The 72,089-nt window shown below is 37.9% G+C and overlaps 1 protein-coding gene and 1 long non-coding RNA gene across 2 annotated transcripts in view; both read left to right on the top strand.

The window, feature by feature from the left end:
* The window catches only part of MANEA (mannosidase endo-alpha), an 18,214-nt gene extending 12,559 nt beyond the window's left edge, over nt 1-5,655 (top strand). Inside the window, exon 5 of the mRNA XM_039568980.1 lies at nt 437-5,655. Coding sequence (XP_039424914.1) covers nt 437-1,073 — 637 coding nt within the window. The 3' untranslated portion in view covers nt 1,074-5,655. The remainder of the gene's footprint in view (nt 1-436) is intronic.
* Nucleotides 5,656-20,435: 14,780 nt separating this feature from the next.
* LOC109144688 lies at nt 20,436-47,893 on the top strand. Its single transcript, XR_002045592.3, has 2 exons — nt 20,436-20,845; nt 47,131-47,893. It is a non-coding gene; the product is annotated as an uncharacterized LOC109144688 (long non-coding RNA).
* Nucleotides 47,894-72,089: the final 24,196 nt, after the last annotated feature.

Genomic DNA, 72,089 nt, shown 5'->3' with positions numbered 1-72,089 from the left:
TATCTCTTTGGCCAGCTCAGGTCAGCTGTCCTGGCCTTGCTCCCTCCCAGCTTTTTGTGCAGCTCCTCACTGGCAGAGCATGAGACGCTGGAAAGCTCTTGACTTAGAGTAAGCACTACTTAGCAGCAGACAAAACATAAGTGTGTTATCAACGTTTTTCTCATGCTAAATAAAAAAGACCACACCACTGTACCTACCGGCTACTAAGAACATTTCCAGGACAGTTAATAATTTGTAGTAATTTAAAGGTTCTTTGAAGAGTTACTGTTTGATACTTCAGCAAACACTGGACTGAAAGTGGATATGGATTGCTGTGTTTCAAAGTCCATGCCCTGCCTTTTTAAATTAGTTTTTAGGACAAGTCTTCATCTCAGATTGTACAACAGTGTTTTCCAAATGGCAAATTTTGTCTTAACGATACTTGTTTGCTTTATAGATACGGAAGCCATCCAGCCTTTTACAGGCATAAGACCAGCACAGGCAGACTTCTTCCTATGTTTTATGTCTATGACTCTTACGTAACAATTCCTGAAATATGGGCAAATCTGTTAACTGTTTCTGGATCCCAGAGTATTCGAAATACTCCATATGATGCATTATTCATTGCACTTCTTGTAGAAGAAAGACATAAGCATGACATTCACAGAAGCGGTTTTGATGGAATGTACACGTACTTTGCCACCAATGGCTTCTCCTACGGCTCATCTCATCATAATTGGGCAGGTTTAAAAGCCTTTTGTGATAGTAACAACTTAATGTTTATTCCAAGTGTGGGGCCAGGTTATATTGATACCAGTATCCGACCATGGAACAACCACAACACCCGGAACCGTGTCAACGGGAAGTATTACGAGACTGCCTTCAGTGCAGCCCTTCTGGTGCGACCAGAAATTATTTCCATTACATCTTTTAATGAATGGCACGAGGGAACGCAGATTGAAAAAGCTGTCCCTAAACGGACTGGACAGGTAGTTTACCTTGATTATAAACCCCATAAACCAAATGTTTACCTAGAGCTTACTCAGAAGTGGTCTGAGAAGTACAGAAAAGAACAAGAACAGTGGCTTATGTGAGCTGGTTTTGTTTCCTAATGCATTGACTGCATTAAGAAAGAAATTGAGAGCTGAGGAATCTGTTACTAGATGTCTTTATTATATCTTTTGAATGTATATGCACTACTACTGAATTTTAATTTTGAAAAGTAAAAAGATTATGAGAATATTAGCAATTATGTCTTACTGGATATTTTAGTTCAAAAATATTCAGGGAAAGCTGTTTGTTGTTTTCAGTTGTTGGTTTTTTTTTTTACTTTGTAACTTGCATGCTGAGTTTTCAGAGCATCTGCATGGGATAACTCTACATGACCAAAGTATAACAAAAAATTGGCACAGTTCCCTACTTCCTTTATTCCTGTGTTTCTAATCAAACTGATGCTGTAATCTAAATCCTCATAGCTTCTTGCAGGATGCATGTCTATAGTGTGTGGAATAATCTACATTTATGCTTTTTAATGCTTTGCACACAGAGTTCTTGACATATGACTAGCTTCTGGTAAAAGCACTGAAGAGTTATGTGTGATGCAACACCACTGGGTTTTGTTTAAAAGGAAAAAAAAGTATTTGAAAGAAAGTTCCAAAGAACTGCTGAAAGATTTCTAGTTTACTTACATTTTTTCTGTTTGGTACATGGTGTAGACTTTTGCAGATTACTGGATACCAACCAGGAACATTTTTTTTCTATTACTTTGAATTAAAAATAAAAGAATTTTGAATTTGAGTGGAAAATATTTTTTGAGGGGAAAAAACCCCTAAAGATGCAAAAAATTTATTAAAACTATTATTATGTGTTTTCTGCTAATTGACTGCAGACACAGATCTAGTGTGGTTTTTTTTAAATGTTTAAAGTTTCTAAACTTAAATAAACCTAATATCTTACTAGTCCTACAATAACAACAATTGTAGGAAATACTTTTTTTGTTTCTGATTTAGGAGCAACCTAGTTTGGTAGCAATGAGAGCTACTACCTATTTGTTTAATTTGAAATCTGAGATTTCTCTTTTTCATCTAGTCCATTTAGTCCAGAATTCAGAATTGTAGATACTAAAATCTTTCTGTTATTCAGATAAGCACTCTGCCAATGCTACCTGTAAGACTCTGGTGTGGCTGGAACTGAGTATTTTCAGTCCTGAGAATCTCACTTGCCAAATGTTGTAATTATTAACTGGCATTTTTTATGAGGTTTGAAAGGTTCAAGTCACACAGACATACCTCCTCAGCAATACATTTTTTTGGATTTTCGTAGAATTGAATAAAAAAGCCCTAAACTTTGGAATAGTGGAAATTGCAGTGTTTTGTTTATTTGCAGTAAGTGTTTAAACTTAGCAAAGTGGATTCTTTCTTAGTTGTTCATTTTATTTTTTTAATCTATGTATAAGGTGCTGATCCTGTGTTTTAGTTCATATGCTGAAACTGTTGTGACCACTAGTAACAATCAGAATTCAATTTATTTCAGCAGAACCCATGAAAATGACACTCTTTACTCAGATCTCACTGTAATCTGTCCGTTAAGTGGTAAGGTGAATGGGAGGACTTCTGTTAAAACAGAAACCAAACTACTATGTTTTTTCTGGAGAACTGTCATTCCAAATAAATACAAGCCCGTTACCTCTATATTTTTCTAGAGTCTTTCTGGTATGAAAAAGGTTTGTTTATATATCTCTTACTTATTTACAGTTTAGTTTTCTTGTCATTTCTCTGCAGTTGCTCAAGCAGTGAGGTGTCATCTAATGCCCTTAGCTGCTTGAAAAAATACAGAAATTGCATGGCAGATATATAGCCTGGCATGTTGAAGTGTGCCTCTAGAGTTACTGGAGTCTTATTAATCTCTCTTCGTATTTTTTTTAATTTTCCTATTGCATTTCTGCAAGGTCTGAAATGCCTCTGAAAGAAGTGTTTACTAACGCTCGTTTTGTTTTGCTTATTCTCAGGTGGATAAATTGACATAGACATAGGTATGACCACAGTCAAAAAATAGTGTCTGAGACATAAGAAGCACTTGTTAGATTTTTACCACTTCCAAGATAACTACTCCCTTTTTTAAGGAATCTGATATTACTTATTTTACTATAAAGCCCTTAAATAGCTATACATAACTCATTTTTATAATTTGTTCTATGTTTATGCTTTTACAGCCCAGAGTCCATATATTTATTTTAAATGTGAGGGAACAATTAAATGTTTTGCATATGTTACTAAAAAGTCTTCTGAAATCAAACCTTTCCAAAGGACAAGTCTCTTTGTTTTCTCTTTGCTTAAACTTTTGTCATCCACTGGTCTTTTCTCACTGTAGTTATCTGAGCACTTTACTGGTCTTGACAACTTTGCACTCACCTTTCAGCCCTTACTTTCTGCTGGTGGCAGTTTATTTTCTTTGTGACTGTGAAAGTCACTCCTTTGTTGCTGTGTATAGAAACATTTGAAATTTGTCGTAGGGTATTGTACAACTGAGGTGATCTGTCTTGTTTAAAATACAGTTTATGGTAACAATGTAATGGATCTTCATTACTCTGAAAGACTTTTGTAATTGCTGTAAAGGTATCATTTAGCTCTTGCCATGAAGTGATTTGGGTCATGGCACGCTGATGTCTAATGGGACCTTTAGAAGAATTTACAGAATTTCTGTAGAAAAGAATGAAAATTAAGTGCCTAGAAATTCATCACCCCTGAACACTTACTGTGCTTTTATGTGCTTGATGTGTTTTAAAACATAAATGTGCAACCTCACATACTATTTCAGAGTTGAGAATTGAATTTGATGATCCTAAGGAAAGCTGATGGAATAGCAGCTACTAGAACTACCCCACTAGCCTGACCCAATACTTTCTCTGTACTTAAAGCAAATCAGTGTGCTGCTTCCTCTTATAGGGAGTGGAGAGTGTTGCTTATGGACTATTGCTGCAGCTGTGATACTTATTTGAAATTTGAGTAAAAATAGGTCTGTGGGAAAGGGTTTGTACAAATGCAAAGGAATAAGATTGTTACAAAGGCACAGTTACTGGGGCAAGGGAGGAGAAAAGTTAATGTATTTAAGAAGGTGGTTGCTTCAAGGTTTAAGATTACAGTAGGGAAAAAAAAAGGGACTCCACTGTGCAACCAGACTTTAGAGGCAGGGAAGCACATTTGTAATGATTTTGAGATTTGAAATAGATTTAAGGAATATCCAGATCTTATTTCACTTTGGTGTCCCATGACTTTTACTTCTTGGCCAACTGAAAAAAATACTGTAATGACTGTTTTTAATATTTTTACACTGATTAAAGGCATTGATTCATCTTGTTATTTCGTAGTACTTAGAGTGATATGGGGAGATTTAAAAGAGATCATGCCATGGTATGCCTCTGCAAATACAGAAATACCTGAAGTAATCAATCACATACTACTGACCGAGTATCCCCAGGGGGTAAATGGTTTCTAGACAAGTAGCAAGTCCTTGTGGTAAAAGAGAACATATTTTTAAAAGAAAATCTATAGGTTCATTTCTGCTTCTGTCAGTTATGATCAAGTAAATTATTTTAGTTCTGTGAGCTGTCTCAGAACTGAAGCTTAGTGCATCAACTCTGAAATAAGAATGTGTATTAAATCTTGTATAGTAGCGCATGTTTCTCAGATCTCTAATCTTGTACTGAATGTTGTGGGAAAACACGTGCTGATGCTGTTACTATTTTAGTGGCAAGCTATAGATCATTGTGAATATAGTTTCTGCAGTGATGTTCATTGTATTTGTCTAGTGCATTTCTTTTGAGGTGCCAGTGATTTGTCTCTTAAGAGGTTGTTGAAGCAGGAGGTTCTTCAGTGAAAACATTTTAATATAAAACTTGGTATGTATTTGCTCTGCATAGTTTGAATTAACACATTAACAGTTCTTGGATTCAATTGAAAACATTTCTCAGGAGTGTCTTCAGCTCTGTTGACAGTAAATGTATCTCCAGGCACATGGATAAGGACTTCCTGTTACTTGGGGCACTTTTTTTTCTGAATCTTGTGAACCTAAAAAAGAGGAAATAAAGCATTTATAAACAAATTATTTGCCGCTTAATGTAAGATGAAAATCTCTCTCCCAGTCCTCCAAGTACTTGTCTTCATCCTTCTACTTGGTTAAAATTGTGTTAGGGTTTCATTTCTTTTCATCTTTTACTTTTGACCAGCATGTTAAATGTTCTATAAATTTCTAAAGTGACTGTATTTCTAAGATTTCATAGTTGGAATATTCAGTAAAGAGAATCTACAAGATTAATGGCACGGCAGAAAAGCCTGATGTGAATTTGATATTGTATAGGTGAATTTGTTGTGAATGGATAGTGTATCTTTGATATGCATTGAACACAAATAAAAACTACATTTCTTTTAATACCCTACATGACTGTGACAGAGATGAATTTGCTTACATAAAAACAGAAAAAATGTGTGTGTGTGTCTATTTAGATATGTGCATATACCTGAAGTCATTATTTTTAAAGTACTATATTGTAATAAAATTACAAACTGGGTTCTGCTACTTTTAAGTAAGCAGTGGTTTCAATTCCCTCTGATATTTACAGAAGACCTTTTTGCTTATGTATGCTTTCAGGAACAATAAATATATGCCCAAAAATTGTGATTTTGAAAGGAGTGTGTGATAGTGGGGTCTTTTAATAATATGGGTTTTGAAAGTTAATTTTTATTTTTCTATTACTATGTGTGTGTAGAACTTAGACTGAAAACAACAGGCTTACCACAATTTTTTAAACAGACAAGACTCCTGAAGTTTTTAGGTCTGATTTTATTGCATCTTATTAGGCTGCTGAGTTCACTACTGCATAGTGTTGCAAGTGTCTTTTGAGTCCTGAGGTACAAGTGTATGTTGACAAAGTAAAGCTGAAGTTTGCAGTTCATACTAAAGTTTAGGAGGGATGGGTGCACAAATAATTAGCCTTGCAGGAGAATGGTTTACAACGGATTATTACAGAAGGGTGAATGAAGTATTTGTTGCATTCTGATAGTATATTGGGCTCTTCAGGTATGAAAAGTCTGGAAGGTAAGTGTTGCCATTTTATTTTCAGTGTGGAATTACCTCTTTGGTGTTTGAAAAATGTGTTTTGTTTTTCCAGCAAACTAACTACACTGGTATGAAAGAAATTAAAGCTAATTCACACACATAGTATTGTGTATTTCTGTAGTCAAGTCAAATATATTTTAAAATGTATAATCACCTCATATTTCTTTTGGCGTATCGCATTGTAAGTGACTCTGCTATAGTTAAGGTGTTTTGCTCCACAGTGCAAAAATTTCCTGAAAATTTTCTGTCTCAGGAGATGCAAAAGGTAATCAACACAAGGTCTATTTGAAATTTGAACTTATGCACATACCTGTTGTCGTGGGTTCGGTTTGTAACCGGGCGGAAACACCAATTTAGTGTAGTGGTTTGGTCCAAAATACTCATTACTGTTTATCTGCTGTGAGATAAGAATTAGGAGAAATGCAAAGCAGGCACCAAACTTGAAAGAATATAAAGAAGTTTATTAACAGACCTAAAAGAAGGAAAAAAAAAAAAAAAATACCACCTTCAGAACTCTCCTCCTCCCCCCCACCTTCCTCCCTTCTCCTACTGACAATGTGAAAAGACAACCCTTAAGATGTTCAGTCTGTTACCACTGCCATAATAACCTTGTTCAGTCCATTTAGAAAGAGAAGTCTCTTCTTGCTCATGCTATGAAAACATCACGAGACAGCCGCCCACTTCCAAATATTGTTCAGTCCATTTAGGAAGAGGAGTCTCTCTGCCTGCATGTGAGTCCCTTCCCCCTACTTGCAGCTTTTCCTGGAACTGCTTTTGAGGGTCCACTCTTGAAGTTTTTTGGGGGTACAATTTTAAGGTTGAGCCGTTCAGAAACAAAACCAGAGGCCCTTCTCCTTCCCTGGGAGCAAAGGGTCTTCATCATCTTCATTGTTAGGACTATCTCTGGGAGCATCTCTACGAACTGAGGTTTTCTCCTTTCCCATTTGGAGCAACAGTCCTCATCAGGTTCATCTCTAGGGACTGAGGTTTTCTCCTTTCCCGTTTGGAGCAAAAGTCCTCATCTGGTCCATCTCTCCCTGTCCAAACTTCTCATGAAATTACAGCTGCGTCAGCATCTGCCTATCTCAGCGCAGGTGCTTTTGCTTACAAGCTGAACACTCCACCCCCCATATCTTCATGGAATTACAACGGGATACTCTGATATATCATAGCTTCACAACAGAATTTCAGCTTTAAGCATCTCCTCTCTCTCTTCCCTCAGGTTTTCAGCTCTTCACAGCAGTAAAAAGGGTTAATCTCACCTCGGCCTTGCAGCTTTGCAGCTGGAATGTTGAATTTTTCTTATCGAAGTGGAGAGGGGGGAGAGCCGAGATGCTCTGGCTGCCCACAGCAGGGCAGTGGGGGGGTTCCACAGCTGGAACAGGTCCATGGCTTCAGGATGGCCGTGGCCCGGCCCGGCCTGGCCCAAGCAGGGCTTGGCTGGGCCCGCGGCCCCCCACACGGGGCCCGCAGCCACCTGTCCCAGCGCCGGAAACGAGAGAGAGCTTGGGGGGGAGTTTGCCTATTCTTAAGTGTGGATCACAGAGGTGATCACAACTTTAAGTGGCTTAAAGAATTGTCCATATTCAAACTGGCCAGCTGCTAGGTTCTATCAGGTCACAGAGGAAACTGTAAGCACCCCTCAGCAAGGCCATCCCTTCTGGGACTATGCTTGCTAACTTATGGCACCTGTAATGGACACTTTACTAGGAGACTTCTGAGAAACTTTGGCATTTTAGTAGATAAAATATCTTCCAAGGTGTTTCATGTCACTTTATGTGAATTTAGGAGAAAGAAGAAGGAGATAACAATGAAAAAGTATTTATTACCTGTTCATCTAATCTGATCATTTTCCGTACAGTAAATGGGATGTATATTCTAAACATTCTTTATGTGAACAATAAATAAGAACGACTAGTACATTTATGTTTGTTTTCTTCAGCTGGGCAGTGTAGATAGAGGAAACAGTGACACAACAAAAAGCACATATATCTTTCATTTTTAAACTTCAGTTTAGTTACATTTTTAAACAACATAAAATGTGTGAGCTGTGAAACTAATGGAATATTCAGAAGATCCCTGCAATAAAAATCTGAAAAATTAATTCACTGACCCAATTTAGTGATAGATTCAGAGTAAAGTTATCTTGTAGCTATCATAATGTTTCAGTATTTTTCAAATAGAAAGCTACAGTCTGTTAAGCTGGAGTCAAAAAAGAAGTAACAGGTGTATACAGTGTGATGATCTTATGGCGAGTGATGAGAATTCTCTTTTGTATATTCCATTATTGGTATTATTCAAAGCTGGCTTAGCACATTCAAAAATGAGCGAGTTTTGTTAAATTAATTTAGATCTTAGAATATGTGTGTGCAAATGAACACACACACAATTTTTTTCTAATTTCTTTGTGAAAAATGCAGCTGCCCTTGTATGGATAGAAAAAAATCTAGAGCAGTTTTAATCAGTTCCCAGATCTGTGCTTGTCAGTGTTCATGGTGTGATCCAGAGTGGCTCACTTCTCTATCCTAGCAGTTGTGTGGATAGTCAGAAGTAATCAGAGTATTCAAGTTCATCTCCTACAGCCTTTTATCTTAAAATATGGGTAAAAATCTTCTGAACTTTTCAAAACTAGAGGGTTGTAGAAATGGTTAAATGAAACTGTTTTCAACATAGATTATAATACAGCAAAAGTATACACTAGCCGACTAAAATCCATATTGGAGAAAAATAAATGTTTTATTAGATAATGTTGATGCCTGCTATTGCATTCAGAGCTGATGTACCACATTTAAGAAACAACCTTTTTTTAAAAATTTGGTATCTACTTAGAGTATTTAAACATTTTTATTTAGTTAGAATAGATGTTTTTTAAAACCTCAGAGGTGTATTCTTCTCTCCATAGAACCAACACAATGACAACCGGTTTGTTGTTTTTTGAGGAGGGGGTGTGTTTTGTTTGTTTTTTAATACATGGAAATGAGCACTATGTATCTGACAGCAGGACCTTGTCTTCAGAGTTGGTTTTATAACTTGATGTCATTGCTATGGAAACACAGCACAATCTCTCAGGACTTAATTTCTCAACTGCAGTGTGATTCAACAAATAAGAAACAGCCATAACTTCAGTTGATTTTTAGAATACTAGTAGAAAAATGGGCTGTTGGTTTGTTGTGATTTTAATGGAAGTTTCTTGAAAAATTCTAATACACTATGGTAGAAAATACTTTTATCATAGTGCTAAGATTGACTGCTCATGAAGATCAGATAGCTAGTTAAAGTTTGATAAGTATGATTTTAAATATGCTATATGTATTTCAATAATACAATATTTCATAATACTATTACTACTAATCAAAGTAATAATGGTGAATACTTATTTTTAAAGGGGAAACTAAAGAAGAACTAAAAAGGGCTTTTAAAGAAGCCATTAACCTCAGAAAGCAATGTTAATCAATGAGAAACAGTAGATTTTTCAGGGGAGAAAGAAGTATCTAGCCATTTACTTTGTGAGAAGCTCTGCTGTCCTTATTTTGTCTCATATATATGATTCTTGGTGAGTACACAAATTTTATTCCAGGTGAGTGAAGAACCTAGTTTCAAAAAATAAAATACATTCTGAAAACACAAATGGTAAATCATATTGGTAGTACTCGTAGCATACCAAAAGTACGTATGCTTTGCTCTTTATGTCCAACCTTTGGCTGACCAACTTCCTGATCTACCACTTCACTTGGAATTTTTTGCACATATTTGTACTTTTTTTTTTTTTATGAAAACATTGGGGAACCAGTACAAAGCAAAATTTTAAAACTCCATTGCAGTAACATGACATTGAAAAAGGTAAGCTGTATAGAACAGAGGAAAGTAGTTAAGAGATGTCAAAATTACAAAATGTCTGGAGGCTTTATGCAGGCAGTATAACCATATTCAGATTATTACATCAATCAAAAGATTTTTAAGATGCCTGGAAGAAGCTCATGTAGTTAAAAAACAGAATAAAGAAAAGTGCTAGAAATAAAAGATATCTTTAAAATGCAGATTCTGTCCAAAGGATCAAACCAGAAAATAGCTTAAGTTCTGGCATTAATTCTAAAGCTAAAAAAAAATCCCCTACCAAACTTGAAGGAACAACTTCCTAGACATAAAATAATAAAACAATAATTCAGCTTCCCCCGTCCATCCCCCAGAAGTAAATAGGAGGCAAGACATAATACAATAGTAAGGAAAAAATACCCAAACAACAATTTCTAAGACCTATATACTAAAGTCTTCATTAATGCATATTTCTAAAACATGTCACAAGCAGACAGAAAGCTGCTAGTGTGCTAGTAGTGCTGGCAGATAGCAGAGCAGCAAAAGATCCCTTGGATGTTCGATAAAGCAGTAGTAGAGAAGTTGAAAGTGTTTTGTATCTATGTTTATTACAGAAGAAGTTAGAATTTTTCATGCTGGATCCAGTATCCATTGCTCAAGAAATATCCTAATCAAGAAATTAATTAATCAAGAAATATCCTATGTTGAAGTGTCATAAAAGTGATCTTTTGACTGGATCAATAAAACAGCAATAAATCACCCACTCTAAATTTTACTCATTCGAGGGTTTTCAAGGAACTCAAGTATGAAATTCTTAACAATGTGAATACTTTGTTGTTTAAGTTAAGGGTAGGCACATAAAGGAAAGGGGACAAATGTGGTATCAATATTAAGAATACTTCTAGGAGAGCTGCTTGGAACTGTAAACAAGTCTGAAATTCGTCCTTGATTTTAAAAAATAGGAAGAATAGACATTTAAGATAGATGTATTGAGCAATATCAGTGTAGCTTTTCCAAAGCAAACTCATGCACCACAAATCCATTACATTTTTGAAAGTATAATTAGAAGTGTGGTCAAGGATAATAAAGCTTCCAGCGAGGTACTTGGCCTTCAAAAGATACTAAATTGGTACATAAGTAGAGGGAAGAACTTTCAATAGATTACTTGCATTAAAAGTTAAGAAACAGATAATAGAAATACTAAACTTTCATAGCAACAGGCAGGTATTTGTTAAGTAACAAAGAAGCCTGTTGTGGTACTTGTGCTGTTCAGAAAGTCATTTAAAAATATATGTGCTAGTGCTAAACAATTTCTGAAGATAATCAAAATTAAAACCCTAATTGTGTAATAGTAATTACAGAGCAGAGTAACAAATTGGGTGATAAAAGAGCTGGAAAACAATGTTGACCTATCTTTATCAGTACATACTGTACATGCACAGAGTGGTACTATGTTATAGTGGTCTCCTACTGCTTCAAATAGATTTGGCTATCCATTTGGTTAGTACTATTAAAAAAAATTAATCTCAAAGATAGTAAAGAACAAATATATTACTAGGAAAGAAAGTTGAAAATATCACTATACCATTGTAGAAATGTGCATCATGCTTGCATCTGGAGTACTGGTTACTTATCCCCTTTTTAAAAAAAGAACTGAAAAGAGACATGGAAAGATTATAGAAATCATAGTGAGAGAGAGTTGAACCAAGGAAAATGTAAATTAAGAATGCTCACCTTCAAGAAAAATTGTTCTTTAGAAGGCGCTGGCAGACTAAAATCATTGAAGGGCATAAGGAAAATTAATAGTGAACAATAACAATTTTCTATTCCTTATGCCAAAGAAAGGTCATCTAATTAAATTTTCAGATAATGTATTTCGACAAAGATTAGGAAATTGGGGTTTTTTCACTCAATATAGTAAAATTAACAAATGTACTGCTACAGGATAGTGTAGAAATTGAGAGTATAATAGGTACAAAGTCACAATAGCATTGATCAGACTTCATAAGCAGGGTAGTCCAGGTGCAACTTTTGCCTCAAAAACTCTCTAAACAACTGTTTGTCAGCAATCAAAAGTATTTTTGAAAATAAATGTGAGTTCTCTTTCATGTAATGCTTTAGGCATTTTGCAAGACATTGTTTTGACTTACGTGTGAAAATCAGAAATGTCTTCATCTGTTTCTGAAATTAAGGATATTCATATTGGAACGCAAGAAACTGATTTAGTGGCAACTAATTAATATTTTCGTTTTCTTCTTTCTATAAGGTTGAAGGTTGCTGGCTTTAAACTCTGGACCATCATAGGCATGAGTTTAGCACTCATGCTGTGCTAAACTAATGCCATTTATTCTTAAAGATTTTAAAGGATTGTGATGTTGCTGCTTATCTGTCATGAAAACTAAACCCCAAAGTCTGGAGATAGACCCCACGTGTTGCAGAAAGGTTCAGGCTACCTCTGTGTAGCTTCTTCAGCCTGGTGCTACAGATGATCAGTTTGATTGCAGCAAGTTGTGGAGCTTAGAAGAGAGACTCTGTGGTGTTAGGGGCCTTTGAATATAGATTATAGATGTAAAGAAGGAGAGAACCAGAGCATTAATCAGAGGGCTTCCAGGGGATCCAGTACAGAAGATTTTAATTAAATAAATATATAATTTGCTTTATAACCCCACAAATTTCAGTTTAGCAGTGGGGAACTTTGCACTAGTTAATGACTCTTTTCCCTTATATACCCATTAATGTTTATATATTGAAATTCACCTGCAACTTTATTTCATGATAAATCTCATAAAGTAGTTTTCCTGAATTCATGCAGTTCTGCAAATTGGCCTGTGACTAATCCTAATTCATGAAAAGAGTAAATAAATTCTTTAATCATTATGTCAGAACTTTCTGGACTGATCACTGCTAGTTACCACTTATGGTAAAGCTAGGTAAGTGACTGTGGAATCACTCCTAGGAGATTTTGGTGTAAAATAAAACATGGCTTAAACTATCTTCAGCTACATCTGAGGTGAGAAACTGGATTGAATTAATTCAGTGGGAGTAGAAATATGTTAGGTCTTCACTGGAACACAGCATTAAACAAGCAATGTGAGACCATTCATGTGTTGCGAAGTAGCAAATTCTTTCTTAAAGTGAAATGTTTTCAACCATATTTCTTATTCATCCAAAGGCTTTTTGACAAATCTACAAAACCTAATGATCAGGCTATCAGTTTTAACAACTTATTATTTACCAAGTGTGTTCTCCTGAGTTTAAATACTTTTTTGTTCATTATAGGGACCTATATTGTTTCTTTTATTTGTATCAGGAAGGAAAGAGGGATTGAACATCCCATAATGCACCTTGAATATGTGTAATACAGAGGAGTATGGGGGGATAAAAAGGGGTTGTTGATAATTATATGCAGATCAATTCATACTTTTATCTGTCTGAAAATGTAATGCTTAAACAAACTTTCTCCATGGTAATATGCTACCAAATGTTGTACAACCAAATCTGTTCAGGAAACATGTAAACACCTCATGATACTGAAAAAAATGTGCTCTTTTCAATTATATTTATATTGTCCTCTACATATTTGCCAAATGATACGACTCTATGTTCACAGGTACTTAGATCTCTTTTTGTAATTTGGAATCTTAAGTACATTCCTGTGCCAAGTCTGTATTGATGAAAAATATAGAAAAATTTAAATATTTAAGATTGATTGAAATACATAGAAAACCCCTTAGGTCTAGCTTGCAAATTTTTTATACTTAGCAGGATTTTAAAAGTTTTTTCCTCAGCCAATATTCATCCTTCAGTTAAGAAACCTATGACAAGAAAGTGAACAAGCAGAGAATGCAAAATATAGGGGATTTTGTTCCTTTTTTTTCTGCCAGTGCTTGAAACCTACAAGATAAGACTATCATATGATACAGAATTTGTGTGCTCAACCCTATGCACTCAATATTTTCTTTAGTTGAGATTTCATAAAATTTTAACCTGTAGCATGTAGAGAACATTAGAATATTAGGGCATATTTGTGATTTTTGAGCTTTGGTTTAGGCCCTAAACAGGTTTTCCAAAATCTATTAAAATACTAGAGAAGCCAGCATATGGGTGATAAGAATACTTCACATGCTGTGTACATAAAAGCATGACAGGAACAGCTGAAAAGCATTTTAAATGAGAAAAGACATGAATTGAACATTTAGTGTCAATAATCTCAGTATGTAATGTGAATCTAAGGCTACCAGACACATATTAGTGTAAGATATGTGGAAAATTTTGAGTCTAGTTCTGAAAAGTTGGGGTTTTTTTTTATTATTAACCCCAAATCATGACATTATAGAGATACTATGCTATTCATAAATGTTTCCCATAAGCCTTTCCCCCCCCCCTCCATCTTTACAGGTGCATATTTTGTTGCACCACAGAGGCAGAAAAATAGCTACGTAATATCTTTTGGTGAGATTCTTAGAGGAACGGTAATATTTTTTTTGCATTTGTATGGGACTCAAGATACAAGATTCAGTTCCCAGCTGCGTTACAGTAACTTGCTGGCCTCAGGCAATTGCCTTAGTCCCCCATGTGTAAAACAGGAGTAATATTCCATATCTATTATGATCTGGCTGTCTGATTTATTCAGTTGTCAAAAGTGTGTTTTTCAGGCAAAGACAGTTGCTTACAACAATTTGTGTGCAGAGCACAGAGGGTACCCTGTCACTCGCACATGCTTATCTAGATGCTGCTAAAACAAGCTGTCTTCATAATCTAAAATCTCAGAGCTTTCTTCTGGAGGTGCCTGATGTTTCTGTTTTCTATGTAGAGCAGTTAAAGCTTAGCTTTAGATGCAACTCCACAAGAATAATGGTAATCTAACCAATACCTTTTTTTCCCTAAAGTGGGACAAAAAAAAGATATTACCAGAAGAATTCTTTTATCGCCAGATACTATAATTATACCATCTGGGCTGTTGAGAGGATGACATGTAAATAGTGCAGTTCCCTTAAATGAGAAAGAAATGAGGGGCCCTGAGGTCCTCAGGGAATGCTGCAAATTGCATGTGCTGATCATGTGAGGAAAGGGTTGTCACAGAATCACTTCCTCTAGAACTGCAGCAACTATTTGAGGTGACTGAAGAACTTGCCTTTTTCTTGCTTTTCTGGTTCATGCCCTTCTCCTATAATTCACAGGCTTTATGACATATATTCTTCCTGCAGTTGGCATTCCTACCTCCCTACCCTGTGCCAACTCCCATGCTTACTGCCTCCTGCTTACTGCACAGTTACTCCTCACTTAAGATTTTCTAAGTTTTCTAATAGCTAAGATTGATTCAGTGAGAAGCAAAAGGGAGAGACTGCTGGAGTTAAAGAGCAGATTTTCAAGAAAAACTCAATAGCTTTCATTTTCTTTGGTGGAAAAGGGGCATTCAGCAATGTAAACTGAGAGTGGTGTACAGGCATGGAGGGTAACCTCAGCACTGGACTACAACATGGCATCCAGGTGTTTAGCCACAAAACTAAATCCTATGAGTCCAATATGTAAAGTAAGAGGTTGTACTCTAACACTTTGCTGACTGACAAATCCAGTTTCAAGTGCAGGATGAAAAATGACACTGAACTCTGAGTATCTTAAAACCAAAGTATTGTTTGATATTTTAAAATTTCTGAATAGGTATTAACCTGCCAGTAAGAGCAAAGTTCTGAGCGTGCCTGAATTCTCAGATGGCATTTAATGTGTGAACAAGACTTACAAGATAGGAAATCAGATAAATACATTACGGACAAGAAATTGCACAATGAAATTCAGAAAGTCTGACAGAGTATGGGGTGGTGAGGATCTAAGGAAGCAGATTAAAGGGAGTAGGATAAGGTTGAGACATGAACTGTCAGAAGAGTGAAAGAACAGCAAAAATAGCAGGAAGTACTGCTACTATCTAGCTGGTGTTCCCTTTGTGAAAATAACAATGGTTGGGCAAGTTATTGAGTGCACACACTAAGGAATCCTGAGTTAGCTGGGTTCAGCCAAGGCTTGTGCCATGGAGAGTGAAGAAAAAGCATGGTTTAAAACTGGGAAAATCACCTTAGAAGTTTGCAGTTGAAAGACTTTGGAAAAAACATGATTTTATGTGACTACTTCCATTTCCTTTTATGTCTTCTTTGCTCAAATTGCTAAATGGATACTGTGGATTGCTTGTTACTGTCAGAACTATTGCTCAAGAACAGGAGTATTGCACAAGAAGCAGTTTGTATGAAATGAGGCTTTACTGCATTTTCCAGTACGTTTCTCTTTCCTAGCATAGCTTATGAATGGCTTGGTTGTTGGGTACTGTGTTTTCAGACATCCTTAGGACGTTGCTCTCTTTTCCATAGCATAAGCAGACATTCATTGGTTGTATGTGGGGTAATCAAAGTTGATTTCCTCATAGAGCTCTTAAATGAATTTGTTTTTAAGATGTAACTATAGAGTAGCTTTATGCACACATGGATACTTATTCCCATAGACTTTTTATATAGATGCAGAGATGCATTTAATTCTTTGCATCCCTTAAAGCCCTTTATTCACCTCTTAATGTTAGCCAAGTGCTTCAGTTTACTTTCTTTTGTTTTAAAACAAAAAAAATAAATAATTTTGATGGGTATACAATCTCTGCAGGTTTTGTTACTGAGTTCAGATGAAGCTCAGTCTGGAGCTGTGGCACATTTTGTAACTTCCCAGTCTGACAGAGGAGAGAACTGCATACTGCAGGTTATCTTGTCCCATATGATAAATCCACTGCACATGTGCAGAGCAGCTGTGGCTTTATAACAATAAATACCAGTGTAAATGGCACGCTCATGTGGCAATGGACTTTTATACAGACAATAACTTGGTTACCTGTTGGAAGCATTGGGCTCACTGCTGTTCAGCAGAGGAGCAAGAAAACAGTTGTGTACACTGGGAGCACCAAATGCAATGCGTGTGTGCAAGGCTGAGCTACTGCATGTGCCCAGGGTGAGTGGTGTGCAGGGCAGCAGCCAGACTTCAGCAGCACCAAGCAACCCACACAAATTCAGCAACTCCAGAGCTCCCAGGACATGCCAGTTCTTTGCTGGTCCAAGGGTGGAAGAGGAGAAAGGCCTGAGACCCTTCCAAAAGGCAGCTAGGAGCTAGGTGCTCTTATATCCACTTCCAGAACAGTTCCTGTGGGTGCCCTCAGGCAAAATGGGGCCAGCACCACCAATGGCTGCATAACTGACTTAGGCCAGGAAGGTACAGAACGGAACTAGAAACCAATGCAAACTGAAAGGCAGCTGTGATCAAGAACAAGTGCTCCAACACCATTCCTAGGGTGACTGCAATAACATTTTTATTCATTAATTCATTTCTTCTGGCAATCAATTAATGTCTCAAACTATAGTCTGTACAAATCTCAGCAATCTATTTAGCACTTAACATAGATATATTGCATTAAATTGCCCTGGTTAAGTGGAATGCCAGCAGTATTAATTACAAAATTATGCCATACCTAGAGCATTTTATGTACTGTTTTGCTAATACTCCATTAATTTATTATATTTTTTGCCTCATAATTTATAACATTATTTATATTACCTTTTTCCTATTAATTTATAATAATTTTAAAAAGCATAACTAGTTTATAACTTTTTATCCAAATAAGCAAAAGTATCCATGATATAAATTACAGGAGCTATTTAGGAGTTCAAACAACATTGGGGCATTAAAAATCTTTGGGCACCTTAGTTAATATAATTTCACAGGCAAAACATACTAATTTTTTCAAAAAAAGTTTCAAGAAATCTCTTAGTATTTTTCATTTAATGGAATGCAGAGAAGGGAATAAATTTAGTTTAGCAGAACCTTTCAAAATAGTGTGTCATTGCACATGATTAAAAATTGAAAATGGGCAAAAAGGCAAATAAACATTCAAAACACAAGTATAACTTATTCCAGAAATAAACTGTATTTATTTCTGTTTAAGTGCATCATCAGTAATATTTAACTGAATTGTCCAGGACAGTCAAAACAAGAAGGTTGTACAGATATTGTTGCACACCAATACCAGCTTTTCCTGAAGCAATATTTGGATTTGGAGGGAGAGCTGAGTGAGAGAGGATTAAAGAAAGGGTGATGTTTCACTGTAATGCCACCTTTGTGTAATGCATGTACTCAGTACATAGTATACCTATGAGACACTGAAATTTCTCATTACTTGGCTGTAACCTGTGCTTCCAGTGTTAAGGTATTTCCTGATCTTTCATCTCCTTTCATCTAGAATACTCAAAATATTTGGGAAAGAGAGAAATATGTAATAATAAGTAACACATGTATGTTTGGTGCCACATTCTTCAATTTTTTTACATTCTTTTGAGAAGATAAAATTAATATTGGCCTTTATTAAGCCTTTCTACCAAGCAAGTAGCACTTTTGCCAGGAGAAGCCATTTGTTATGGGACCTGAAGAATTAGCCTGATGATTTAGTCAAGTACCCTGTTCCTGATGCTGTCACTAGTGTTCAGCATGACTTTTAAAAAGCCACGTTCCCACTTTGTTCTTCCAGCTTTGGCCTGGTGTTTGAGACTAATAATATTCATTTTTCTTTTTACAGCACTGTGAGATCTACAGGTGACCAGTGCTTTGTGGATGTGTTCCTTTGTTGGCAGTATTTTGTCTTATTTGGAAATCATCTAGCCTTTCTGTCCCAGCTCAGCTGATAAATAATGAAGGAATATTCATATAATTTTCATTTTACATATCTAAAAATGGTGTTATGAAGGAACTAGAAAACCTTGTTGCCCTGATTCTTTGCATGAATACTGGTGAAAGCAGACAGCTTTAGGAGAAGGTTTAGAACAAAGTACTTTCTGTGAATAATCCATTCCAAATATATTTCATTTTCCTGAGGCAGCAAGGGCTTGGCTGAAGTTGAGGAGTGGAGAAATGAGAATGGAATAAAGAGAACGAAAGCAAAGGAAAATACACTCAGAAAATACACAACAGAAAATAAGCCAAAAAATAGGCTTAGATTTTTAACTAAGTGTTAAGCTTTTCCTTTCTAATCTGATGACTCATTTTTGCAAGTCTTCTTAATGTCTTTGAGATTGATTATTTAATTAAAATTTCATCCTAGTAATAGCTTGAGGTTGCTTCTTGATAATTTACCAGTACTAATCCTATCCTTCTCTAATAAACTCTGAGGCTTTTTGCCTCAGAAATTAGCCTGAAAATTATTTTTATTCTCTAATAAATCGGGAACTGCCTCAAGCTATTATTATATTATTTATAATTCTTCAGACTACACTAGTAACTGTCCTGTTTTACCTTGTGAAAGGAATAAAAACATAGTTATATGAGATCTTGCTATGTAGATCAGTCTCTGTCAGTCAGAGGCAGAGGGAAATTTCTGGGAGAATCTTACGATGCAGCCTTGTGGTACCTAAAGGGAGCTTGCAAGAAGGCTGGAGAGGGACTTTTTACAAGGGCTTGTAGTGGTAGGACAAGGGGGAATGGCCCTAAGATGAAGGGGGGTAGATTTTGATTAGATATTAGGAATAAAATCTGTAATATAAGGGTAGTGAGGCACTGGAATAATTTGCCCAAAGAGTTTGTGGATTCTCCATCCCTGGAGGTGTTCAAGACCAGACAATGTGGCTCTGAGGAAGGTCATATATGTCTCTTTAATTAACAAAATGCTCATAGCTTAGTTAATATGAGCTACAGATTTATTCTTCCCATGTTTGATCTTTCTGACAGAAGTGAATGTCAAGACAAGGTGTCTAATTTTGTCTCACATTTTGTAATGGATTGAATTTGTTTCTGTCACACCTTTAAAAGACATATCTCTGATAGAATTTTCATAATGTCATGGGTCTTGCTTTGTTTGTATTCAGTTCACACCCATGATAATCCTTTAGGACACAGTGCTGCAAGGTGCTGAGCAAAACTGGGGAGTTTCTGAGCAATGTCAGTTCTCATAGAAACCAGTGAAGCTAAGGGCAATTTGCTACCCAAGGAGACCTTTAGTACTTCAGAGTTAGTTAATCCATTTGTCTAGTAAAATAAATGGATAAGACTGGGGTGGAAAGCATCTTACCTGTGGCTCCCCTGAGGCACATCTCTGCTGCAGTCACAGGACTGCAGGCTGTCTGCTTTGGCACAAAGCTCTGCATAGGCTGCAAAACCTGTCCTGGAGGGAAAACAGCACCTGCCAGCAGGGTTGGCGTGTTCAGCATGTGACAGAGTTTCAGAAAACATCTGCCAAATCCAATCACTGGTAGAAGGTAGTTTCTGAATCTGACAAAGCACAGTCATGAACTGAATCTGAGTGTGTGGTGTGCCTGGGCCTGTTGTGACTTGGGCCACTCTAAGTATAGACAGAAGTAAAAAAATCTTCAGTCTGGACCAGCAAAATGCCTTTGGTGTTTCATCTCAAGAAGCCCCACATGCACTGTAATATCCTGATCTGCTGCCTCCTGTCCCAAAGTAGGCAGCCAAGCCTGGATCCATAATTCTTTACAATAGGCACCTCACTAAGCCTTGTTTTCCTGCACCCTCTCCACAGACAGTGGAGAAATACTGAAATCTCTCATTTCCAAATTACCCTTGAAGGCTTTGCTGTGTAAGTAAAATAAATTATTTTAGGGAATATTTCTAGGTGCTTCTGCTGCTAACCTATGCTGTTGATGTCATAGGACGGACCTGGCACAGTTTTAGCCAATGCTAATGCGCCTTTCATGTTTCAACAGTTTCTGTGTGGGGAGAGGTAGAATGGAATTGAGCTGGGGGCTGTGAGACACACCTGCAGAACACCATGGCAGCACAGAGAAGCTTGTCTCCACCTGACCTTGGAGGGAGGAGATGCCCTACAGCAGAGCCCTGCGGATAGGAGCCTGCCAGAAGCTGCCGGACGGGTGAACAGCGAGTGCTCCCTCCCATACAGGACCACTGAGAGGTGTGTTACTGACATGGCAATGTGAGATAGGCCACTTAGTGAAAAATACCATATAAGGAAATACTGGGTCTTGAAGAGGTGTATAAAACCAGCTCGTTTCTTTGAATAAACGTCTCAGATTCCCTGCCAGTCTGAGTCTGTGCCTTAGCTGTTATGTCACTTCTGGGTATAGTTTGAGCACCAACATCATCAACAGATAACTTCCAAATGGAATTCTGGATGTGTCCCTGTTGTTGATAGTGAGAGTGTTCAGCAGTGTGGCTGCAGGATGTTCTCTGTCAGCCAGCAGCAGCAACAGATGAAGACTGAGAGCGTATTTTATTTGCTGGTGGAGAGAGCTTTCCATTCTAATACAAAGCACAGGTGGAAAAAGTGATACCAGCTGTTACTTAAGTGTGCTGTAATTTCAACAATCATGTATGAAGAAAGATCCCTAGTCTCTAGTGTCTTCTGAGCATTTGGTTTCCAAATACATCCTTGTTTTTCCTTGGAGGCTCTTCTAATTGTTAAGCTATTGACACAGATTGGGTTGAGAGCAAAGCTATTTGTCACTTAACTTAAAACTAAGTTTTGTGAATTCAAGCAGTGAGGATAGTGGCTAGTGGTGCCCTCTGTTCAGATCCTGACTGCAGAGGTTACATTTGGATGGTCTAGAGAACCTTTCTGAGTAAGGAAGTCTTCATTTCTCAAACCGGAGAATCACTTTTCACTGAGATGTAAGAGGTTGAACTCAAACTAAGGAGAGTCACAATCCCTTTGAAAGTGTGTTGACCAGGGAATTTCATGGCCAGGTGTGGCCACAAATACTTTCTGTTTCAGGTGCTGTACAAGGGACCTTGACCTTCTGAAATGTGATTAGATGGAGACAGCAAATGGTATGACCGAGTCAGACACCCCAGGTTCAGCATTTCCCAAGCTCATCCTCAATATTGCAGAATTTTTTCTCAGAACCTTTGTTTCTGAGAGTGACCCTTATCTTTGCAAGAAATCTGAGTTCTCTCCAGAGACTACTAATAAATTTGTTAATATTCAGATAGCATTTTGAATCCTTCTATGCTCTTTTACATCAATGAAGGTTAACTCTTCTATGTATAACCTCATTAGTTTTGTTAGTTTTAAGTATATGCCTAGACTTGTTCTTGGCTTTGGGAAAAGCTGGGCAACATTTGCAGAATCATGTTTAATGAAGCTTTGGCATTTAAGGGTATTGCAAATGCAAATATCATGGTATGAACGTAATATTTGTGTGTTATAGGAGGTGAGTCTTGAAATATATTAAAATATAATAGTATGACACTTGGGCTTTTCCTTGAAGTTTACCAACATCAGCCAAATGTTTGCAAGAGGAGAGGAGAAAGGAAAGAGAAATGGAAAAGAAAAGAAAATTTTAATATGCAGGAATTAATGAAAATGGTCTTACTTTTGCACCTAAAGTATAGAACCTAGTCTTTTTGTTTGTTTATTCATTTTCTACTGTTGGTTTTTACTTTATAAAAAAATCTTGCTTTGTATACAGTCAAATGCAGAACAAATGCAGGGAAAGGCAAATGAATTTGTGTGAGTAGCATATCCAGCCTGTCCTAGATGCTAAGGGTACATGTATAGCTTACTCGTAATATAATAATTTGTAATTACAATATAATGCATAATTGTAAGAGTATAATAATCTAATATGACAATATTACAACATATATGTGGGGAGCACCTTTTTAAACCCAGGAATTAGTGATATATAAAAGCATAAAGGAGCATAAAAGTTTGAATTCACCAGACATTTTAAGCTGGCTCCTGAGTTATTTTATGCTTTTTTTAGTCTTACAATAGCATTCAAAATACCATTGTACTCTGCTTCAAAGTTAAGTTAGTGCTGCTGTATATAGGCACATTCCTTTCACCATTTTTGAATATGGGGTCAGACAATTTTGTTGGGGGCAAGGCGCTGAGGAAGGATGAGCAGGAGTGCTCTGATGACCTTGTCTATACATGCATACATTCTCCAGAGCATGTCACTTCTCATTTATCCCAGTCACACTGCTCAAATGCAGTATCTTCTTTTCCCACTGTAGCATGAGAGAATGCGGATGTCAGGATTGCTGGCCATGATCATTGTTCCAATCACAGAAATTCACAGTTTGCACTTGAACAGCTTCTTCTTGAACAGCTTTAGGATTTAGGATGATCTGGCAGTTTTCAGCTCCCTGTTTTGAATTATTTTCATGTTCACTGTCAAGTGTGTGTGTATGTGCAGGTGTCTGTCTGTGATGGTTGGACAGCCAATGGATCACTGTTTGGAAATTACTGCTCAGGCTAAGCTTGCACAGCCATTCTAGCTAAAGATAACATTTAGCTCTCCTCACACGGCCTGCATGGCCCAAATAAATTTTCAAAGTGTCAGTCTGGATTTCTATCTTTCTCTCTTCCCTTCCTAATCTCTGATGCATGTAGCGGACACCATGAAATGGATTTTTCTTGCATCTGAATTTCACTGATTTCCTAAATCCTGTTTGCCTGGAGGCAGAATGACAATGTGACTTCCTCCTTTTCCATTTGGCTCTTAGTGCACAGGACAACACTGTATGTTGGCACTTAAGCATGACCAGAAGTACTCCCCACTATGGCCGGTTCTTCCCTTCATCTTATTTTCCTTTCGTATTTTTATAAAAACTTCACTACTGTTTCTTGTGCCCGTTCAGTTCTCGCTGCTTTGTGTCCTGAGCCATTGCTCACATTATCTTGCCTATCGAGAGCAGAAAGGGAGGCTGTGCCAGCCCAGACAGCTGTATTGACTGAGGGTGTGAAAAGCCCATCCCACCAAACTGACTGTTCCCACAGCTCCTGTGAACTTCTGATTGTTTGTTTCCTTAGTTTATGTCAGAGGAATAAAAGGCAGAAGAGCTTTTGCTGGATTTGGATCAGTGCTGGTGATGGAGCCTGGTTTCTTCGTATGTAATTGTGGTTGCAGGGTTTTCACCCCTGAAATTGTTTCATGTGGACAGAGGTTTTGAATAAAATCCAGAAACAGGACATGTGCTTTTATGTCAAAGGTAAGCACCAGATTCAAAACTGCAATTTGAATTCCTTTCTTCTTCCTCCACTCAAAGGGCAGCTGCTTAGTCTTCAATCAATAAACACATTTTGTTTCATTTTTTTAACTCCAAGTCTCTCTGGTGCATAGAGTTCTCCCTTTTTTATGTGACCAGGTTAAGACAATCTTAGCATAGCTAAGTAGTTCAGTGCTTAGATTGACTTGGTGTCCCACAAGCATCTATCAGAAGGAGATGTCGGTCTTCTCAGAGCATTTCTAAGACACAGCAAAGGGATTGTCCTGCTTCAAAAACATGATTATGGCAACTGCTTTCTTTTGAGGGCAAGGCTTGGGTGAAAATTGCTCTCCCTTTCAGAAAAGAGCCTACTAAACATTTGTCATGAAAGTGGGAGAATCAGATCTGCTGTCCTGTAACCTACATCTTTCTAGAAAGACTTTCTTAGTATTGTGCTACAAGTTATTTAAATTAAGGAAGGACACTTTCTACTTTCCCTCTTAATGCTATACCATGGTGAAAGGAAGGCATCAAGATTCCTTGACTAAGAGGGGGACGGGAAGAACATTGACAAGGGAGCATCTTAGCCATACCATGTACTGGTCCTTGCTTCTATAACTGGTTATTTTGTCAAAGACAGCACGGAGGGTAAATGTTACAGATGATCTGATCAAGCAAAGGAAGTGGGTGATGCCTTTGATCAGGGAATTGAATTTTAAAGTTAAATTAATAAAAGGTCAGAGGCCTATTAAATTATTCCAGGTGCAAAGCAGAGATGTAAGGAAAGTAATTTTGGCCTTTGGTACCAATCTTCACCCAAATACAACTAAATGGACTGAGGTGTGGTTTGTTGCTTTTGGCTTTTTTTTTTTGACTCTGGTTCTTATCCTGAGGCAGCCAAGGAAGATATATGGAACAGCTGGATTTTTTTAGTACTTTTTCAATAACATAAAGTGCATTTTGTCTGTGATTGTTTTGGCGCTGTGGGGATTACCAGTGCTACCTTTATGCTGAGTGAAAGTTCATTCTTAGGAGGCCTTCAAACTGTCTGGTGCTTCAGGGCTTCTGTTGCATGTATTAATTTTAAGTGAACCCTTCCTCTAATTATAGCACAGCCACACAGCAGTTCTCTGAACTCTGTATTAAACTTTGTGTAAAATCCTCATTGTCTCTGCAGGAACATAGCTATCAGGAAACTCAGGGGACAGCCATGTCAGACCTTTGAACATTTCAAAAATTGAAAAACAGTGTGCTCCAAGGAGCCTGCATAAAATCTTTCACTTGGATTCAGCTGATGTTACCATGTCAGCATGAATTGCTTGAGGGAGGAGAGAACAGCAATGCTTTTCTATTTCTAAACACTCTCTTTTACATTTGTTTAGTTTATGCAGCATAGTTTCATTTCAATCTATGCAGTGTTATACTGTTGGCATGTTGCTTTCAATATTCACTTAAAATAGAGGATATAAACCACAGAAACTAAACTGCAGCAAGGGGGACAGATGGAATTTTTCCTCTTAAGTAAAAAATACAAAGTAATGAATATGTATGCAATCACTTTTTTATGTGTGACATACAATGAATAGGTCTTTGTGTCATAGCCCCCTAAAATGCTACAACCTCACAGAGATTCTTATATAAATCAAATTACACAGAATGTAATGTCTTCTCATTAGCAAAAGGGAAAGACTCCCCTTCTTGCAGGGAGTGGCAAAAAAAAATCCACAGATATTTAATGAAAAATATTAAAGCTGTGTCCTTTTGACTAAAAAAAAAGAATGCCATAATAAAACCAAGTAGCCTAGGAAGGAAACAAAGCACACTTTCAACAACTGCTCTCTTCTACCCTCTATCAGTTCTTCTGCAGCAGCCATCATCCAGATAGCTGAAGGGCTTGTGTTAAGCCTCTGCCTGAATCTCTTTATTATCTGATTTCTGTATTAATTTACAAAACATGTGAAAGAAAATGTAATCACACCAACTAACAGTAGGATTCACATTCTGCAATATTTTCCCAGGAAGCTAGGGTCTTATTTTGTAAACAGCTGACAGAAATTGTATGCACTAAAGTATTTGATCAAGTAGTCTGAACAGTGAAATATAGTGAAAAGTTCATTAAATATATCTTAATGAAAAGATATGTTGTCCGAACAGAGCCCTCAAGTCAGTGCATATCTTTGAATACCTCTTAAGCACCATTGTACTTACCAACTATTCAAAATAAGAAGTAAAATATGCAAAAGTGAGTTTTCAGTGGAGTCTAATGAGACAAGCATCAATCTCTTTTCTTATCTCTCTACATTTGGGTGATCTGAACATGAATGATTTTATTTTCTCTATAAAAATATGTTCAGAAGGCGGCAATTCCTAAACCAAATGAATCCAAATGAAATTCAGTATTTGAGTAAAACAGTAGCTCATACTATATCCTCTGCAATATCTAAGTATGGCTCAGGAGTGCTCTTGGAAAAGGTGGACTCCAAATGATTTGTGGACTGAATTCTTCCTCCTGTGCCTACCTTGTACTGCCTGTGAACCCACAAACTTAATGCCCAATAGGTTACTTGAAAGCAGGTGTGGCAAGTTCTTATCTAGCATTTCAATCGTGAGACTCTGACTGAATGGAGCACAGTCCTTACAATTTCTGTTCCCGGGCCATTTTCTGTTTGTCAGCTTACTGTATATGTGCATTTATTTTAGAATCTACTGTTCACTGTTTGGTTAAGTCATAATTGCTAAGCAAATACATCCTCTCAGTTACCAGAACAGGGAGCTATTGTTTTGAAAAATTGTGCTGTTTAATATACAAATCCAAGATAATTTCATCTGCTGTCTTTCCCAGCAACACAATGGACTTTGCCAATCATTGCACTAAATTTGCTTAAGAGGTAAGAGTTAATATGAGCTCATTCAGCTTTGCCATCTATCAAGCAGTGGCCTTGAGTGTCCTCTTTAGTATTCAATATTATTATATGTTGTCCTTGAGGAGTTTACATATTGCTTATTTTCATTCTCCTGTTATAATGGGGAAATTGCTTCACCTTATAAGCTTGATCTCCACAGTCCTGTATCAAAGATATTTTTATTTATCGTATTTTAAAATAGAAGAGATATATTCCAGGGGGGTAAAGATCTTGTAAATATATTTGCTTTTAACTGAACAAAAGAGGCAGTACCATCATAAGTACCTGAGGGGCCAAATGCTGGGAGTGCTCGGTGGAGAGCCAGCCCTCTGCAGCCCTGCTCCTGCTCAGCTGCTGCCAAGCCAAAAAATGAAGCATCAGCAAGGTTCATGGCCAGGCACAATCCTTGGTTTATCCTCAGTTCAGCTGAAGGCACGGGCTCCAACTCCAGCACGGCTCCCAAGTGGAGGGACCACAGCTCACACAGCCTGGCCACATCATCTCAGAGCTGGTTTGAGTGCCCACAGCCAGAGCTCCAGGAAGGGCAGAGACACTGCAGAGCCTCTTGATGCTCTCAGGGCCCAAACAAAGAGTAGAAAAAAAGATTGCTGAGGCTGCCATAAAGTACAGTAGTGGCCCTGCATTTTGGAGCACCCCAGAATGATTCCCACAATGTTTCCATAGGAAAGTAGAGTGGGTGCTAAAGAAGTATCATACTCCTCAGCTTCTTCTGAGTAAGGCTGTAAAGCCAATGACAATATCAAACTCTAACTTTATGCAGAGCTAAGAACACCTATAATTGTTTCCAAGACCACATTTCATGGAATCATGGAATCATAGAATCATAGAATCACAGAATCATAGACTCATAGCATGGCTTGAGTTGTAAAGGACTTTAAAGATCATCTAGTTCCAATTCCTCTGCTGTGGCAGGGATACCTTGCACTGGACCAAGTTGCTCAGAGCCCCATCCGACCTGGCCTTGAACACTTTCAGGGATGGGGCATCCAGAACTTCTCTGGGAAACCTGTTCCAGTGCCTTGCCACCCTCACAGAAAAGAATTTCTGACATCTAATCCACACCTGCTGTCCTTCAGTTTCAAGCCAGTTCAGTTTGAAGGACACATAGTGATAGCCTTAACCTATAACTACATGCCCTTGTAAACAGTCCCTCTCCCCTTTCTTGTAAAACCCCTTTGAGTACTGGAAGATTTCCATAAGCTCTCCCTGGCACCTTCTCTTCCCCATGCTGAACAGCCTCAGCTCTCTCAGTCTATCTCCATAGAAGAGGTGCTCCAGCCCTCTGATCATCATTGTGGCCCTCCTCTGTACTCAGTACAGTAGCTCCACATCTTTCCTATGTTGGGGGCCTCAGAACTGGATGCAATTGTTACTCTTAAAAGTTCTTTGACCATTTGAGTTGCTTTGCTTTTAGAAAATCAGAATTTAAAGACACACTGTACTTTGTTGTTTTTGCAAGCACAACCCATGTAGGACTAATACACTGTGCAAATACAAATTATTTACAGCATAATGTTAAAGTATTCTTCATCTTGTGTCAATACTGAGGTCTGTAAGTATTTTTCACACAGGCAGATTTGTATAATACATATAATTTATTGTAGTTTCATACAACATGAATTTGCTGATTAAAAGCAGTGGGAAAATAATGAGCAGAGAATTGCACAATCATTAGTTTATTGAATGCTTTGAGAAAAATTACTGTTATAGGGAATGATGTAGAAATACAGGAAAAGAGGAAGTGTTCACAGGAAAAACAAAAACAAAAATACACAAACAAAAGATATGAAAAGCAACAAGAAAATCAATATAAAATCACAAATCCATGATGTATGAAAACTTCTGGCTCTCCAAGTGATCACAGAAAGAGCAAAAAGGGCAGAGTTTGCATACATGAAGACCATTCCATTGCAATGCCCTATTCAAAATTGTTTGCAACTTCTTAAGAGAGAATTTGGCCTCTTCACAAAGGTGCTCATTGAGCATCACCCTCTATTACTGAGAAATATGTATAATGTACCATCAAATAGCAGGAACATAAAAATTAAAAAAAAAAAAGACCCGCATTTTTAATTTTAATATATTTTCTTCCTCCTTTGTACTTCTTGATAAACTAGGTAGAGAATTTCAAGTGATCCTGGAATATTTAGGTTCAATTTTTCTGTTAATGTTTGCCTAAGTTACCGAGCAGATGCCCTGGTCTACAATATTTAGAGGCTGTTACTGGAAATTAGCCCCTGACATACCTGTGTCAGACCAGTACGAAAAAAGGCATGAAAATGTAAGTGCTGAAGCAATCTAAAAGGATGTGCTATAGTCTCCTGGTCACTCTCAGATAATAATCAAATCACATGCCTTGAAGTAATAAGGGCAACAATAAAAGCAGTTTCTAGAACTTTACAAATTCTTTCAAGTAAAACACCAAAATATCTTTGACTTTTCTTGGTAAAGGGTTCGCAGCCTCTTAACAAAAAAGGGGGGGGGGAAGTATTAATTGCTTCTGCTGTCTGGCCCTAAGAAGTAGGAAGGTCACAGACAAAACTACAAGACAAACTTCACAAAACTGGAGTCAGATTTTTCAGGTGTTTAACAGGGAATGACAGGATTGTCACTCATATCACACAGCCTAGGCCAAGGGAGGAGCCTGTTTCCTTTACACATTCACTGCTTGGTCTTGTTGAAACCTGTCCTTTGAAGCCATAATTTTGAGAACTATTTCACACATATCACCTCCTGTCAGTAGGTGGGACAGAAGTGACACAAGGAGCTCTGATTTCCTTGATGGCTGCACAGGCAGGAAGCTAATGAGGCTGCTGCATTCCATCACCTCCTCAAAATAGAAGCAGATTTGCAATTAATTATCAATAATATGTTTTCTGGCTTTCCAGAATAGTGCAGATGTTCAGTGGTTTTTTTTTACTATAGGTGTGTTATAAAATGACAATCTACTCTTCCTCAGCATTCAGGAGTGTCCAGAATCAAAGCCCATGTGGCACCTACTTTATGAGCATCCTTCTGAGAACATCTGTTGAAAATGCCTGCCTACCCCAGCCACTTGTAGGTGTTGTTAGTTGACTCAGACTTTCACACAAGAGTAGAATCATAAAATTTGCTGACTTTTATATGATAGATGCTAACTTAGACAGAAATTCCCTCAAAACTGGCTGGAAAATACATCGACAGCCCATACTTTAGCCTTGTCAATTGATGTTTTTCACCTGCCTTCTCCATAAAATGTCAACACAGAGCTGCTGTCCTTCAGAATGGTGTGCTTCAGTTTAAGGCCAGCCATTTTATAGATATGCTAAGCACAGCCCCGAACCAGGGACAAAATCTAACAGTAGTTTAATTTATATGTCCTATTTCACCTTCCTGAAATACCAACTTTCTTTTAAAGTCGTGTGTTTACAATGGAGACAGAGGAGAATGTTCCTTCAAAATTTTAAGAAAATTTCTAATCATATCATTGAGTAAAAGGCTGCAGACTTACCCTAACTTGAAATCTGAAGATTTACATGGGGGTTGTTTGGGTTTTTTTCTTCTTTTTTTGCCTTTTTTTTTTTCCTTATTGCCTCAATACCTTCTTGCTGACAGCTTTGCACAAACTTTAAATCTCCCAGGACTCTTAGACACTAGCCATGTTTTTTACACAAATTCCTCACTTTGATAATTTCTTCAGGTGAATTGTTTTAGGTCCCAATTCTGTGAGAGCTACTTAAATAATAATTTCTTGTATATTAGGAGCTTAATGGAGGGTCTCCATCAACTTTGCTGTATTATTTTGGTGTTTTATTTCTTGGGCAAATTGTAGCTCCAGTTGATGGAGGGTTACCATCAATTGTGGGTTAGACAGCTTCTGTGCAGCTTCTTAAAAATAAACCAAAACAAAAGCCCACGACTAAATCTTGGTTTTCACCTCCCAATAATACAACTAGTGAGGTTGAGCCAAGAATATTTAATTTTCTTTCTCAAGGGTGATAGATATATGATATGAAACAGCATCACAGCTGGCAATTGTGCCTGTCTAGTTGTGTAGGTATCTATTTTTTTCAAATGGATTGGCAGCACTGTTTCTCAGGGTTTACAACAGCACTGAGAAACGATGGGAAGTGTCTGAATGAGAGAGGAAATGTCACCTCAAACTGGTGCTGACATTTATTCAAGAAAATTTTTGTGAAACTGAGATTATGGAAAACAGTGATTTTTTTTCTCCTGATAGATGAAATGAAGTCATCAGTAATTTCTTCTGTCAAGGAATATTGTTATTACAGGACAGTGTCTGTACACCATTTTAATGAATAACAAACTTTAGTTTTAGATTGAACTCGTCATTTTTTTCTGAATCCTGTGTCCTAGTTTGTACATAATTAAATCAAGGACAATCTGAATGTGTCTGTTACATGTGAGCTCAGATTCAATAGATCTAATGATCATAACTATATACCTATCCATACTGCTAGACACAGAAAATTCATAAAGGCTTCTTCAGACTGGAGAGCCTATACCGCATCTATTTCCACAAGGCCCAAGGATAAATCTCAAGCCTATAAAACAAACTGGGAACCACAATACCAAGGGGATTTATAAAACTATCAAGGTGAAGTGATCATTAACGGTATTTTTTTGTAAAATACAGGTACACTCTGAATGTAATTTATAGACAATATGTCATATGAAAAGGTATATTAACACAATTCAAACCTAGATAACTACAATTCAGGTTCATTAAACTATAATTACTCATATAGATTAACATAAATGGGACCTGAAATTAATGATGGAGGTTTGTTTCTGTCATGTATTTGCTACCCTCAGCTGAAGCTACTTCAGCCACAAGAGGAAGGCATCCAGGATTTCAGGTAATGTTTTCAAAATATTCACCTTCTGCTGAATCCATGAGAATTATTGCTATACCTTCCTTACATTTATAATGCTTTTTCTCAGAGATAGCTGTGTATTTTTATGTGATTGATGTAATCTCATCAGCAGTCAGAGCTCATTTGTGCATTTTTCCATGTTTTCAAAGCTAAAATTTAGTTTTTTCTCCTTTCCACAAATCCTTCCAAATTTATGAATACACTTTTGGAAGTGGTTAGGCAGTAGCAGCCATTGTAGAAATGCTTTCAATGTTGCTGGATATTACACACTTCCGCACTATTTCATCTAGGTGCTTAAAAAGGAAGGGAACCACCTGAAAGTTTTGTCAGAGGCTATGGTAGTTTTGCCCTCCGTCTATTTCACAGCCAGGCCAGTGGCAATGACATTCCCTTGTCAGAAACACAGGAATGGTACATCTTCTGTCAATAGGTGTTTGTATTTTATATCTTTAACTCTTTTAGAAAAGAATTTTCTTGGTTTCTTTCATTTCAACAGAAATACAAACAAAAACAAAACAAAACAAAGCCTCTTTGGACATCTTTGTCAATTTTACCAAATTCCATTCATATGGAGAAATACTTATAGAGAAGTTTATAGCTGTTTCCCAGTCAGACAAGTGCTAAGTCATTAGTCATTAACCACCGAGGTTAGATTAGTCACCTTTTTAGTCTCAGGTATTTTTTTTTTCCAGTGGCATAGGACTCAGAAGAAATCTGAATATTAGCAACTTTGCTTTGATCTGTCTTTGCATAAATGGGCAAAGCGATAAGGATTACGAGCTGAGATTCTTTTAGTTTCGTGGTTGAGTCCATAATCCCAGGCAAGCACAGTAAGTTGGAGAAGGTGGATAAAACCAGCGTACAGGGGTTTTCTTGTTTCTTCCACCTCCGCAGCCAGGAGCATCCACAGTCACTCTCATCAGGGCTCTAAGTGTACCCTAGCTAGCTACAATGCTTGCCTTCTCACAGTACAGAAGCTAGACTGGACAAAACACTGATAAGAATGTAATACACATCATTCCACCTGAGGCGTGGATGCGGACTACACATTCAAGCAGTCTTTTCTATATCAAATATTCATTAAATAGATAATACTTAAAAGCATCAGATATGAAATACAGGAACCCAGTACATTGCCTTACCTTGCTAGTTTTACACACTTTATGCCTGCATGGATTAACTAGTACAGGTTAAGTTAAGATATAAATTTTAAACAAGAGAAAGCATTGTCTCTTAACATACTCCCAGCACAGACTTCAAAATAAAGTTTTAGCATGGAAGGAGACTATAAAAAGCATAGATGTGAGCTGGGCATCATTAGCTTAAATCAGGACAACTTCACTTGACCAGGTTGCTAAGGAAAAGCTTTCTGATATATCCTTTGTTCTTGAGCTTTATATTAATTTTCTTAGACCTTATATGTGCCACAGAAGTTTTTCTCAGGCTGCCTGCTGACAGTTTTCCATAAAAGCACATGTGAATCAGCAGACCAGGCTCTTCCGTTATCTGTGATATTATACAACTGCACTTCACCTTTCCAAGAGTAATTATTCTCACTGCTAAAACCAAGTAACAGTATTCTGGCTCATTCTCCTTGGAGATCTCCAGAGGAGGACCAGTCTTACAAATACTAAGAGTTATTGCTGGTGGATCACTCAAATAATACAAATTCAGTAGATATTGCACCCTTAAACACCTTGTTCTCTTGCAGAATATTATGTGTCAGGTTTCATTTCATCACTCTCTGCTTCTTGGTCATTATGTCTTCATCCTAGATAGAGAAAGAAAAGTCCAGTGCTGAAAAGATTGTTTCATTCAAGTTTCAGCAATTGGAAGAGAAAGGCATCTCAGGGTGTTGAAGATGCACTCTCTCCAGTATAATTTTGTATAATAGAAAAATTCTGCCTTCAGAGAACACTTCCTCATAGCCCAGTCCCAGTGTTGCATTGGCTATGTTTCCAGAGCCTTTGACCTACCTAAATTTTTAATGCACTTACAACAGAACTTATTCTTTACAGAAGGTTCATATCCAGAAAGTAGCATTGGAGAGAATCTGCTAAGATTACTTCCCCTACTCTGACAAGCTGAGAGAACCTCTGACCAGTTCTTTAAGATGCATTCTCTGTGGGAAAGTGCTTAGAAAGCAGAGGAATCTGGCTAGCATTCACTGTCCTTGCTTTAAAAAGTTCAAAAACACCACCATAGAAAGATACTGAGCTAACAACTGAAGAGAGCTGGTATCGGGACAGAAACAACATTTAATGAAACATCTTCCCATTGCAATTTCTTGGGGCGGTTAATTGTAGTTAAATATTTAGTAAAATAAATTTAATTCCATTATTATTATTTAATTTTTAGTTATCTTGGTAGAGAGAATTAGCTTACTTTTTTCCTAACAATCATTATCACTGAGTGAACTCACAAATGGAGGGCAACAGTCAGCCTTTACATGGGATGAGCTGACAACTGTCATCAAGTGTGTTTCTGAATTAGAATTACAGAGTTCCCAGGAACGGAGGCATGTGCTTTCCATCCCAGTGAAAGGGCTGTTTGGGGGAGTGGTGACACTAAATGCCATCTCACTAGAGAATTATGTCTTCTGGCAGGCAATAATCGAAACCCTTCGGCAAGCAGCAAGAAGGATCTTTAAGTGGCTTCTGACTTGGGGAGTAAGGCTGCTCATGACTAATCTATTTCCAGACAAAAAGGTACAAGTCAAAAGTACTCAAAGACTCAAAAGTCCTGTTTATGCCTTTCTGTGTTGTCCCTCCAACACAGATGGGGTGGTTGAATTTCCCCATGAGGATCAGGACCTGAGAACACGAGGACAGGGCTCCTGTCTGCCCATAGAGGGCCTCATACACTCAGTTTTTCTGGTCAGGCAGCCTGTAGCAGAGCCCCACTATGATGTCACCTGTCCCTGCCCTCCCTTTAATCCTGGCCAACAGCTCTCCGTCAGCTCCTCACCCATCCCCAGGTGAAGCTCCACACATTCCAGCTTGTCAATGACATAAAGGGAAACACCCCCTCCTCGTCTCCCCTTCTGTCCTTCCTAAAGAGCCTGTATCCTTCTATTTTAGCACTCCAGTCATAGCAGCCATGGCACCACATCTCCCTGAAGCCGGTAGGATCACAGCCCTGCAGGCATGTACATGTCTGTAACTCCTGTTGTTTATTCCCCACGCTGTGTGTGCTTGCACAGAGGACCCCAGGGAAGCTGAATTAGTGGCTGCAGTGGTTGGAATGACCCTGAGATTATCTCACTTGGTTAGAGCACAGTGCTAGTAATTCCAAGGGCCTGGGTTTGATCCCCCTACAGGCAATTCACTTAGGAGTTGGACTCCAGCCTTACATATGTCTTACAACTCCAAATATTTTGTGATTCTGTGAATTCCTGTGCTACTCTTCAGGTGCTCTCCTGCTGACCTGTGACCTCTCTCCAGGCTCTAGGCATCTATTGCTGGCCCTGGCATCAAACCATCAAACTGTTGGGTTTGGGATGGACTGAGGTTCTGCTCCCTTGGTAACTTTAGTTTTAAGCCCTCTTGACCAGCTTGGCAAGTCTGTGACTGAAGAAAACACTTTGTCCTCTCTGACAGATGGACCCCATCAGCCCCACATAGAACAGGTTTCTCAAAATGAGTCTCAAAGACTAAGCAGCTGAGACCCTGGCTGTGGCACCAGTCCTGTAACCATTTCTTGATCTGCCAGATTGGACTGGTCCTCTCAAACACATTTCCCTTTGACTGGGAGGGTTGATGTAAAACCTACCTGTGTTCCAGACTCCCTTACTGCTGCTCTCAGGACTCTGTAATTCTTGATACTTGTCAGAGTGCTCCTGGCAGTATCTCTGGTGCCCACATGAAACAGCAGCACATAATAATCAGTGGATGGTATGAGACCTCACTCTCAGTGACAACCCTGACATGAGCCCCTGGTAAGCAGCACTCCTCTCTAGGGGGCATGCCAGGTCAGTAAATGGCTCCTCTGCACCTCTCAGAATAGAGTTGCCCACTACTATTTCCCATTACCTTTTCTTTCTTGTGCTCGCACATCAGGCTGACTTCCCAGCTCCAGCATCTCTCCTGAGTTATGACAAGAAAGGTTGTGTTACCCTTATGCTGTGTCTTGGCATAACATTCTTTGTATTTCACACTTCAGAGTGAGTTATGTAACAGCTACCATCATTAGGTAAAGCCCTAATATACGAGAGATTTAGTAAAAGGACCTTCCATTCTATACGCATACAGAAAGAATCAACTTTCAACACACTTACTGCACAAAAATCCCCTTGATTAGATGTGTAGTCATAATTGCATACAGATCAAAGTGCTAATCATCTTGGCTGACAGCACCAGTGATGCAAAGCACTAATATTCCAACCAATATTCCCTTTGAAAAATGCCCCCTGACTATGAAATACAGACACGCTTTGCATTTGCTGGCTTAATGTTTTTGGAGGTTCACAGAGCTGTGTCTCTATCTCACAAGCTTTTCTTGGCAGATGTTTATCAATCAGCATCTTTTCATTAAGCTGGCAGCCACTGTAAAAACCATTAAATCTCTGAGCAGTTCTGTCCTAGGCAATCTGTCCTTCAGTGCGGGTCTTTGCAGAGGTGCTTGTACTAAAAGGTCCTTGTAAGAATTTTGCAATGATCTCTCTGTCCAAAGATTTCTGAACCAGTGAAGACTTTATTATTTTGGCCTCTCCCCGTACAGAGATTTCAGGAAAATAGGAACTAATGATAAATTAAGTGGTCTGGGATTCAGAGCAACAATCAAGGAAGGAAAAATGCTAACCTATTTTTGCATGTTTAGAGTGAAAAAAAGAAGACTCTAACTACTCTTAGGTATGTTCATGTCAATGATAAGCTGGCAGGCTTGCTGGCAGAGTACTGTATTTTTTGGTACAAAAAATTTCAAAGATTTGGTTTCTAAGCAAGTTTAAAAGGCACAGCACTAAATCAGACATCAGCAAAGCTCGGAGCTTCTGGAAGACACTGCCATGACCAGGCTCATGGGCTTTGCTAGCTTGAATTCTTGTTACAGCTATTTCATGATAAGAAATTGAAAGGTGTTTCCAGAGCAAGGAACAAACCAGGAAAAAATAAAAACATGAAAAGATTATAGTATTCTGAGGATGAGAATGTTGTTATGTATTCATTCGCAATCTAATTATCAGGATAATGAATTGGGTCATGGGGATATTTAATGTATATGAAGATTGTCAAGATTTAATAATAGGCAATAAAAAAGTAAGCTGCTACAGCCACAATTGTCCAAACATGTGAATGAGACTAGTTTGCACTAAAGAAATAATACCTTTTATTAGACCAGCTGACAGAGCTTGTAAAAAGCCTGAGCCTTTCCTCCAGATGGGAAGCAAGAGCTTCCATTATCTAATAAGCACAAGTGGAGCAGAGCATGCAGCTTGCATGAGAATAGGTGATAGGATCATTAGATCCCAGTCTAGGAAAAGAGCAAGAAATACCACCTAAATCATGAAAAACATTGAGAAATTACATCAGGATCAGAAGAGAAGGAAGAAATTTTATTTATTGCATAAATAAAACAATATTTCTTTGGGTCTATGTTGTGTCTATGACTTTAAGCATCTGGTAGAATTATGAGTTTTAGTTCCCAGATTTGTCTTTTGAAAGTATTTTATAAGTTTCCTCTGAGTATCAGGACTGAATTGTCAAAGATGAAGTAGCTGGCCTGTGGAAAAGTTTTTCCCAGTGGTAGCTGTATTTTTATGTCCTGAATCAATGGCATGTGTGAATTCTTTTTAGTACACAGTGGGTGTGTTGTTTAATCCAAGCAATTTCAGGGATGCCATTTTGTGCACTAAATGAAAGTCTGGAGTATACTTGTTTAGGTGTTTGTTGTGAGCAAGAACGCAGTGATCTGTGTTGCTATGCATTATTAAATAGGATAACCAAAGATCAGCATACTTACCTCAAGAAAACTTGCTCCACAAAGGTAATGATTTACAGATACTCCAGTGTATTTGATCTGCAAAGAGCACTCACAAGACCTCCTTCATCATTCTAAAGATGACACTCACCAAAAATGGGTACTCTTCTAAGCAAATAAATCAGACCTGAATATTGTCATGACTTGCTACAACAGACCCCCCCTCAACCGACACTTCCAAATAGACCAAACATTTTGCTAAGCAAATTTCAATGTATATTGGGTTTTAAATTGAAGTATGCACTAGACTTGAGGTTTTTCTATGCTGCACTCTGTGTAATCAAATCATTAAATATGTACAACCTATTCTGGAAGACAACTCATCCAGAATATCTTCTGCCTCTGTCACGCTCACTACACTCCTGAGCTTTCAAGTAATCTTCCAAAGCTTATCAAACTTCTCATCAAAAGCAAGCTTTCCACAAGCCAGCATACATCATGCAAGTGAAAAAACTGACATCACATCTCCACAGGAACCATAATAAATGTTCTGCCAGACTGAGCCTAGATCTCTCTACTCAGATAGCCCTGACTCCAAGTTCTCTTCCTTTTCTGTGCTATTCCCCTTCCAAACAGCCCATCCATGTTTACCCTTTCCCCAAAGGACTCATTTTTGTTGACTCTTACTCAATATATGTATGATCATTCTCAAAATTCCTACTTTTGTCAGCATCCCTATCAAACTAGCATCATCCTTGTGCTCTCTATACTTTTCATATCAGTGTCTTGTTCACAGCATCCCATGCAAGAACATAGGAGCAAGAGTCCCTAGTTCTGGCTACAAGCTTGACAGATCAGTGAGGATATGATGAGAATTATTTGGATTTTATGCTATAATGCATAAATACTCACTGGAAGAAGTTGTCCTGGGCCATTTAACATCATTGTGATCCAATGTTTCAGTGATCTTTTACCATGTGTGATTTACCTTTAATGTCACACAACACTTGCAACATAGTTCCTTTAGTACTAACCCTTCTTATTATAATCATTTTAACTGGAATGCTGCAGAGCACATTGTGCCTCATAATGAAATAAAATAAAGAAGATTTTTGAGCTTCGATTCAATGAGAAGCATTAGAAGGATAATAAAAAGCCTTCTCACAAAATCAGCGTGAAGAGAAAAATATAACAAGGTTTTTACTAGAATTACAAATAAACTGTTTGCAGATACAATTTAGTAGATCAAAATCAGGGCAGATGGCTGTTTGAAACACTGGAGCTAGGAAGGACATTGCCTTAGTTGTTAATGCATTGCACAGAAGACATTGAACAGGTAGGTTACCTAGAGGTAACTTTATTAAACAGTACAGACTTGAATGTTCCAGCAGGACTTGCCATGCAAGTCACCTTTCTCTTGTAGTACCATCTCTCCTGTATTACATGATGTCCACAGAAGAGCAGGAGAGATGGTGAGGGGTCTAGAGAACAAGCATTATAAAGAGCAGCTGAGGGAGCGGGGGTTGTGTAGCGCAGAGGAGGCTCAAGGAGGACCTAATGTCTCTCTACAACTACCTGAAAGGACGTGGTAGTGAGGTGAGTGTTGCTCTCTTTTCCCAGGTCACAAGTGATGGGATAAAAAAGAATGGCCTCATGTGGCACCAGGAGAGGTTTAGACCGGATATTAGGAAAAATGTCTTCACCAAAATGGTTGTCAAGAATTGGAACAGGCTGCCCAGGGAAGTGATCTCTGGAAGTATTTAAAGAATACTAAGGGACATGTTTTCTTGGTGGACTTGACAGTGCTAGGTTAATGACTGAATTTGATCATCTTTTCCAGCCTAAATGAATTTATGAGTCTATTGATATCAATATATCAGTTTTTAACCTCCTCCCATCACACAGGATGGAGAATTTAAAAATCTCTTTATTACACTATTACACTATAACCCGCTTCCTAGATACTCAGTTTTGCAAGTACTCGCTGTTGCAGACTAAGAGAGCATGGCCTGCTGCCCTGCCCAGGCAGAGGAACCCCTTTCCCACATTCAGGAGGAAGTAGCACACCTTGAAATTTCATACTAACTGCAGTGAAAGGAAAATGAACAGGAGTAAAAGCTTGGAAAAGGGAAAGATTTTCCTTGCCTTGTTAGTTCATGCAGCTATTGCCTATTTCTGAGGTTTCTGTTTGGGAAAATTTTCAGCAGAAATTTTCAGCTTCACAATGCAGTGAAGCCCAGTTAGGATGTTGCTGCAATTTATAGTTAAGAGGCCAGTAGGAATGTGAGTGTTCTGGACAGTTAGTGACATTTATTGTTCCAGCATCACAGTTTGTCTCCCCACAGGCATAAAAATAATATAGAGAGTGTACTGCAATTGTGCTCTTACATAAGCTCCTGTAGAAGGTATGATTGAGATATCTTTATATTAAGGGTAGTAACCAGCCTTAGAGAGGTGAACTCCTCTCTACTTTCTCCCCAACATAAAAAGGTAAAATGATGTATTTTGGAAAATTGTTCACTCTTAGTATTTCTTGTTTGTAAGTGGATAAATACAGTAAGAGCTACAGAACTACTAAATTCTAATATTTTCTATATTTCAATCTATATCTTCTTTCTGCAGCTCTCTTTTGTGCTGGATTGAAAATTCAAGAGTCACACCTTCAGGTTACACTCCAGTTACAAACAGCAGAACATTTATAATATTTTTTTCATTCTGGTGTTCTTAGGAGTTTAGATCAAGAGAGTTCTTTGACAATTGCTTGCACATGTCCATCAGAAACCATAAATAAATTCAATGTTACTGAGACCTTCATTATTTCTGACTGTTCTGGTTTTGCAATAAAAACAATCCAATACATGACATATTGACTTGGTAGAAAATTTAGTTTTTCAACCAGCCCTGTTTAGGCAAATCAAAGTAGGGATTTTTTAGGGGGAAGCCTGTTGCCAAGTCCTGTTTTGTTGCAGTTTGATGGAAGGCTGAGCAATGCTGCTAATGAGATCAAGCAGAATCTACCTATCTAGTTATCACAATAAATGTACAGCAGTTTATCATATTATTTCTACTGGAAGGCAATTCCATAATCTCACCCCTCTAGTGGCTAAGAATATACCTTTTTCATTTTCAGTCCAAGTATATGGTTTATATGCCTTGTTCTTGCACCAGTATTTCCTTTGTTTAGATAACCATTTCTCCCTCAGTCGTGATACCCTCCCAATACGTCTAGACAAAGCAGTAAGTTGTGTATGGATTTGTCCTACTCTCAGACTTGCTTTAAGGCTGAAGAAGTCACATTCTAGCTGTTGTTTGTCTGAGAGGGTCTTCCCATTTTTTCTTGCATCCCTTACTTTTTCCAATTGTATCTTTCATTAAAATGAGATCAGGCTTCCTACCACCTTGCATTAATTACAGTCTCCCCTACTTCTTTCCATTAAATACCAGCCTCAGGATAAATGTGAAGTTAAAGCCTGAAAATCATTTCCTCTGAACTCTTCTGGTAATTATCTTGTCTCTGTTACAAGTTCAATGACAGAAGAGTAAATTGTCCAGAATTGGCAAATACAATCACAGCTTTTCTGCAGAAAAGGGGAAACTGCTGCTTTGTAACTAGCCAGGCTTCCCTAACTTGGGCCTGTCACCATTTCTGTCCTCCACAAAGCTCTTTCACACAAATTCATTTTAGAATCAACTTGTATGTAATTCTGGCTACTGGTACATAGTCAAGCATGAAGTAAATCCTGAGGACGGGACCAATGCCTTATTGACAAGTTCCCAAATTCTGGGGAGTTGTTTAAAACTGAAATTTTGGTGGAGAGCGGTATTTATTGGGGATGAAGAAACCTGATCAAATTATTGTATGCTGGATTACATTTAGGCTTATTCTGCCTAAAGAATTACTCCAAATGCCACGTGATGAGGTCAAGGCTTGGTCTTTTTTGGCCATCAAGATCCTCTGATTCAAGGGATTTGGTTTTGTATGTTTATTTCCTGATTACAAGTTTGATTTGACTATGTCGTCAGGCTTTGTTTTCTACGTAATTTTGGCCTTCTAAGTTACAAAGATGCATCAGAACTGAAGTACTATAAAATGGAAATGAAGAGAAGTAACTATCTGTATAAACTCTTTGTCTGTGTTCCTGATACACCTGTAAATTTTTATATGTTGGATTTTAAAATTATTTTTTAGATGGGAACTAATGGAAAAACAACTGTGTATTTCTTCCCATTCTTGGTGTAGAATTGATGATTCATTATGATATACTGTACACAGGTTTTGAAATTTCAGCTGATATGCCTATTCTTTGCTGCTTCACAATGCATTCTCTCTTTTGACTTTCGTCTGTTATAAAGGTCAACTAAGTAATTTAGTCCAAAAGATGAGGAAATAAATGGTACCATTAGAAGTAGCAGAATTTGTATGATACCAGTTTATCTGTATATCTACTATATGTTTTATGCAATTACCTTTCTACTTAAGTAGTTTTAAAAATACATTCTCTAAAATGAAAATTGTATCTCAGAGTACCATTTTCATTTGCATATCTGCTACCACTGCTCTCATTCACATGGTGTTGGTGGGTTTCTTTACTTTTTTCCTTGGTCTGCTTTACAATATCTTCATTTTTTATTTCAGGCTTAAAGTAAAAATACTGAATTTGTCAGGCTAAAGAATGAAGATTGTTTGTGACTATGTGTGAGAAGCTATAGATCCAGTAACACTGGAAATGTTATAGAATGTTTATAGTAGAAGCTGTTGGATGGTTTTATGTCAAAGATGTGAAACAGCAATGACACTGAAAAGAAAAACAACTTTTAGAAATTCACCAAGAAATTCCAAGTGGATCTATAACAAATGAGGCAGAAAGCATCATCTGTCATAAGAAAAAAGTACTTGAAAGGACAAGGATCTTGCAAAGTGCTGATTAAATGTAATATGCTACCTGACAATGCACAAATGTGAAATGCTTCAGTGAAGAAGATGAACAGGTCCTCCACTGCATCAGAAAAGCAGAGTATTCTTGCTGAGGTCCATTATCATTAAAGTTGTTAGCATTTGTGTAACAAAACATTAAGAAGAAAAAAGTAGGCAAATAATACTGCAAGAGGGATGATCCAGATTCCAAATGTTCTAAAAGACTAAAAGCTCTGAATTACTTGCATTCACCAAAAACAATCTCTTTTCTAGTCCCACTTACTAACAAGCCAGCAAACCTAGCTCTGTCTGGGAAGTATCATGAAAGATGGTAAATAAAACGTTCAACCACGAACTGCATCCATCACAAACTGAAGGTCAATTTGAAGTAATGCTTCGTATTATCCCTACCAACCCAGGAAAATTTATTTTCTATCCAGGATAAATTTAACATAGATTATCTAGCACTACAAAAAATAGAGTTGAAAACAGCCAAACCAAAAGAAATAAATATCCACACAGTTTTACAAGGAGCTGATTTACAGACAGGAGTTGACATTAAAGGACAGACAAATTCTGGTATTCTTTACCTTCAGTTCTGAATCGGTGCTCAATAAACTTTCATGCTGAAGAATTAATCAAATTCATCAGCTAGGACTGGAAAATTGATAATATTATTTTGTCATGACAGTTTCTACAGTCACTTGTGAATAAAGTCATCCATGAAAACATCTGACATTTATCCAGAAGTTAATAACTATCAGTGTGAAGTTCATTGAATACTAAAAGAGATGGAAGAGAAACTGCAGTTTATTCACTGACCGGAGAAACTGACAGAGCCCTGAACTTCCAGAAGCTTGACTGGAGCTTTATTCACTCCTCTGGCCCTGTCTTAGGACAATGTCTACTGACCCAAGGAGACCTTAAGCTCAGGGGAACATCCCTCCAATGTAAATGAAACACAGTGGTCAGATTGCATTCATTGCACTGCAGCCTGAAACACCATCAGTTAATTTTATGAAGATTAAACAGAGATTAAGAAGTATCATCATGTTGTTTTTCCCAAATCAGTCCCCAGTGTTGCAGAAAGGCTGTAACGCTTGCAGTACAGATCTAGAAAGATCTAGAATCACAGAATATCTCTAATTAGAAGGGACCCATAAGGATCATCAAGTCTAACTCCTTGCTTCTTACCTAAAACCAAACCCTATGACTAAGAGCGTTGTCCAGACACTCACTGAACTCTGACAAGAGTGGTGCTGTGACGACTTCCCTGGGGAACCTGTTCCAGAAACCAACCATCCTTTCAGTGAAGAACCTAATGGCAAGCCTGAACTTGCCCTGATGAAACTTAATTCCATTTCCTCTTGTCCTGTCTCTGGTCACCCGAGATAGGAGCTCAACGCTCCTCAGCTCCACTTTTCCACCTTGAGAAAGTTAGTGACTGCAATCAGGTCGCCCCTCAACCTTCTCTTCTCCAGGCTGAATAAGCCAAAGTACCTCAGTCATTCCTCATAAGTTTGTCCTCAAGATATTTCACCATCTTTGTTGCCCTCCTCTGGAAACACTCAAATAGTTTTATGTTTTCCTTATATTGAAGAACCAAAACTTACAGTACTTGAGGTATGGCTACACCAGAGCAGTGTAGAGTGGGAAGAAAGCAGAGAGAGGCGACACCAGAATTATGGTTCACGGATCAAAGAAGAAAAATCTGTTACAGATCCTTCCTTACTTCTATCAAAAATAATCCAAACTGGATTACATTTTACATTTTGATCTATTGTGCCTGTGTCTCAGGCAGGTGAGATAGAACAAGCTACCTGCCTGTTCTCAGTATCCCAGCACCAAAGATGCCTTTTATCCTTCTCCACTATGAACCTAAGATACAAAATGCAACTGTATGCTTGACATAGACAACAATGAAGTAACAGCATGAGACTTCTAGAATATATCTTCATTTTCCACACTTCATTCTCAGAATTAATACCTTGTGCAACATCTGCAATTTCATATCTGAGATGTTACTTTTTGAAAACTGTGCTAAGAATCTAGTTGAACTACCTACTCAAGCATAGTGGGTAGGTGTATCAATGCTGAAGTTAGGCTTCATGAAGTCTTATCCAAGGCACATCTCTAGATGTATGAAAGGAATTTTTTCCTTGGTTACAAGATGGTTACCTTGTTGATGGGTTTCACTAGGAAAAGGCATTTCAATTCATCAGCAGTGATGATATCTGCAAAATAAATGTCAATGTTGTAATTTAAAACGGTTTATTTTCACAAATCACATGAATTTCTGTGATTGCATGAATTACTGACAAGAGAAAATGTTGGGGAAGATGAAACAGGAAATCCTTATAAATATGATTGCCTGACAAAAGATTTTGGGAATATGAAAACTACAGGCAACATCGAAATGAAAGCCACTTTTGAAATACCAAGTCTTAGTTACTGAACAACTGGAAAACAATGGTATGGCCGACTGAAGGTAATCCCCTCTTGATGGAACAATACCCTCTGCTTGCAAGCAGGTCCAAGGGTCAGAGCAGACCCTACTAGCTCAGCAGAAGGGGTCCAAAGAGTAGTTTTTAGAAGTTAAGATGTAACACTCTATGGTAATATAAGAACTCTTATAGGCTGTATGTAAATGCTATAGGATTTGTATCTTGTATTAGATTGGTTAGTGACAATTAGAATATTCAGTACAGAAGATGATTTATTGTATTGTAACCAAGAGTCCATCTCTTACACTCTTACTCTTACTACTTCTTCTTCACTCTCCTTGCTCTTACACTCTCTCTCTCTCTCTCTCTTACCCGCTTACTCTCTTGCTCTCTTGGGCCTGCTCAGAGCTGAGTCTGGCAGCTCTGAGCAGTGCCCCTATACCCACGCCCTTTGCAATAAACCGCATGTCCCAAGATCTGACTTCAGAGATCTCTCGTCTCCGACCGTCCGTAACCTACAAGAAAACATTCTGGTCTTCTTACATTTGTATCAGGATGGGATTAGAGTAGCCTTGAGAGAACAAGGCTGATTACCCCCTTGCATCTCTCAACTGCATTGGATTTTTTATATAAGTTAAACTAAGCATAAGATATATCCAGTATTTAATAGTTCCTTATACGTGTTGCTCCATGTCCTAAACATAGGTGTGTCTCAGTTTTGCTGCGATGTTCAAGACTGTTGTGAGAATCTCAGTGCTTCTATGAAACAGTTAATGCTGATACTCAGATTCTGGGAGGCATAAGGATATTCATTTTACAACTGTTGATGGCTAGACAGTATCAACATGGTATCTGAGATGTGATTCTGCTATATAACTCAAGAGAGAAAAATTATAAAATATGTTTATTTCAATTCAGATCTTCAGATGCTTAGTGTTTAAAAAGCAAGACAGATGTTGAAGCCTTGCTTGAAGTGCTTTAGGGTAACTGGGTGATGTTGTGAAGTGTGCATTCAGAACAGAGCTATCAAGACTGTGTATTTCTCTAAGCATTTCTGCAAACTATTGACAGTGTGGAAATGCTCCCTGCTGTAGACTTCTGCGTCACAGTGATTCCTGATTCATGAATGACGGCCAAGTATTAAAGTTAAAACATAAAGGAAAGCCAGCTACTCGTATCTCCTATGTAGAGAGGGCAAAGCTTTAAAGGGTAGCCTCAAAGCTTTCTTACCTTTTGGACTCTGGTTTGTTTCTAACATTTATGTCCAGTACGCATTCCTGATTATGTGTCCATTGACTTTTGGCCTTCAATAACATGTCTCCAATCAAGCAAATTTTGCCAAGCCTTTTGATATGTGATACCACAGCAGTAGGACTGAGAAAATAAAATATCCATTTGGATTTTTTGCTTGCAACAGAGTTTTTAGCTTCTAATATAGTTATAAAATGGGGAAAAAAAATTGTCAGTGATAAATCATGGCTTATAAATTTTGCTACTACCATGAAGCCTAAAGCAAGACAAATAAACAATGCATTACTGCTAGATTTTTAGATGGGACACAGACATTAAATTACTTGTATTAAATAAAATGTACAGGCTGTGGACAGATTCAGACAGGAAAGAAGATTGACACAGAAAGCAGCTGCAGCAGAAGTAGTAAAAGAAAATCTGAACATGGAAAAGCTACTTGGAAACACTCTGACTTTTAATTAATAAGAGAATCAATCCCTTTCCACTGCAATTCTGTGGAATATCAACTTTAGAAGAGTTGTTTGAAATCTTGAGGGAAAAGGCTGTGAGTAATCAATACACTTTTTTTTTTCCTTTTTTTTCAATATTTTGTAAAATGGAAATACCAGTATTTTCATTCTAATATTGGACATTGATCTAGTGACACAAAGGCAGCCAGCAGAGAAACATGTCTATATTTTCTGAAGGCTCAGATACAGCTGATATCATTGCCCATGATGATTGGTCTTGTCTGAGGGACCATCAAACCAGCATTGTTGCCAGAGCCAGAGGTGATCTGAGCAGAGGTTCCAGTTCTCTGGAACTAAGAAAAGGAGTACTGTTACCTGAGCAAACTGCTCATGTACAGAGCCAGACAAAAAGTATATGGGTTAACAAGAACAAATGCACTTACATACTTTCCCTGGCTTTCTTTACAGAATCACAGAATCATGGACTGGTGGAAGTCGGAAGGAAGCTCTGGAGATACCCAGGTCCAGCTCCCCTGCACAGGCAGGGGACACATTGAGTCAGCTGCCCATGACCATGCTCAGAGAGTTTTTTAATATCTCCAAGGATGGAGACCACAACTTCTCCAGCCAACCTATACCAGCTCTTGGTCATCCTCACAGTGACAAGAGTGTTTCCTGACGTTCAGAGGGAAGCTCTTGGGTTTCCATTTGTGCCTGCTGCCTTTGGCCCTGTCACTGGGTACCACTGTCCTTCATGCTCCTTCCCATCAGATGTTTACATTCATGGATGGGATCCCCCTGATTTTTCTCTGCTCCATACTGAACGGTCCCAGCACTCTAAGCCTTTCCTCACGGGTGAGATGCTCCAGTCCCTTAATAGTCTTACTGGCCTTTCACTGGACTAAGTCCAGTAAGACTGTATCTCTCTTGAACTGGGGAGCCAGAACTGGACGCTGAAGTGTATATTTCATATAAAATGCAAACTTTTGGTCTGAGTATACTTGATAAAATTAGTAGCAGAATTTTTCAAGACAGGGCATTCCTTCAAAGCATTTCCTTTGTGAAGTGTGGATTACAATACCATAGAGATAACAGGTTTCCCAGCCTTTGGGTTCCATGGTTTTAATAAGGCCATCTGACTAGAAAGAGAGATTTTTGAAATTGTACATGCATCTGGGTAAAGTACATAGCTTGATATATAAATAAACTTTTGTGTTGTTTTTTTCCTTGATGTGCAAAGCTCACAGATGTTCGTTTCAAACAGAAAACCAGCATCATGATTAAAGCACAGTGTGTGCTCTTTTATTTGGCTAGAGGGGAATGGTATCACTCAATGATATAAATATTGCAGAGCAAGTTATCTGAGAATTCTTTAGAAGGCTGCTGTTAGGTGTGTATTGGGGATTTTCAAAAGAAATACAATTTGGGGGAAACATTTGTTGATGCTCTCAGTCTGCTGCCATTATCGCCTCAGTAAAACTCTCACTGGATGATGAACAAGTGCATAAAGCAATGCTTTTGGAAGTCACAACTACAGGTGTGTACTATTGCAAATACTTTGTGGACTGTGAAATTCAAGTAAAAACAAAGTATCTTGTTTTATCAGACCAAATTAAGAGAGTAATTTTCACTTCCAAAGCATTCAGGATGGACCCTCAGACCCCTGTGGTTCCACAAGCAAGCAGAATTATTGAGACAGAAATTGTCAAATGACAAGTTTTGTGTGAGAAGTTGTGTTCTGAGATATTTTAATACAGAGAATGTATAATTTTTACAGAATTTAATTTTTTTCCACAGCAGACATATATTTTCCCAAAGACGGAACACTTTCTAGAGATCATAGAGTGTGAAGAACATACAGCAAATCAGCTTCATTAGCTGACAAAGGTCTTAAAATATTTCTTAGAAACTCGTGTTTGTGGATTAATGCCAATGGCAGGGATTAATCCTCACTGCAAGGTAAAAAGAAATTTAGGTTAAAGATATCTAAATGTGTTAAGATGTACCTGTGTTTACCTAAACATGATTCAATAACTATGTATTCATCACCTGGATGGGTCTGTTGAAATATGACTGTGATATTTTGCAGAACCAACATATCAGTTTTGCTGGCAATATAATACCTGCATTGCTGACTACATAACTTTTATAATTTTTCCTTTGATATGGTAACACTGCTGCACAGAAACAGAAGCATCACCTTACGCCTCACAGCTCATCTAATCTGCAGCTAAGGCTGAGATACTCGCAGAAATTCACGCACATAAGGTAGGAGTGAGTCTGCCTGAATCTTGTGTGTCCTGCTGTGTTTGAGTTTCATGGAATCATAGAATAGCTTGGGTTGGAAGGAACCTTAAAGATCATCCTGGAAGAGTATCCCTGCTAATCTTGTGTATCATTGGATCACCTCTCTGATGAACCAGTTCTCCCAGCATGGTTTGTAGAAAAGTTCATGGGCCTGGGTCTTCAAAGGTTTCTCTAACTGACTATATTTACTCAGTCAAGGTATTTGAACGTGAAACTTTATCAGTGACACTTCTATTCTGGCTTCCTTCCAGCTTTCTTTTTGAATCCTATCATATCCATTGGGGTTTCAAATATGAAAATGAAATCTCAAGAGGACTTGTTAATAATTTTGTATTGGCTGTAGCTGGCACTTACTCTGTTGGGCAATCCAGGAGAAACTATTTGTTGTATAATCCATGAGTAAAAGTCTCCTTTTAGAAATCGATGATATTTATGTCTTATTATCTCAGGCATTAGATGCAAGATTTACCTGTAATATCAGAATGACAGTGAATTAGTATGGAAATGAGACTGCTGTGGTGTTTCCATACTGTGTCTGGTCACTGCCTCTTTAAAAAGAAATAGAAACCTCACACATGACAACCTCACTGCCTTGGAAGACACTTGCTAAAACTACTCAGACTCTGAGAGGGCACAAAACCTGTCAAAGTATTGTTTGTATTTGCTCTTAAACTAGAAATTGCTTATAGTACAGTTCATCTCTAGAACCATTTATATAGTTGGCAACTTGGAAAGGACTTTGCAAATTGGTATATTTATTAAAATCAGACCCTTTTTTAATTCCCTTTTTCTGCTGTTTCAGTCAAGGTTTAGATGGCTCATATTTATTGCTCTCTTTGAGATACAGCATAGAGAGCTTTAACATCCTGCTACTGGTTTTTCATTAAACCACAAGGCACTAAAGATATTGGCCTTCTTCCTGATGTTATTTAGCTTCTATGATTGTCATGCATTCACCTAGATGATCTTTCCAGATCTCCTCTTTCCATCAGAGAATGAAAGTAACCTTTTCTATAATTGGTTTTTCAAGGAAAAGAGGGACCCATTTCTCAGTGGATAATAAATGATGATAATCGTCTGATTCCTCCCATAATGCGTAGCACCCTCTTTTCAGACAAGAAAAAAATAATAATTCAGGAAAGATAATTAGAAATTAAATTGCTTCTGAGCATTTCTCTTTCAATGAAAACCTCTCTCACCCTTAGTTTTCTGGACATATCTAATCTAATCATCAGCTGTCACTAAGTAATTGAATATCCTTGAGTTTGAACTGTTACAGGGACAATGATATGTCTTTTCCTGTTACTTTTGACTTCAGAAAGAGATGTCTTATATGTAATTGCCCCAGGTGGTTCAGCGTTCAAGCTCACTTTGCCTGCCAGCTATATGTATGTGTACAAACACACACATTAACACAGTGAAATCAATGACAGCAGAACATGCTGTAGATTATAATATATGAATACATGTATATATTATATATGTAGTATTTTCTATTCTGTTTAGAAAGTCACCTCTTTTGGATAACTCATTGTGGTGGTTTGACCCTGGCTGGACAAAAGGTGCCCACCAAAACTGCACTATCACTCCTCTCCTAAGCTGGATAGGGGAGAAAAAACATAACAAAAGGCTCATGGGACAAGATAAGGACAGGGAGTGATCAGTGAGCAGTTTACATCATGGGCAAAAGAGAGCTGATTTGAGAAAAAATAATTTAATTTATTATCAAACAATCAGAGCAGGGCGATGAGAAACAGTAGTCCTCCTGAGGCTGTTCTTAACTAGTTAGTTCCAGGCAGAGATGCATTCAGCATATTGGTAGGTTAGAGGTGCTTGTCTCTCCCTAAACCTTTGTTTCTTATTCAGATACACAAATAAAATGTGCTGGATTTATCACTGACACAATTAGAAGTTATAGGGTTGAGAAGATATTCTTCCTAGGATCTATTTCTTAGTGCTATAATACATCATGGCATTTAATTGACCTAATGCCCATGGCCATGATTCCACATGCAAATTTCGTGTGCCAAAGTTCATGCTATTTCAGCTCCTACATTATAAGGACAAAAATTAACACGGTGATTAAAGAGACAACCTAGATTTGCAAATTTAAGCATTTCAGTGACAGCATGACAGTATGGGACCAGTTTTTGTCCAACAGTATATCAGAGAGAAGTGTCCATCTGCATGGTTCTATGGTTAGGTAGGAAAATTAAGACACATTGCTAAGAGGGGAGGAGGAAACTAGCCAGGTGAAAATATAACATAGGCTATGGAAGAAGACTGCTGTGATACAAGAAAACTTTAGTTCATCTAGTTAGTCTAACCACTGTACTGTAATCACTAGCAATCTGGATCTCCTATTTCCAAACTCTAACTCCTAATGTTTAAATTCTCTAAACTACTACAATAAAATCTGGACACAGAGAGTTGCAGATAAAGAAAAAAAAAAAAACCAAACCAACCTTGGCAGATTATTTAAAGACAGACAAATAATAAACTGCTTAACAGAGTCCTGAATCTCTTCTTTGACAGTCATGACATTTTAGGCACCTAGGATCAAGCCAGACTAGCCATGGCTTCACTTATGAGCAATGTTATTCTCTGCTGCTGCTGCTCACATTTTATATAATATCTTGGTGACTCACCAGTGAGTTAAACAGATCACTGTCTTCTGAAGTCTGGAACTTAGACACAAATGTTCCATTTACACCTTATGTGCTGTCCTTTATGAGATATCTCCCCTGCAGACGTAGGGGATTTTCTATCTTATCAGTGTTTTTCCATGCATTTTTATTTTAACACCAACATAGTAGACCTTATTACGTTTATTTTTACTTCCTGTTTTGCTTTGTAATGTTGCTTTTACCAGCTTGTGCTGACAGTCTTTAAATCATTGGTGCTTTTCATTAAATCAGATCTCCATGATGCAAGGCAAGATCCTGGATCAAGTTACCACCTGATATGCTTTTCAGTGTTCCAATGCAACTATTGAGGCTACTTGCATGCTGAAAGTAATCTAGATGAGCAACTCTAGGAACAAAGTTAAAATTTTACCATTCAAATGGAAAATAGGAGAATGCTATTAGGGGATGTACATAGAGCTAATTATATTTACATTGCGAGGTCAAATGAGTCCTTCTACACATTTATTTTGACTCCTTTCCCTCTATGAATTTAGTTGTGCAATAAACACATGCACAATGTAACTGCTTGTGCAATGCCTGAAATAAGAAATCTGATCTTTAGATATATTTGCATTGAATGAAACATTATTTTAAAAGTCATGTATGCTATATGCAAACACAGAGAGGAGTGACAAAACAATTTTAGGCATTTTGTGTTGAGGTCAGGAAGGTTAATTTGTGCAAGTGTGCAAAGTTTGGCCAGTAAGTAAAGATTAGTCTAGGACATCTCCTGAAAATTAGAATCTGAAAATATTTTTTTGGTCAAGTTAAATTTAAAATAAGCACTTTATAATTTTTTGAAAATATGATTGCACAAGCTTTTTTGCTCACTAAATTGAGGGTTTTATTTATAAGTACATTTAATCACACTGCAGTATATGCCTTAAGGATTTGGAACAAAATACTGGAGTTATTATCTGATTTAGTTCTGTGTCTGTAGCACAATATACAATGACTTGTTTGAAAAGTTGTTGCAATAAGAAAGAAAAAAAAATCTTAGAGCAATGAATTTGGCACTGTTTTCAGAGAACTGTAGAGCAACTGTATTGTGGTGCATAAAATTTGGTACCGAGGTGCCTCAACTATACTTTTATTTATGACTGCAATCATCACTCAACAGTGATAGAAATTTTCAGGATTTCTTTTTAAACCATTGGGGTTCATTCCTTTTCTATAATTTTCCAGAGTGTGTATTTTATTCCGAGGTGAGCATACCTCAGCGTTGTAAGACAAGGGATGAATTTGCCTTTGAGGTTTTCCTTTCCTCCACAGAGGCAAAAGGGAGAATCAGATCTCTCCCTTTAAGCCCAAAATCTGAACATGATCTCTTGCACATTGTGGAAGCAGCCTGTGAGAGTAACAAGTTGAAGCCCATCCCCAGGTTTACTGGGAGAGAAGAATTACAGGAAGTCAAGCCCTGTTACCTGTACTGAAGACAGGCATTTATCAGTTGAAGACAGCATTGAAAACATTTACATTCCATGCCAGGTGGAAGACAGACTTATTGAAGACAGTATTAATCACTACATCAGACCAAGCACCTGTTTATGAATATGCAAAATACTACTCGGAGGGAGGCTCACCTTGCTTGGCAGAATAGATGCATTGTATCAAAGGAATCTGTTTAGTGTTTACTAAGTATCCACTCTTCAGTGGTGACACCTTTAATTTATACTAATTCTGAATGTCTTTCCTCATGCTACAGAAACATCAACTACCAATGCATGTTATGTTCCTCGATCTCACCTAAAACTGTAATCTATAGTACTAACTTCTGTAAAAATAAAAATACATAACTGTGCTTTAAGAAAAAAAAAACTACCCTAAACTGAATTTCAGTGGCAACTTGGCAATAAGTTCTCATGTACTTCTTCAAAAGACCATAAAATGTATTTGTAATGGAAATGTAATATTGTATCATTAACTACTTTGATGCTTTTCCTTAGGGCTGGACTACAATAGAAGAAAAATACAGCTGCTGAAGAATGGAGTGACTGATGTATAACAAAAGAAATGTGGTGGAAGGCCTAAAAAAATACCACACAGAGTCCAACCTTGACCTTGATGACTTTTAACCATCCTCACCTGAGGATTGCTCAACAATCTCCAGTGATGTAATGCCTCTTAATTCTCTCAGAATCTTTCAAAAATCCCTTGATTATTGAAGAGTTAACTGAGAAAGTTTAATCAGTGCAAAGATTCATTGAGCTACTGAAGTAGGTTATCAACTGATATCCTAATTGGCTGAAGTATTCATCTACCTGAGGACCATGTGAAAGTTTTGTTCATTCCCACAATTGTTCGTTTTTTTTCTGATGCTGTCTTAGACACAGTAATGATTCATTTGAAAGAGATCCAAGACAAACATTATTTAAATCACTTGATCCATTTACTAAGCTGTTGAAAAATTAACAAGAGCATTGTTTAATACATGTTTTTTTTTAGTAGCACGGGTTGAGTTAGGGAACTTTGGTAGAAGCCTGACTGCATAAGAACACTGAGAAATAAATTTTGCAGTAGAAGGAGCAAAAACAGTAAGGAATGTGGTCTATGTGAAAATTATTTTTTCTGAGGAGCTGGCTGAAAGAAAAAAATCTGACCACATAAGCTTTTTTATTTCCCCTTAAAATAAAATCCAAAGAAAAAAATAACTGTGTAAAAATTAAAAACTGGAATATGTCTTCAAGTGATTCTAAGACCAAACATTTCAATTTCATTTCAGGTAAGTTTGGCAAAGCAAAGAAATGGAAATGAAGAGATATATTTGGCAAACCCTCCCAAAACCAGACATGAGAAGAAACAGTTTCTCACTTTTTACTCAAGAGCACTCACCTACAGCAGATATAGTTCAAATTTATTTCTCTCCTCTGTCTCAGGGAATACAACTTTCCAAGCAGGGTGCCTCAGATGCTAAAGAACTCATTGAGCTGAGTAGGCTACTCTCTGTCTTTTACTTTCAGGCTGGTCAATTTAGTCTAAAATATTTACAAGTTATTTTGATCAGTGTCTGGAAACTAAGTGTTCTCACTTGCAATCTCTACTTAAATCCCTTGAGTAGCATCCCAGACAGCTCTTCTAATTCTTTTTCTCTCTAACAGAAATAATCTTCAATTATTCCATGCAAGGTGGAACAGTACAAGAATAAGAAATGAATTGTCCATGGCTTTATGGCTCAGTCACTAGTATGTGATAATTTAGTTCAAATGTGTCTCAGCTCTAAACACGGAAGGCCTTTGGCTCAAGGGCAGTCAGTTTTTATGAGAACCTTATAGTACTGGCTTAGGAGATCTTCAAAGGAGTAGGGACTCCCTCAGTCTCTCCTGTTGGAGGCCCTATAACAAGAAAGAGGCAGGTTCATACTTCTTTATAACAGAAAATAAAAATATGAAGCAGAATTTCTCATAGGTATTCAAATGATTCAACAATCAGAGAGAGTGGGGAAGCCCTACGCACTCCACTTGGTCACAGAAATGTAATCTGGAGAAAAGGGAACTGTAGAGATGCTGACTATGCAAACAGATTAAGGAGGCCAGACAAGACAACTCACATTTTTCAAGGAAGAATTTGAAATAACAGAGAAATAACATACCTTCTTTTGGTCTACATTTTCCTCAATATTAGCATGCCAGTCTTGTTCTAACTTTTTTTTCTCAAGGTCAGTAATTTATTTGTCTAAAAATCTGAGAAATGACCATTTCACACTCAAATGGGTATTTTGAAAATAAAATGTCTCATTAAAGACATCTTAATGATATAGCCGCTCCCAGCCAAGGGATATGGAAGCAAAGGGAAACTTCCATAACTGTCAGGGGATTTTTGAGGGAGATCATATCAATTTCAAGGTAAGAAAATGAATGAAAATAAATGCATTTTAAAGTGATTTTGTAATCAATATTCATTAAGTCTCCTATAGTATGAATAGCTTCAACACTTGTCTTTATTATAAATGTACAGATTCTTACAGGCACTACAATTTATTTAATTCAAAATATGCATCTACAGATAGAATATAAATAAATCAAGGGGGAAAAAAAAAAAAAACATATACCAGCAAAGTGATAAAGGGAGAAAATAAACTCTCAGCAGTACTTTAGTGTTTCCATACATTATGCCTAATGCTGGGTAACAATATACTTTTTATGAAACTAATCCATGAAAACTGCTGTTAGTGTCTATTAATCTGAACCTGGAAAGCTAGACCTCATTCCCTACAGATCTGCCCCAGAATAAAAGTAATTGCATTAACTTCCTGCAATAGCAGCCTGATACCTATTCTAGGCTCCATTGTTTATTTCTATCTATTCTTGCAGTGAATCAATATTTAATTTTCAATTCCTCCAACAAAGAAAAAAAAAAGAACTGGAATATGCTTTATCAGAAAATGTCATTCCCCTCAAAAAAAAAAAAAATCACGTATACTTCGTATAACAGGACACTAGAAAATTACAATGTTTCCAGGTTGTCAAAGGCACACTATATTTGCAAGATAATTTCCCACTGGATTCTTGATTCGATTTTTTTCCCAAAGGGTTTACCACTTTCTTGTTATTTAAAACATACAAAGAAGACAGATTTTATAAATCTATCCATAGGCAGAAATATCAATATGGTACAGATGGAAGATGGATTTCTCTCTGGCATGCAATCTTCTATGATTTATTTGAAATAAACAGGACAAAGGCCATTTCCATATCTATGTTAACACCTTTCTGTATTTTAGATTTCTTATTCCTTGAGCACCAATACCTGAGAACAAAAATATTAGATTCAGTGAAAGGCCAAACAGTCTAAACTACAGTTTTTCTACTTAAAACTGAGACACATCTTATTTACAACATGATTCTATGTTACAAAATAATGCCCATTTAAGGAAATGACAGGTGTATCAGTCAGGGCTTCTCTCTCTCTCTCTCTCTCATTAAAAGTAGGGTTAACCACAACATCTCTCATTGTGTTATATTCATTCATACAGGCCTCCAATAATTGAGTGATTTTTCCTCTGACTCTTGGCGACACTATATTAATTCCATCAAATAGTGCCTCCTTGTCCAAAGCCAGCTGTTCTGATTTTTTGAAAATTTAGGACAGGAAGATACACTGTAAACAGCTGACTCTAAGTTGAAATGCCATTTTGGCATACACAGCTTGAAAGACCCTGTTTGAAGAAATGACATTACAGGAAAACAAGCTCTCTAGGCCAGCAATAAAAACAGGAAACTGTTGTTTCCACATGTACTTAATATAGCACATCCTTTATGATGTGATGGAATACTGTAAACATAGGGATTTGGTTTTGTTTGTGGGCAAGGTTGTTGGGGATTGTGGAGTCCAGCTCATCAGATCTCTAATACCAATAAAATTACTTGCTCTCCACTGGTGATTTCAGGCTGAAATTACTAAGGTTATTTGGAAAACAAAAATTAAAGGACAGTATCTCTATTCCCTAGATTTTCATCAAACTATCCTGAGAAATGTATCTGTTGTCAAAAGCAGAGCTTGAACACAATAAGCTTCCCTCTTTCTTTATTTGTAACTTTAGCTTGCACTGCTGGAACAGTAACTTTCCCTCCCTTCCAAGGCAATCACAAGGGCAGATTAATTATTCTAGCTCCGGGCTTCAGATTTTTAACATTCAATAGTGCCGCATAATTAATGCAGGTGGTATTTACACATCATTAGATTTTATAAAGGTTTTACCTTTCTCCTGAAGCTACCATCCAGCTTATTTGTATGAATTATACCCCTTGCTCCCCCTTCTTTGGTTCTGGGTTTCTTTATTCTGTTTAGCCTTGTAAAACCATTCTCTGCAGAGCACTTAGCATCATTTATTAACTCACGCTTTTTCTTTCTCCCCCACTCAGAGCTTAACTTTTAGATCTCTTACAGGCCTTGGTGGCCTCCTCACAGCTTCCTTTCTTGTATTTTCATACTCCTACCCTCCCACATCTCCCCCTCCTCCCCCATATATTTTCCAGAGAAACTTTGAGTCACAGAATCTACTGAGACCTCAAGTGATCCCCTGGTCCATGTCCTTCCCTCTTGTTAAAAAAGATCCAAACAGCTCAGATAAATGCTTTTGTCAAACACTGAACTGCCAAGAGTCAAAATGGGTAAGGCTGTAAGCATCCAGGACAGAAAAAAAGGATATTTCAGTGAAGACATTTTGAGCTGAAGAAAGCTCACACAGGCATTTTTTTGTACTTGACAGGGTCTGCAGAAACAAACTGATTATTCTCATCCTTTTGCTAGGATTTGTTCCCGGTATCTTGGATGTTGGTAGGAACTAGTGGCAGAAAAAACAAATCTAAATATGTCAAAATTTCTCACAGGGACTGGATGCACTGGTGAAGAACACTCTCTGTTAAACAGAACAATAAAATTGTCTGTGTCCCAGAAGATGCCTAGAAGGAACTGCTCCTTCTCCATGTTGTTTGGCCTTCTGATGGACAGGGTATTTTCTCAGTCCACCACAGCAATTGTGTGACCCCTCTTGAGACGTCATTCTTTTTCTGTTTTCTAACAAAGATAAGCTGAAAGTCTTCACCATCAAGGCCCTTTGCAGTTATCTCACTTTACCTGTGAAGCATTCACTCATTGCTGAAATGTCAGGTCTCACTTCCAGTCAGTTTGAGAAGTCAGTTTCACTAACATTTGGCTTTTAAAAGAAACACACCAACTAAATCCCCACAAACTTTGATCTTTTTATCCAAACTCATACCTCAGATTTACTTCTTGTAACATCAGCAAAGCTGTTTATTATCCTTTTTTGTCACAGTGGCTGCAAGCTTGACAATATTTAAATTGCTGCCCTTGACTTTGAGAACAAACCTTTTATCCTGAGTTTTTTTTTTTAACTCCTCCTTTTTAGTGCCTGGTTCATCTGTTGCCCTGAGCTTATACATACTTAGAAAACTGTTGAAGGCAGGACTGTACCTTTTTGTTCTACAGTGTCTAGACATAATAAAAGTCATGATCCATGACTACTTCTGGCTTAGCAAGCTCTCATAGAGTCCAGATAAAAATCTGGCTGTAGATCCACCCATTTATATCTACCTACGTATCTATTTATATGCATCTATTACATATCTAACGAGTCCATATTAACATTAATATCAATACTTGCCATTGTTAGGAAAGACAAGCAAGGTGACAGGGTTTCAAATTCCACAGAAAATCTGAATCTGAGATGAGGTCATTTAATCAGTAATTCTGATCAGGATTAATATTGAAGAAAAAGGCAGATGACTCAGCTTCTTAATATCTCAACTAGAACAATGAAAATACAAGTTAAAAAGAAAAATTATAGCCTCATCTTTATTTATTTTATAACACTAAATTTATATTCATACCACAAATGCCAGAGGGTAAAGAAAGAAGAAACTTCTGCAGCAGAAGCTTAACTAATTTCTTTTACTTAGCACATCACTGACTAACTGAAAACTTTTAAATCTACACTTCACAAAGTTTCCAGTACTTTCACAGTGCTGCTTGCAAGGGTTCAAAAATGGTCAAAAGTCTCTACAGAACTGGACATCTTTTCCAGTCTTAGAGGTGTTGTAGGTAGTCAAATAAAACCACTTCTGGGAAAAACAGATGGACTGGAAGCATATTCTTCAGGTGGAAAGATAGCCTACCAAAGGAAACCTAATTAGTCCTGACCCAGCCTAGCCAAACAGGGACATAAACCTCTTTGAGAAAATGATATCTTATCTTCTTGAGTATTGACTCAACAAGATCAGAAATAGAAAAAGTATTCAGCTTATGCAAAAGAAAAAGTAGACCATTGTTACTGGCCTGTGTCTTCAAAAAAAAAAAAAAAAACAAAAGGAAGATAAGTAGATAAATTGTTGTACAACTCTTAACCTAGGAGAGAAAAAGGAACCCTGCCCTAGGAAATACACAAAGTCAGTTCGTCTCAGGCAATAACCTGAAAGGGTAATTGATCACAGAATCATAGAATGGGTCATGTTGAATGGGACTGCAGTGGGTCATCTGTTCCCACCTCCCTGCTCAAGCAGGGTCATCCTACGGCACACAGCACAGAATTGCATCCAGACAGTTCTGGAATATCTCCAGTAAGGGAGACTCCACAGCCTCTGTGGGCAGATCCTGGAAGGGCAGCCTAGTTCCAAGCAATGATTGGGTGTGACAGGCACTGGATCCATATACAGTGTTCTTCTTCACAGATCAGCACTGGTATTGTACACTACCTATTTTGTTTAAAATATTGTGAGGACAGGAAGCTGAGAAGATGACTGTGTATTTATACATAGGTCCTAGCCTCTGAGTCACACTGTACAGCCTTTTGGTCTGGAATGACCCAGCTTGCAAAGATGTGTTGTGGAGGGGCTGTTTGTTGCTTTTTTTTTTCTCCAGGATGTTCTTTAATTTGTCTCTTACAGTGGTTGCAAACCCTTTCCCTGCTTGAAAGAGTTACTATGTACCAGACTGTCTTTTTGTGCCCTAATAAAATCTAGCATAGGAGATTGAAAGCCTTTGGGTTCTTTTGATAGTTTCACTAACAAGAAATGTCTATGGAGGCTTTTTGCCCTCTTAGCTCTGGTTAATTTAAGATCTTCCACACAGATACTTTCTAAATTCTTATCTTTTTTTCAAATGTATCTCATGTACAGAACATTCATTTGTTACATATGGCTGGCTTGTATCTTCCGTATGAAGGAGAAATCACTACTCAAAGTCACTGAAAAGTTCAGCCTAAAATAAAAAAATCAATCACATGCGATTAGCTTAAAATATTAATGTGTAAAAACTAAGTTTTTCTTCTGAGCTAAAAATATCTTTGATTCTTAAATGAAGGAGAAGAAAAAAAATCAATGGAAATTAAATATTGATTTAACAAAAATAGGCAGTTAATCCTTTATGTACAATTTCCTATTCATAGATCCACTGTCATTTTACACGCAAAGTAATTAACACAAAACATGATTTTGCAGACAAATTTCTTCTCTTGAATCTTGTAAGGAGGACTCAGCACTAAACTCAGCTCTCCATCCAGAGCTGAGTCTCACACATGCACTGTTGGCAGGGCAGAGGAACACTCTGAGCCTCTGTCCCTCCTCGGTGCAGCTGAGCATCAACACTAATCAATCTTCCCTGCAGCCTGTCCTACTAAGTCAGGCACTGGCATGGTTGAAGTATTGGCATACTTTGTGATAGGCTTTGTTGCAGGGTTGGAGATGGCCAGCTGAAACTGGTGACTTCTTTAATCACCCCATAAAAATTCAGTGGAAGTCATTTGCCTGAGCCCTGAAACACTGAAATGAGATGATTTGGCCAGCATCCCATTACAGATCATTTCAGGAGCTAAGAAGAAAATTATGGTCTCTTCACTTGCAGACTTACATTCTGCAGTGTAAGATATTCTCTATAAAGTGAATGCTTCTTTCATTAGACTCAGCTGAGAAAATCCACACACCCCAGCTTCCATCAATTAAACAAATTGAAGCAGTAGATTTAGCCTAGTTCCCCATTCAGGACTGCAGAGCAATTGTTGAAAAAAAATCAGCCCTCAAGCCTGAAAAACCTTACCTCATTAAAAATATAACAGGAAAAGAAGAAAAAGAGGGGACGTTAAAGGCTTTAGAGACATTTGAAGGTAAATCTCTGCTACAGTTGCAGAGTCACAATGCTCTCAGGCAGACTAAATAACCTGCTGGAAGAAACTTACAGGAGGTCCAAAAGTCCTTTGTGATAAATTCTGTCACCTAATTGAAGACAGATTTGGGATGGTTTTCTTGTCTCTGAAGGAATTCAGCCCAATCTGTTTATTATTACATTTTCTCTGCCTAAGAGGGCTGATCCTCAAGATGAAGATTAGTACTATAACTAATACACACGCACACACACATACATACATATATATACACACACACACATATATCTATATATTAGTACAGTAAGGGGTATTATTTAGAGGTATTCCCCCTTTGGAGCAAAGAATAGCATGTCAAGTGGCAGGAGTGCAGGTTTCTAGATGAAGTATACCTATATCCACTTAAAATGTGCATTTCTTCTGTATGATTTTAATATTATGTATATTGAAACCTATCCAGATTATTTTTATACAAAACCCCAAGTTTTTTTAGGAGACTGACTATGTGTGTAACACAACTGCCCTGTTCTTCCCTGTGTCTGAAGTAGTTTGGAGGAACATCTTCTCAAGGATACCAAAAACTGGTGCATCTTTCTGTTTTTCTGTTTTCCAATTTGGATGTTCTGTCAGGTGATATGTGTGCTGATGCGTGGAGCTTTTAGGAGCTCTTTTTAAGATAATCAGAAGTGGTTTCAGGACAGGATCCTAAAGCAGAGAAACAACTGCATTACTCTGGAACACAGGCCTGGCTTTTTGTCTCAGTAAACATATTAATTGATTGGTCTTTCAGATTTAATAAGTAACTTTATAATCCATCCTACCAAATTATTTAAACAATCTTTTCAGTTTTAGTAGAATTTTTAGTTTTACACTCTATTCATTTGATCATTTCAGCAGAGTACAAAAGCGTGCCTTCAGGCACAGCCCATTGTGACAAGCTGTGTGAGGATGCACTGCCTCATGGGGCTGGAAAAGATGCTTCCTTCGTTACTGAGTTATCTCTCAAAGCAGCCTGGTTGCACTATAGGAAAATAATTGATACTCACTTTTAGATGGCTGCAGTGTATTCTCATTTCACTGCTAAGCCAATTCACTTGGAATTGAGAGGAAGAGATAGAGGTTTTTTTCTGACCCTTAACTGGCATGTTTCCCACAGGATGGCAATCAAATGTGCTTTCCAAAGAACATGGGTTTCTGCTCCGTTTAGCTCTGATATGATCTCTGCCAGGTCTTTACTTGCAGAAGTATCACTGCACAGGTGCCTAAAAAATAAACTGTCACTGGTTTTCCAGATCTTAAGCAGAGAGTTAATTTACTTTGGGCTTTGCTTGAACAAGTCAGAGTAGCTGCTCTTTCAGTTTTCAGGTTTAAAAAAACTCACTAAGGCCATGTAATGATTCCTGAAAAAGTCTTCCTCAGACAAGATCATATTATTTTTCAGCTCAAAGAATTACCCAATATTGGGCTCTGTATCTTGGTATTATTAGAAAGGAGAATTATAAAAGCTACCTTTGGTCATGGTCAAGATCCACAAGCAACTGCCTTTCCTCAGCCTTCCAGGTGTCTTCCCTTACAGCACTTTACACCAAAAATGCCCTTTTCCTTCCCACTTGCCTTCCATCTTTCCACTTTCCTGTTCTGTCTTCTTCCACTGTCTGTGATCTCTGTATCAAATAAAGATTTTTTTATATGAGAACCAACCATTTCAGTGTAGCAACAGCAACAACAACTCTCATTAGCCTCTGAACATTTATGTTTTGGCAGTAAATAGAGATGTTTGACAAGGCCATCCAGTTAGTTTCCTATGTGTGATAAATTCACTGAGGACAACTTACTGCAAAATCAAAATAGTGGTCTTTAAATGATTCAACATTGTTATTCACTGAGGTAGACTTTATCCTGTGGCCCTACAAAAGTCACCTTGAAATTTAGAGAAGCAGTTCCATGGCCAGCTGAAATTGGCGATTAGAAAATTAATTCCACAGTCAAGATACCAGACTGAATTACCATGTTATTGAAGATCCATTTAAGATTACATTTACCGCTCTGAGAAATGATTTGTCATCTCCATTTCTAACTATCACAGAGAGTTTATTCCTAACACAGCAAAATTCCTGCTCCTCGCCAGCAGTATTAGCTGTGACAATGCCGCTTCCACCGAGACTTTACCTCAAAGATAGCTCATATTCAGAGCTTTCTTAAGTTCTTGAATCAGCTACCAAATCTTACCCATTGATCTTGCTCAGTAACATAATTGCAGCTTTATGGATTCTGGTAGAGATGTGTGACCATAATGTACCAACCTTGCTAGAGGTTTTTGGAGTCCAATCCAGTTGGACTATATGCACTTCCCTTTGGTACAACTGAAATAAATGCTTCCTAAGGGGTGCAAGGTTAAAATCCTATCTGCTTCTATTTTAATTACCTCACAGAGTCCTAATATACAAGCTAGGGATGATAAAGTTTCACTTAATTAGCAGACAGATAAGCTGGCCTGCTGAATGAATTATTTGCATCATACTGAGATTTCTAGGGAAAGAGAGACTTTCTGAAATGCATGTGAAACTCTGATGTTGCTGTAACTGAAAAGAAACTGGAAGAATTTTTGTCAGCTTCAGTGGGAGCAAGCAGGATATCATTATAAACATATAGGTACTTTCTGCAGATTTTTTAGTCTAGTGTGACAGAAGATGACATTTAAATTCTAGTCTGTTTTCTCTTTTCTTATAATTATCTCACAACCTATATTGTAGTTCTGTGTTCCTAAATGTATTTTTCATGAATTCTCAGTTTGTATTTATTCAAAATGCACATTATCCACACATATACACCTACGAACCAACATTTGCACATAACACAAGGTGGGACTGATACAGAATGAGAGCTTCGGTGGATCGATGCTGCGTTTGTCCCTAGTGGGTCCCTCGAGCCCCGCTCAGGCGGCTCTGCCAGCACCCACGCGTGCACACGATCTCACCTTCACAGGTGGCTGTGAACAGCCGCTCACACCCACGGTCTGTGCACGAACCGGAGACAGAGAGGCGAGAGGGGCTCTCTGTGTGCAATTCCGAGGCGTTTAATGGCAACACCCTAAAGGGAACAGAGGCGAGAACGAACAACCAAACCAAAAGCCCGCGCCGGTTTTATCCTGAAAGCTCCCAAAGGCGGGCAGAGCATCCAAAACCAATAGTCTGAGGGCCAGGGGGCAGAGGCAAGGCTGAGTGACATAACAGGGGCCAGTGGGAAAAGGGATGGGGGGTGGAGAGAGGGCCAGTGACCAGCAGAATCTAGACAAAGGGAGAACTTTCTAGCACAGTGTTGTAAGGAGAGACCACTTTTAGGGGAACTTGGGGGGTGTAAAGTGGACTTAGCCACCGCAACAGACTGAGATTTATGTTTACTTGGTGTCTTTTCTGGCTTGTTCATGTTGCAAAAAGGAAAACTTTTCAAAAACATCTACTTGGCTTAGGAATTAAATTCCATTTTCAAAAAACATTTATGCACTTGGGGACACTTAGGCTCAGTGACCTCTAAGTCCATTTGGAAAGCTGATTTGAAAACCACAGATAAAGCAAATTATTTCGCCATAAACTGAGATTCAGGCAGGAAGAAAAGAAATAAAGTATGAAGAGATGATTGAGAGCATTACAGCAGATAAAAGGAAACATATAAACTGAAAATTAGGTGTAACAAGCATCTCATACAATTTGAGAAACTAAATGCAGCGTAGCTGAAAAGAGGAGAAAAGTCTGTGTTGCTGCTACTGATTGAAACTGTGACTGGGTTTTTTTGATTCTTTTTTTTCCTGAATCCTAATTTTCTTTGCACACTAACAAAACTAACTTGCATATACTGGGTCAGACATTTGTTCCATAGCTGCAGACCTGGCTAGTAGCCCTCTTTAGAAATGTAGTATCTACATTTCCCTCACTTGCTAGGCCTATGTGCAGAAGTGGATGTTCTTGAAGACACATTTCAAAGAACAGGCTGGACTAGATGACCTCCAAGGGTTCTTTCAAACCAAAGTTAACATGGAATATTCTGAAGATTCTCCCATAATGTACCTTAATTTCATCAAGATCTTTGGGTGGAAAGGATAATGCACTATGTATCTGTAGTTGTTGTGTGTATCTGCAGCTCCAGTGAAGTTGTGATCATTTGAAATTCATTGATTCCATTTAACATAATTAAGAGAATAGTAAGAGATTATGGATGTGTTTAAACCAGGAAATTTACATCCTCTTTTCAGGAAAAAAAAAACCAACAAAAATTAAGGGCCTTGAAGGAAATAACTTGACAGAATGATGAATAATATCTCTCTCATACATCCCGTGAGGGGAAAGGAAAGCAGCACCTCTGTCACTCAGAATTGGAGGGACAGGAAAAGGAAATGGCACATCCTTTCTCCAGAAACACCCTGTACTTCTGAAATGTGCAGTACTCTCTGTAAACTTTGTTATGTTGTTTTTGGTTGGTATAGCATGGTACTTGCTATGAAAGCCAAAAAACCAGTATGTGTGAATGGATGAAAGAAAAATGACAACAATTTCCAGGTAAAAAGTACAGGAAATCAATTGGTCATGCATAGCAGCATGAAATTAAGACAACTGCATGCAGAATCAGAGCCATCTCTGTCGTATTTCTATGGAAGTGTTACCAGATATTACACCAGAGATTGGCATAGTTACAAGTTTCCTAAACTAGTCCAGAAAAATAATTTTACTTGAGTAACATCCATTCATGCAATTTAGCTCATACTTTGTACACCTGAAAGCTCTTAGGTCTTAAATTTAAAATGAATTCTGTACAAACAAGGAAGCAGGCTGGAGTTTTTGGATTTTTTTCCCCTGGTTAATGTAAAAAAAACATTTATGTCCTGAAGGCCCACTATTCTAGAGGTATCATACAGCCTGTTTGTTTGTCTTCCATTTAACCCAGAGTTCTGGTGACCCATAACCAAGCCACGTAACATCGAGAACACACGCCAGAGTTTACCCTGTTTGAGTGAAGATACTTAATGCCTCCAAACACATTCACAGAAAATCAGGTGAGTTCCATGTTGCTGGTGTTGGCTTTCCTATAGTTAACTGGTGATGACTATTCACTGGTGGCACATCACTTTACCCCCCACCCCCCTTCCTCAAACCATCATCTCCCTTTTTTTTTTATCAGAATACTGTTCAGTAAAATTGATTTTATCCCTTTAATAGCTTAATTTTTCTTTAATATCTGTAGAGGAAGGCAGCTATAAAGGCTGGTTGCTTCCCAGTTAGCATAGCCTGTAAATTAGTGGGGAGATAAGAACCCTTCCTATCTTTGTAGGTTTGGCAGAAACAGGAAATTTTCATTTATGAAGAAAATGGACTTTAAATAAAAAGACTGAACTATTTTAAGGGTTGTTAACTGTGTTTACGTCCCTGCCAGTCCTATTACAAGTGATAAAAATTCTTTCTGTCCCAAAATCCAGGAGGAGAATATTTCAGCCATAAGCCTGTGTGGATGCTGGGGTGCATATGTTTGTGTAGATGTTTATACTGATGTTTTCCCTGGAGGTTAGTCTGCAGTGTGGGGCTGCCCGTGTGCTTCCCCTTGGCTGACAAAAAGGAGGGAGCTGCACTGGTAGGAGTCCATGGCCTGACAGTGACACATAAAGTGATGGGGTGGCAGGGCTTGTGTTCCCTGGGCCTGGGGCAGAGTGGGGCTAACGGGGGGCGTGGGGCGTTGAGGGGAGGGGAAGGGAAGGGAGGACGTGCTCCTGGGAATTAGTTACTAGGGCTGGGAAATAAATTGTTTATTAGTGCTCTGTAAGTGTCTGGTATCATTATTTATTTGTTGGATTGCCAATATTGACCCTGAATATATAGGACACTGATTGTCCTGGATATACAGCACACTGATTGTCAGTTAATTATGTGTCATTAATAAGTCACTAGATAACTTTGAATGAGTTGAATTAAGCCACATGAACTGAGATGTTTTTCTCTCTGCAGCAACAGCCATTGCAAGAGCTGCTTTGCTCAGGCAACAACTGGAGAGGAAACTCAGGAGCAGTGGGTCACAGGCAGAATGCCTCTGGCTCTGCTCTGGCATGCTGCAGGAGCCAGATCATGCACTGCCCCCAGGATAGGAGCAGCCCAGGCTCTGCAGGAGCATGGTTTCTCAAAAACTGTCAAATTGTCCTTTTCCCCAACATTTGCTTCTGACTCCTCTTGCACGAGGAGCTGAGACATGTGCGTATTTCCTATTTCACTTTGCTGAACTGATTTGCATTACTCCAAGCCTGTTAATAGTGGAGATGCTAATCCCCATCCAGAAGTGGTTTTGATGAGTAATTTGGAGAAGGGAAGATTTCAGTAGCCAGTTTGAATTTTATTAGCTTACCAAATCTGAATCTTGAGATGCTTTTGGTGTGTAGGTGATAGGAAATAGCATAAACCATAACTTAAGAACAGCTGCTGTTCAACCAAGGTTTGGGTTTCAGGTCAGTCACAGTCCTTTAAAGACTCTCCAGTCTATAAAGATTTTTGATCATAGCAGAGGATTTTCAGCTTTTAAGGACATCACATATCAATTTTTACTTCGATCACAGGTAAACCAAGAACTCATTGCTTGGTATTAAAACTATAGTATTTTATCCAGCTCGAAAGGAATCTGTAGTTTGTGGCATGCCAGCAGTCCTATAAACCATGGCTGTTCTTTTTTACCCCAACTCTTATTTAACCATGCTTTGAACCCTTGCCTTTGTGAGAAATAGTGTAAAATCTTAACTGTCTGATACTTTAATTCCAAGAAAAAAATCCATGTTGACTACCCTTTGTCCCCCAGTTATACAGCAAATCCACAGCATCCTATACTATAATTCCTGCATTAAATGTAAAGACCTAGTCAAGAAACTAAAGAACAGACTTTTAAAGTTTCAAGTGTAAAGCTAAAAGATTAGAAGAAAGAATTAGTCCTTTCTTAGGTCTCCCTGGTCTTAAAGTGAACAATGGTTAGGAAAACTACCTTTAAAAAAGATGATGTCATTTACTTCTGCATTCACCAATGTGTGCCCTTCTGCTCCTCAGAGGCAGTTCAGGGTCTTTCAGCCTAATCAGGTCTGTCTCCCCACAAATGTGAGATGTTCTTGCCGTTATCTTCATTGATTCAGTCCCTAAAATGGTGCCAATAAATTGAATATTAATGTAAAGGGTATTCACACTTTCAAATAAAATAAACCAATGCCACTAAACTACAGAAGAGTCGTCTTGTTGATAAAGACTTGGTTTTGAAGCATGATGTTTCAATTTCTTATGCTACTGCAAATTACTGTTTATGAATATTTGAATGATCACTGATCAGTAAAGTTTTATCACTAAATATTGATACGAAATTTTATCAGTAGCATATTATTCTTTTTTTTCCCTTTAAAATAAAATCAGTCACCTCTTCAGGGACTGGAAAGGAAATTATACTAATTTCTAAATTGAATGGGGAATAGTTTTCCAGACTTGTAAAGAACATCAGCTGATTGCTGGGGATGCTGTGAAAGTATAGAATATTTTCCAATTTTGCAATAGCAGGATGAACAATAAAAGAGAATATTTCAAGTAAAATTTTCAACTTCCAGCCAATGCTTTTGGACTAGCAATGTCCAAAGCTTGCCTTGTTGGTGTTCCTTCTTGGTCCGTATTCATTTCCAGTTCCTTCATTTCCCTCTGTAAAATCATCCTGAAAAATATCTCCACTGAAAGACACGTATCAGGCTCAATAACTTCCACTGAAGAATTAGTACATGTTAAAACTTCAGACTGCCTCAAAAGCCCAGCAGTCTGATCTGCATACCCTTCTTTATAAAGAAAAAAAAGGCTATTAACCTCCATCCCCATCAAGAGTAATGAACAGTTTTAGCATAAATTTTAATTGTAGAAAATCCCATTTCCTCTGAATCTCTGTGTTGTAATAATTTTAGCAATGATGTTTGAAAATGTTTCTTTCTTCCAGTATAGGTTTCCTGCCAATATTTCTTATAAATTGAGACATTTTATATACTGGAAATGATGGATACAAACTATATAGTTCTACAACTGTTCTCAACAATGTGTCGGGGGAAAAATGCAAGCATGACAGAAAATGCAAACTTCAAAAAGTAAGAGTGTTCAGAGGTATTTAATTATGATTCAATATATAAGGACAAAAATATTTCATTTTAGAATAAATTGACCTTTCATATTAAGATTGTCCTTATTTCAAAATCACCATTAAAATACTTTAAGAATTGGCTATTGCTTTCAATTTATTCATCACTGCTTAAAGTCAGCACTTCTAGACACAACCAGTATTAATTACATAGGAAAAAAATGCTGTAGGAGATTCAAGGGACTGTGACTTCTTCCTACACAAAGAGGAGCTGTGAGGTCATTAGCGGTCTCAATATACAGAATATTTTTACATCTGTGTGTGCTCAGAGAAAGGGACATGTCACATAGGGACATCAGGAGCTACCAAACACAGTGAAGACAAAGGCATTGCAGTGAGCACTTGGGTCTGGAATTTGTCCTTTCTCCCTAAATGCAGCTTTTAAAGATGTGTGCAGTCGTACTTGACAAAATAGTGGCCACCAATGACCTTGTGCCTTAAATTCAACCATTCTCAAAAATTCATGGTGTGACCAAGGAGGTATGAACTTAAATAGGGTGATAACCTAAAGTAAAAATTATCCCTCATAGCACAGATCAATAGATTGTGTTTCTTTCATCTGATCAGAGACAAAATTACACAGGAGTCTGTTCTCAAAAGCAGCAAAGCATTGCATTTGAGGCCTGTTATTCACCTGCACCCAGGTGAAGCTCAGTAACACTTCCACAAGCTACAGATAGAAAGATTGAGTGCTGTCCTTGGAAAATGACAGCTCCTGGGAAGTTCAGGCCAAGTAATATAGCAGGCAAGGGGCAACTTCAACAGTCTCCTGCTCTTGTCAATTCTTACTAAAAAAGCAAGGTAAAAACCTTAGCCATAATTTTCAGCTTGATGGAGAGGAGGAAAAGTTACTCTGTGGGTACAGAAAAGGAAAAAAGTGTTGATTTACCAAAAAAATACTGAAACATCTTCCCCTTTCAGCGTATATTACATCTCATGCAATTACATATTCTGTTCTCAGTGGGGTTGTTACTGGTTGAAACAGAAGGTGAAAATCAGTAATTTTTTATGCTCTTGATATCTCATTTTTATGATTCTTCTGCTGTATCCAAACATTTCAGACATTCTTGTTCTTGTGGATAAAGATTTCAAGAGTGATAGTAACTCACAGTGGGATGGATTTTTTTTTTTCACCTTCACTGAAAAATCAAACACAGTGTGATCCCAGCGTTTTCTTCTTTATTTCTCTGGGAGACAGCCAAATGTTACCTACAGATACTATTCATGAGGTTCATATATTGTGTTCAAAAGGGGAAAAAAAATCTCTATGTCCTTAGTAAAGTAAAGTATTGTAAAATACCAGGATAAACAACATCTTAAAAGACCTATTAAATAATTTGTACCACCAGGAGAGAGCAAAGCCCAGTTAACCGTCCTTTGTCACAGAAAGCTGTTGTGTCTGTTCCATTCGGTGGACAGTTACTATGGAGAACAAACTAGGCAAAATGCTGGTCTAGGTATTCCAAAAGCAGTTTTATAATCATATCTCTACTAGAAATGTTAAGTTCCTTTTAGATGCAAGTTTTGCACAGATGAAGGGTATAAGTTACTTTCAAATAAAGGCAGAGAACTTCTGTGTATTGCAGGCACTGGAATCTAAAACTAAAGACTTTTTCTCCATTCCCCCACTGACCTGAAAAATCCTCTTTTATTTCATCTCAGTTTCCTGCAGCTGCTACTTATCTTACTTCTGCCCACCCCTGTGGCTAGGAACAAGGCATTACATTAGCTGAGTCAATGAGTCAAAGCAGTGCTGCATTCTCTCTTTTTAGGAAGAAATCCTACTCCTTAGAAAGAAGAGGTGATAGGTATAAAGCAAGTTATTGCCACAGCTCCTGATGTTCTGTGCCTTCTGTAGCCTCAAGGGATTCCGGGGCTTACATAATGCATATGTACACTCCTAAACACAATTTGATTAGGACATACCAAGCCCATACCCTGTGTCTCTCCTGTTTTTAACAGCACAGAAGGGGCAGCATTTTGGGCAACAAGCAGTGCATGGAGAGGCTCCAATTAAGGCTAAGATTCCCAGACTCAGTTGTCCATGTATGTATGTTCATACACATCAGATGCTTTGATTTCCACTGTTGTCAGTGGAGTTGGATAGGACTTGAGCTGGCCTGTCTCTAGCTGCCTACTTTAGGGTGAATTTCACTCTTGTAGGTTTCCTGAGCTTTTGAGAGCAGATCTGACTGCATGGAAGGCTTGGCACCTTGAGCACCAAAAAAATAAAAAAAGACCATAGGTGTCTCCAGGTTGAGGAGTTTTGCAGCAGCAGTGAGCTGGCAGAAGGGGGTTTTACCCCTCGCGTGCCGACACAAAGAAGCCCGGAGGTCAGCGCTGAAACCCCTCTGGAAGGCGGCACTCAGTGCCCAACACACAATGAAAAAGGGGCAGAGCTCCTCACCCAAAGGGGCTGTACCTTCCTGTCGCTGTCAGGCAGGCACGCAGGGAAGGCAAAGAAGTAAAGAGAGGGGATTCTCTGTATGTGTTCTACACAAATCTAGTCCAGTGAAAAGGCAGGGACAGAGAAACAAATTGGTGGGAGGGTCCAGGGATCTTATACTGGGTACAGAATAGGTGGGGAAAGGGATCTCAACCAATGGGATAGAGACAAGCAGGTGGGATTGACAGGAAGGAGA

The sequence above is a fragment of the Corvus cornix genome, chromosome 3 (assembly GCF_000738735.6).
Source record: "Corvus cornix cornix isolate S_Up_H32 chromosome 3, ASM73873v5, whole genome shotgun sequence".
Classification (NCBI taxonomy): Eukaryota; Metazoa; Chordata; class Aves; order Passeriformes; family Corvidae; genus Corvus; species Corvus cornix.
The sequence above is the reverse complement of the archived record's forward strand: the minus strand, read 5'-3'. Positions and strand labels throughout refer to the sequence as shown.